The sequence below is a fragment of the Eleutherodactylus coqui genome, chromosome 13 (assembly GCF_035609145.1).
Source record: "Eleutherodactylus coqui strain aEleCoq1 chromosome 13, aEleCoq1.hap1, whole genome shotgun sequence".
NCBI lineage: Eukaryota > Metazoa > Chordata > Amphibia > Anura > Eleutherodactylidae > Eleutherodactylus > Eleutherodactylus coqui.
The window spans coordinates 36,973,400-37,043,233 of record NC_089849.1 but is presented as its reverse complement, the minus strand read 5'-3'; the positions used below and the strand labels follow the sequence as shown (position 1 = coordinate 37,043,233).

At 46.1% G+C, this 69,834-nt stretch overlaps 2 protein-coding genes across 2 annotated transcripts in view; one reads left to right on the top strand and one right to left on the bottom strand.

The window, feature by feature from the left end:
- Positions 1–18,516: 18,516 nt before the first annotated feature.
- Positions 18,517–64,304, bottom strand: DNAJC7 (DnaJ heat shock protein family (Hsp40) member C7). Its single transcript, XM_066588001.1, has 14 exons — positions 64,181–64,304; positions 48,934–49,022; positions 43,102–43,226; positions 42,908–43,021; positions 42,741–42,815; positions 37,202–37,320; positions 33,958–34,111; positions 31,780–31,944; positions 30,047–30,138; positions 26,225–26,298; positions 24,180–24,326; positions 23,189–23,341; positions 22,942–23,004; positions 18,517–18,861 (listed from the first exon to the last, which is right to left on the bottom strand). Exons 1-14 carry the CDS (start codon positions 64,252–64,254, stop codon positions 18,824–18,826), a joined length of 1,482 nt encoding a protein of 493 aa, XP_066444098.1. The 5' UTR covers positions 64,255–64,304; the 3' UTR covers positions 18,517–18,823.
- Positions 64,305–69,503: 5,199 nt separating this feature from the next.
- The window catches only part of NKIRAS2 (NFKB inhibitor interacting Ras like 2), a 9,855-nt gene continuing 9,524 nt past the window's right edge, over positions 69,504–69,834 (top strand). The window contains exon 1 of the mRNA XM_066587869.1: positions 69,504–69,559. The gene's annotated coding sequence lies outside the window, so the exon portion shown is untranslated. The remainder of the gene's footprint in view (positions 69,560–69,834) is intronic.

Genomic DNA, 69,834 nt, shown 5'->3' with positions numbered 1-69,834 from the left:
AGGCGTTTCCGGGAAAGCAACTCTTGAAAATAGAAGAATCAATGCAGACATTTGCAAACGGCATTATGCAACTTGAACCTCTCCAGATAGAAAACTAGTTTTCTATGGCAAAGGTGCACATGCACCCTGTTAAGGGGTCACCAAGCCCACATTATAATTTGAGATGAAAAAACGGGGCCTGAAGGACAGAATGTAACAAGTTCATGTAAATTCTTGATTTTTTTTTTTTTCTGGCAGACCGTGTGCACGCATCCCCTCCATGTACACGGTTTCTTTTTATGATTGAGCTCAGTGGAACTTTATTTGGAACATTAAATATAGAAGACAAGTGTTTGTGGGACGTTCCCATGTCTCTGCAGCCATGGCTGCACCCAGAAGCCGTGGCAGATTATGCAGCTGCTTACAACGGTTTGAGCGTTATCACAATGCAGAAAAATATTTTTATCCTGATTGGTGACATGGAGGGAAACCGTCAACATGACTGCAGTCATCATTTTCAATATAATGATCATATATGCATTTTAAAGAAAAGCAACAATGTGGAGCTACAATGATTGAGCAGATAACATTTCTGATCAAGAAATGGCACAAAAAAAGCTGGAGATTGTTTTTAGGAAGGAATCCTGGGTCAAAAAGTATCGTTATGAGGCTGGGCTGCAATACCCGACAAAACCTATGGACCAGGGTAGTGCTGTTTCTGGAAAACGCTTCCAATAACTTGTTCTATGTGACTATACTTTACGTGTTTTTTCATGATCAGCAACTTAAGGGGTTGTACCAAGATCACAAGTTATCTCCTATCCACAGGATAGAGGATAACTTGCTGATTGGTGCGGGTCTCACCGTGTTCTACACGTAGCAGTTTACATATACGCCCGTGTGACCCCAGCCTATACATGACCTGATTGCATATGAGAGGAGTGTCAATGCTTCAAATAAAACAAGTATGACTTGAATAACCTGGGCACTAAACTGGTGTGCTATATACTTTGGCATTTGTTATAAAAGTTGCACCCTAAAATTAGCAAAATTTGCATTTTTTTTTTTCCTGGCATTTTAAATGTTACACAATATTGGCGAATTGTTTCCTTGATGGAGCTGTAGCTTAAAAAAATATACAAATTTTTACTGATATCCTGGATGTAGAACATGACAAACCTACAAATACCACAAAATGGGCTGCAGCAGCTTCAAGAGCTTTTAGCTTTGTTTCAGTTGCACTGCTATATAATTAATAGAGATGAGCGAAAGTACTCGTTTCAAGTAATTACTCGATCGAGCACCGCGATTTTCGAGTACTTCCGTAATCGGGTGAAAAGATTCGGGGGGCACCGGGGGGAGGCGTGGCGGAGGGTAGCAGCAGGGAACAGGGGGGAGCCCTCTCTCTCCCCCCCCCCCCACTCACCCACGGCGCCCCCCGAATCTTTTCGCCCGAGTACGGAAGTACTCGAAAATCGCGGCGCTAGGGTGAAAAAGGGGCGTGTCCGAGTAGGTTCGCTCATCTCTAATAATAGTTCAGATGGTGCACAGACCTGTAACTATCCCATATGTCGAATACCTCTGCATGATGGGAGCTGATGCTGCATGCCACAATTTTTCCCTGTGGGCCCCTTTAAGAAATCTGTGAAGAAATAACATTCTCCATGTGTCTGCATATAAAATCAAAGACAAAGTAATGGCCTGTGGAATTCTAAGTGCCATAGATATGAGCCCTAAATGGTTAAAAAAAAAAAAAAGACGACACGAACACAACAATCGTCAGTGCCAAAACTAAACCATGATTTGTCGCTGAAAACAACCCGTTTCCACTCCGTAGCGTCTGGTTTTGTCGTTCACAACACCACTGCAAACAGAGGCAACAGTGGGTGGGTGTCAAACAGCAGTACATGTAATGGGTGCCATGAGACCAAATGTCCTTCAGCCAAGTGCCTGGAAATGGTTTGGACAAACAGAGGGGGTGTAACGATGGTGCCACCGGTCGCTGGATGGTGGACAACAAAACAGTTGCTGCTGCTCGTGCTTGTTGGACGATCAGACGCTCCTCTCTACTGGTAATCTCTAGGGGGCATCCTGAGCCCGGTCACCTTGTGTGCCCTCACACATCCACTGGTCGCAACACCTCCTAACAGTCTGGTCAGCCAATCCTCTCTACTGGTGGTCTGCAGGGCGTCCTGAGCCCGGTCACCTTGTGTGCCCTCACACATCCACTGGTCCCAACACCTCCTAACAGTCTGGTCAGACGATCCTCTCTACTGGTGGTCTGTCGGAGGTCCTGAGCCCGGTCACCTTGTAAGCCCTCACACATCCACTGGTCACAACAGCCCCCAACAGTCTGGTCAGACGCTCCTCTCTACTGGTGGTCTGTCGGGGGTCCTGAGCCCGGTCACCTTGTGTGCCCTCACACATCCACTGGTCCCAACACCTCCTAGCAGTCTGGTCAGACGCTCCTCTCTACTGGTGGTCTGTCGGAGGTCCTGAGCCCGGTCACCTTGTAAGCCCTCACACATCCACTGGTCACAACAGCCCCCAACAGTCTGGTCAGACGCTCCTCTCTACTGGTGGTCTGTCGGGGGTCCTGAGCCCGGTCACCTTGTGTGCCCTCACACATCCACTGGTCCCAACACCTCCTAGCAGTCTGGTCAGACGCTCCTCTCTACTGGTGGTCTGTCGGGGGTCCTGAGCCCGGTCACCTTGTGTGCCCTCACACATCCACTGGTCCCAACACCTCCTAGCAGTCTGGTCAGAATGGCCCAGTGGGGGACAATTCCTATATGACTATCTAGCTACTCGCATTCCAATAATGCACCCCTCCAAAACTCTGTTAACTAAGCAAAATCTCTTCTCTATGTCATAGAGGCGTCTAGTGGTCAACAAGCTCTACACAAGCAGAAGAAGAGGTCACTACACACAAGGAGCCTCTGAGAGCCTTTTATAGGCCAAGGGTGGAACCACTTTTAGGGCCTCAGGTGAGAAGATCGTTCATCTAATCACGTCACAAAGCTAATCATTTGCATATCTGCCTGAGATGGAACTGCATGCTGAGTTTTGCAGCAAAACAACAACTACTAAATGCTTCATTTTAAGTTTTTTTTTTGCGATATGGATGGAATTTGTACAAGTAACCCATTGACTGCAGTGGGTTCATTTACATGAGCAATTTTTCACTCACATTGACAGTGTGAAATTGAAAAATTGCAGCTTGGATTTTTGAGCGATTCAACTGCAAGAATTATCCATTCTTTCCTATTCTTTTCCCATTTCAGCTATTAGAACATGTGATATTTTTCACACACAAAAGATTCGGGTGCCGGTGGGGGTAAGTTGCGGGAGTGGGCAGGGGGAGCGGGGGGGGGGGGGTGGAGAGTGAGAGAGAGATCTCCCACCCCCCACCCCACTCCACTCCACTCCCCTCCCCTCTCCCCCGCCGCTCCCCGAATCTTTTGAGACGAGCGGGCAGGTACTCACATAAGGCACTACTCGCTCGAGTACCTGCCCTTAGTGAGTACGCTCGCTCAACTCTAATGTACTGCGATGGGAATTGCACATTTTTAATTCAAAATGTATTTTTATTAAAGGCTTTGCACATTACAACCAATATGATGAAAACAGTTGTAGATTTGAACATTGCTGAAATATAATCAATATCAAGAATTGCACATTTTTAGAAAATCAAATGTAGAAGCGTGAAAATCACAGGTTAAATGAGTAAGATATAATAAGAGAAAATCCTACCTATGGCGCTTACCTGCGTAAACAGAGCCTTGCAGAGATGCACAGCAGTTTGAGGGCTCCGTAATCAGCTGGAGGTCAAGGGCATAGTCACGTATCACACAGGTCACGTATCACACAGGTCACGTATCGCAGGTTTTGGTGTGGATTTTCACTGAAAAATTTACTTATTGCATTAAATGAATTCTGCAATGAAAATTCACTGCATTTTCCCAACAAACAGCGAATGCTGCAGATTTGAAAATCCACATCATGACTATTTTCTACTATTTAAAATTGCTTCCCAACCGCTCTATCCTTTCCTGGTTGCTGCTGACCAGGACATGTGACTGCTGCAGCCAATCAGTGGCTACAGGTGGTCCCGGCTGTGGCTAGTGATTGGCTGCAGCAGTCACATGTCCTGGTCAGCAGCAACCAGGAAGGACAGATTGGCTGTGAAGCAATTTTAAAGTTGTGGAAAACTTAAGGGTACATTTACATGTTGTCGAAATAGGAAGGACGCCAAGCCCCATCTACACGCTAAACTACCCACCGCTATTTGATAAAACAAAGAAAGAACTAGAGTAATGGCTAAAACCTCCACTATCCCTATTGGGGCGATGCCATCTCATAAAAATGATGAGCTTCTCAAAACTACTATATCCAATGCAGACAATCGCCTTACTGCTCAAACACTGAGACATGACCTGCTTAACCCCTAGTGACCGCCCTACAGCGTTTTAACGTCCTGCAGCTGCAGGACGTGTATGGAGGGAGACCGTGTTGCGACGTCCCTCCATACGTCGTGGGTGTCCGCTGTTTCTTACAGGTGACACCAACAGGCAACAGCCCGACAAGCCGTGCGGCCGATCGGGGCTGTTAATTCTTTGCAGGGAGCCGTGTGGGTGTCATGACAGGCGGGGGCCTTCTGAAAGGCCCCAGGGCTGTCTTGGCAGTTTGCCTATCAAGCCATCGCTATGGGGTGCCTTGATAGGCTGCTGTGGCATTACATCAGACTGCAGGAGTGATCAAAGCATCACATGTTGTGGTCCCCTAGGAGGACTAAAAGAATATGTAAAAATAAGAATAAAGTTTTACTAATTATTAAAAAAGAAGTAAGAGTAAAAAAAAACAAAACCTTTTGCCATATTTATAATAAAAATCTAAATAATAAAACAAAAATACATATTTTGTATTGCTGTGTCCATACAAGTCCAAACCATCAGAGTAATGCATTATATACCCCGTGAATGTTGTCCGAAAAAAAATACAATAAAGAACGCCAGAAATGTGCTTTTTAGGTCACTGTCTCCAAGAAAAACTGTAATAAAAAGCGATCAACAAGTCGTATGTATTCAAAGATGGTACCAACGGAAACTACAGGGCGTACCGCACAAAATGAGCCCTCGCACAACTATGTCAATGGAAAAATGAAAAAAAATTATTGTGGGCAGAAGATGGAGACGGAAAATAATTTAAAAAAATACAAGTAGTACAGCAAAAAATAAATATTTAAGTTTGGTATCGTGGTAATCATACTGACCCATAGAAAAAAAAAAAGTTATCATTTTTGTTGCAGTTTGTGCGCCGTAGAAACAAGACGCACCGAAATATGGACATTAAATTGTAACATTGAAAAACACAACGTGTCCTGCATGAAAAGCCCTCATATTAGATTGATGGATAAATAGAGTTAAGAAGGGGGAGGAAAAAACGAAAATAGGAAAAAAAAAAAAACTTGGTCACTAAGGGGTTAAACTCAGATTTCACTAAATATATTTGGGCAAGTAGAAAACCTCACATCTCACTCAAAAAGCTAATGCTGGACAAGAGGGAGGGAGGAATACATTTTCCAAATATAAGAAGTTACAACATAGCCAACCTAACCCGCCACATAGTAGATTGGATAAAGACGACGGATGTGTACTCCTGCAGAGAAATGGAGTCCAACCTAGCTGCACCCTGGGACTTAGTTGCTTGCCTGCATACAGCCTATTCAAACCTCTCAGCAGACAAAGAAATCCCAGCTACTAAGATACCATAATCACATGGAGGGAATTAAAGGTCCCGCGCCGAAACGTTTTTTTTTTTTTTTCAATAGCCCCCCCCCCCCGTTCGGCGCGAGACAAACCCGATGCAGGGGTTAAAAATAAAAACCGGACAGTGCTTACCTGAATCCCCGCGCTCCGGTGACTTCTTACTTACCTGGTGAAGATGGCCGCCGGGATCTTCTCCCTCGGTGGACCGCAGGGCTTCTGTGCGGTCCATTGCCGATTCCAGCCTCCTGATTGGCTGGAATCGGCACGTGACGGGGCGGAGCTACGAGGAGCCGCTCTCCGGCACGAGCGGCCCCATTGAGAAAAGAAGAAGACCGGACTGCGCAAGCGCGTCTAATCCGGCGATTAGACGCTGAAAATTAGACGGCACCATGGAGACGAGGACGCCAGCAACGGAACAGGTAAGTGAATAACTTCTGTATGGCTCATAATTAATGCACGATGTACATTACAAAGTGCATTAATATGGCCATACAGAAGTGTATAGACCCACTTGCTTTCGCGGGACAACCCCTTTAACCCCTTCCCGCTCCTGGACGTACCTGGTACGTCATGGCAGCGGGATACTTCCCGCAACATGACGTACCTGGTACGTCATGCCATTAAAGTGTCGCCGCGGTGACAATCGCGGCGACACAGCAGCGATCCTGGCTGATATCGTCGGCAGACAAGTGAGGCATCCGGGCTGGGGACCAATCAGAGCGGTCCCTCCCCCACGATCGCTGTGATTGGTCAGGGAAAAACTCCCTGACCAATCACAGCGCAGCAGCGGACTTCGCGCTGTTTACAGTAGGGGCTCCATGTGCAAGCACCGCAGTGTGTTTCCGGTGCTTGTACTGAGAGCACCTACTGTGTTTTTTGTGAATATAAAGTGCGATTAGAGTGTAGATTAGGCAGGGAGTGAGTGTAGTGTAGTGTAGTGGAGTGTAGTGGAGTGTAGTGTAGTGGAGTGTAGTGTAGCAGAGTGGAGTTAGTGATCAGTGTAGTGGAGAGGAGTTAGTCATCAGTGTGGTGTAGTGGAGTGAGTGTTAGTGATCAGTGTGGTGTAGTGTAGTGAGTGTAGTGAGTGATTGATCAGGCAGTGTAGTGTAGTGAGTGTAGTGAGTGATTGATCAGGCAGTGTAGTGTAGCAGAGTGGAGTGAGTGATCAGAAGTGCAGTGTAGTGTAGTGAGTGAGGGATCTGTAGTGTGTGATCAGAAGTGTAGTGAGTGAGCTGTAGCGTGCGATCAGCAGTGTAGTGTAGCGCAGCGTGTAGTCAGTGTATCCCTTGGTGTAAAAAAAAAAAAAAAAAAAAAAGTTCCTGTTGTTCCCATTTTGTTACCTGTCCCGTCACCCGTTATTAGTTAGTGTAGCGTTTAGTTAGTCCGTCTAGTGTGTAGCGTGTCGTTAGTCCGTGTACTGTCAGTGTATTCGTCTGTGTAAAAAAAAAAAAAAAAAAAAGTTCCTGTTGTTCCCATTTCGTTACCTGTCCCGTCACCCGTTATTAGTTAGTGTAGTGTTTAGTTAGTCCGTCTAGTGTGTAGTGTGTCGTTAGTCCGTGTTGTGTCAGTGTATTCGTCTGTGTAAAAAAAAAAAAAAAAAAACCAAAAAAGTTCCTGTTGTTCCCATTTCGTTACCTGTCCCGTCACCCGTTATTAGTTAGTGTAGCGTTTAGTTAGTCCGTCTAGTTTGTAGCGTGTTGTTAGTCCGTGTTGTGTCAGTGTATTCGTCTGTGTAAAAAAAAAACAAAAAAAACAAAAAAAGTTCCTGTTGTTCCCATTTCGTTACCTGTCCCGTCACCCGTTATTAATTAGTGTAGCGTTTAGTTAGTCCGTCTAGTGTGTAGTGTGTCGTTAGTCCGTGTACTGTCAGTGTATTCGTCTGTGTAAAAAAAAAAAAAAAAGAAAAAAAAAAAAACACTTACGTGAATACACCACATAAGTTTCCGCGTTCTTTCCGACCCCCGTCCCGTGGTCACCCCATCCCGCAGTGTCCCATCTAATAAAACTTTTTCCCCGTGTGCCCCATTTTATATAAATATGGCCCGCAGGAGGTACACTTCAGAGGAACTGTATGCAATCATTGCATCAGACTCGGACTCAGGTAGTGGTGATGACGACCCCACTTTTTTGGCATTCTCCGACTCCTCATCCTCATCCTCATCCAGCGAGTCTGAGCTCCCTGCACCCCCGAGAAGGCGTCCAAGGACCGCCACTGACCCCAATGCATCAGATGCTCACTGGAGTACCCCGGAACATTACAGACCCCAGATCCCTGATTTTATTGGGAACCCAGGGATTCAATTTGATCCGGAAGGGCTCAGAGGGAAGGACTTCTTCAAGTTTTTTTTTTCAGAAGAGTTCATTGCCCACATTGTTACCCAGACTAATTTGTACGCCCAGAATTTTATTCAACAAAATCCCACCTCCAGCTATGCCAGACCCGATAAGTGGACCCCTGTGGATGCACCAGAGATACAAAAATTTTGGGGGCTTATACTAACCATGGGGCTAATAAAGAAGCCAACAATCAGGGCGTACTGGTCTACCGATATTTTGTACCACACCCCAATGTTCCGCATGGCGATGTCGAGGACGCGCTTTGAGTGTATTTTAAAATTTCTGCACTACAATGACAACCAGCTGTGCCCCCCCAGCGATCACCCCAATTACGATCGGTTGTATAAGATCAGGCCCGTAATAGACCATTTTAACGCCAAGTTTGCCCAGGCGTATGCCCCACAGATAAACATTGCAGTAGACGAGTCCCTGGTACACTTCAAGGGGAGGCTAAAATTCCGCCAGTACCTGCCCAGTAAGCGGGCACGGTATGGTGTGAAGTTGTACAAGCTGTGCGAAAGTACATCAGGGTACACCCACAAGTTCCGTATTTACGAGGGGAAGGACACTAAAATTGAGCCCCCAGAATGCCCCCCCGTGCTGGGAATAACAGGGAAAATAGTGTGGGAACTGGTGCACCCACTATTAGACCAGGGTTACCATCTGTACCTGGATAACTTTTATACCAGTGTCCCCCTGTTTCAGTGCCTCGCTTCCAGAGGAACAGTGGCATGTGGCACTGTTCGGAAAAATCAAAAAAGCCTCCCTAAGACGCTGCTTGGGCAACTGCTCAGAAGGGGTGAGAGCCGGGCCCAATGCAGCGACAATGTATTGTGCGTTAAATATAAGGACAAGAGGGATGTCCTTATGTTGACGACAATACACGGCCACAGCAGTACCCCCTGCCCAGTACGGGGTACCAGTGCAGAGACCCCCAAACCAGACTGCGTCCTCGACTATAATAAGTACATGGGAGGGGTCGATCTATCAGACCAGGTACTGGAGCCCTATAGAGCCATGCGGAAAACACGGGTGTGGTACAAAAAACTGGCCGTGCACCTCGTACAGATGGCACTGTATAATGCCTACGTGCTGTTCCGAGGTGCAGGCCACAGGGGGACATTCCTTGAATTTCAAGAGGAAGTTATCAAGGACCTAATATTTGGGGACCAGGAGGTGGGGGAGAGGCCCAGTACTTCTGGAAGCGAGGCCACAAGAATTGTACCAGGGCAGCATTTTCTCAGTGAAATTCCCTCCACTGCGACGAAGGGAAGGCCCCAAAAGAGGTGCAGAGTGTGCTACAAACAGGGGATAAGAAAAGACACCAGATACCAGTGTGAAACGTGCCCCACACAACCCGGCCTCTGTATAAATGAGTGTTTTAAGATCTACCACACGTCCCTGAAATTTTAATTTTTTTATTGCCCTGACGTTTTACCCTGATGTACTTCGCACAGCTTGTACATAAAGCCACATGCTAAGTCCTTCCCTTCTGAGCCCTGCGCCCTAAAAACAGTTTAGATTCACATATGGGGCATTTCCCTGTTGGGTAACATCATGGGGTACGTTTTCTCCTTCTGCCCCTGGTAAAAAATAAAAATCTGGGCCTAAACTGAGCATTATTGGAAAAATGTGAATTTTTCGTTCTCAACTCAAATTGTTAAAAAAAATTCCTCAAATACCTGTGGGTTCAAACCGCTCACTACACCCCTTAAAAAATTCCCTGAGGGGTGTAGTTTCCAAAATGGGGTCAGTTGTTGGGGGTCTCAAATGCACTGGTACCTCAGGGGCACTGCAAACACTACACGGTGTCTGAAAATTATTCCAGCAAAATCTGCATTCAAAAAAAGCGCTCCTTTCTTTCTGAGCCCTGCCATGTGCCCAAACAACAGTTTACATCCACATATGGGGCATTTCCGTGCTCGAGAGTAATTGGGTAATGCATTATGGACTATGTTTTCTCCTTCTGCCCCTGGTGAAAAATGAAAATCTGGGCCTAAAGCTGAACATTATTGGAAAAATGTGAATTTTTCGTTCTCAACTCAAACTGTTAAAAAAATTCCTCAAATACCTGTGGGTTCAAACCGCTCACTACACCCCTTAAAAAATTCCCTGAGGGGTGTAGTTTCCAAAATGGGGTCAGTTGTTGGGGGTTTCAAATGCACTGGTACCTCAGGGGCACTGCAAACACTACATGGGCTCTGAAAATTATTCCAGCAAAATCTACATTCAAAAAGCCAAGAAGCGCTCCTATCCTTCTGAGTCCTGCCATGTGCCCATACAACAGGCTACGTCCACATATGGGGCATTTCCGTGTTCGAGAGCAACTGGGTAACGCATCATGGGGTACGTTTTTTCCTTCTGCCACTGGTAAAAAATAGAAATCTGGGCCTAAAGCTGAACATTATGTGAAAAATGTGATTTTTTTGTATTGAACTCAAACTGTTAAAAAAATTCCTCAAATACCTGTGGGTTCAAACCGCTCACTACACCCCTTAAAAAATTCCCTGAGGGGTGTAGTTTCCAAAATGGGGTCAGTTGTTGGGGGTTTCAAATGCACTGGTACCTCAGGGGCACTGCAAACACTACATGGGCTCTGAAAATTATTCCAGCAAAATCTGCATTCAAAAAGCCAAGAAGCGCTCCTATCCTTCTGAGTCCTGCCATGTGCCCATACAACAGGCTACGTCCACATATGGGGCATTTCCGTGTTCGAGAGCAACTGGGTAACGCATCATGGGGTACGTTTTTTCCTTCTGCCACTGGTAAAAAATATAAATCTGGGCCTAAAGCTGAACATTATGTGAAAAATGTGATTTTTTTGTATTGAACTCAAACTGTTAAAAAAATTCCTCAAATACCTGTGGGTTCAAACCGCTCACTACACCCCTTAAAAAATTCCCTGAGGGGTGTAGTTTCCAAAATGGGGTCAGTTGTTGGGGGTTTCAAATGCACTGGTACCTCAGGGGCACTGCAAACACTACATGGGCTCTGAAAATTATTCCAGCAAAATCTGCATTCAAAAAGCCAAGAAGCGCTCCTATCCTTCTGAGTCCTGCCATGTGCCCATACAACAGGCTACGTCCACATATGGGGCATTTCCGTGTTCGAGAGCAACTGGGTAACGCATCATGGGGTACGTTTTTTCCTTCTGCCACTGGTAAAAAATATAAATCTGGGCCTAAAGCTGAACATTATGTGAAAAATGTGATTTTTTTGTATTGAACTCAAACTGTTAAAAAAATTCCTCAAATACCTGTGGGTTCAAACCGCTCACTACACCCCTTAAAAAATTCCCTGAGGGGTGTAGTTTCCAAAATGGGGTCAGTTGTTGGGGGTTTCAAATGCACTGGTACCTCAGGGGCACTGTAAACACTACATGGGGTCTGAAAATTATTCTAGCAAAACCTGCATTCAAAAAGCCAAGAAGCGCTCCTATCCTTCTGAGTCCTGCCATGTGCCCATACAACAGGCTACGTCCACATATGGGGCATTTCCGTGTTCGAGAGCAACTGGGTAACGCATCATGGGGTACGTTTTTCCTTCTGCCACTGGTGAAAAATGAAAATCTGGGCCTAAAGCTAAACATTATGTGAAAAATTGGATTTTTTCGTATTGAACTCAAACTGTTAAAAAAAATTCCTCAAACATCTGTGGGTTCAAACCGCTCACTACACCCCTTAATAAATTCCCTGAGGGGTGTAGTTTCCAAAATGGGGTCAGTTATTGGGGGTTTCAAATGTACTGCTACCTCAGGGGCACTGCAAACACTACATGGGGTCTGAAAATTATTCCTGCCAAATCTGCATTCAAAAAGACAAGAAGCGCTCCTTTCCTTCTGAGACCTACCATGTGCCCATACAACAGGCTACGTCCACATATGGGGCATTTCTAAAAACTGTGGAATCTGGGTCATACATTCCAAGTTTTGTTTCTTTGCTAACTCCTACTGTTTTATATTAAAAAAAAGGTTTTATATTGAAAATCAGTAGAAAAAAGGAACTGTTCTAATTTTTGATGCACTTTCCTTTAATTCCTGTAAAACATCTAAAGGGTTAATAAACTTTCTAAATGCCATTTTGAATACTTTGAAGGGTGCTGATTTTAAAATGGGGCAATTCATGGGGGATTCTGATATACAGGCTCGGCAAAACTATGTCTGAACTGCATTGGTCCTTAAAAAATTTAGATTTTGAAATTTGCTAGTAAATGTGAAAAATTACTGCTAAATTTATATACTTTGTGGAGTCTGCAAAAAGTAAAATAACACTTAAAAAATGATTGCTGTGTAAAGTAGGCCTATGGGAAATGTTAATTAATAACTATGTTGTGGTGTTTGACTTTCTATCTTACAAAGAAAACAATTCAAAGTTTGAAAATTGTGAATTTTTCCAAATTTTCAGTAAATTTGGATTTTTTTTCCAAATAAGGACAAAATTTATTGATGAAATTTTTACACTAACATAAAGTACAATATGTCACGAAAAAACAATCTCAGAATCACCTTGATAAGTAAAAGCATTCAAAAGTTATTAGCACAGAAAGTGACAGATGTCAGATTTGAAAAATAAGGCTTGGTCCTTAAGCTCAAAATAGGCCATGTCATTAAGGGGTTAAGGAAGGCTTTCAGCTTCCTCTTCCTCATATCCAAGAATATGCCCCCGATAGGTCACCTCGACTTCTGCAGGGGATAGGAGGACAAGGTCTATAAAGACATGGCATGTAAATGGCCCAAATTTAGCCGTCCACTTCATGCATGACACAGAGCGAAGATGGCTCCCCCAACTAGAACTGCTACACAAACTCCATCTACCTCGCTCACAATCTTGAGTGAAAACAGGCCCTTTCCTTCAGTAAAATCAGGTTGACTAATTTAGCCAGAGAAGCCACCGTCACCGATTTTGACACCTTCATTGAGCAGTCGCATACGACACCATCGCCAACAATACAGAAAACCATTAGAGGCAAATTCAATGAGCCAGGTGCACAAAAACTCTTTACACAGTGGAAAAAAGTCATACAAAACGACGACTTTGAGAGCAAGCTCACTCGAAGCTGGAACACGATACGCAACCATCTACAGAGCGAGGTGGGGAGAGAGATGACCTTCAAAATAATGGACTATGCCATTTATTGGTTTAATATCCCAGCCGCAGCAACAAATCCTGACCGAATGGTAAAGTGCCCAAAATGTGCCCTTCCTGCCACAGACTTTGGGCATGGCATATGGTCATGCACACAAATAAAATTATTCTGGGGATATCTAGCACAATACGTCCAAACTAAATGGAAGATGAAAATAGGAGTAAACAGGCTCTCCCGACTTTTCCTTGTTGAGCCAGAACAGACAACAGAACAGCCACCCATTCCACCCTTCATACGTGTTTCTCCAAGCTGCCAAATGTACAATCCCAAAATACTGGCTCTCACAGATGCTCCCCGAGGTAACAAAGTATGTTAGGCTGAATGAAGACAATGTCCATCTAGTTCAGCCTGTTTCAATCCCCTAGTTGATCCAGAGGAAGGCAAAAACCCAAAGAGGCAAAAGCCAATTAGCCCATTTGGGGGAAAATTCCCTCCCGACTCCATAATGGCAATCAGAATAATCCCTGGATCAACCATTGATAGTTCCTACTTAAATATAAGACCTGGAACTACAAACCTGCTGGTCACCTAATGTCTATATCCTGTAATAGCCTTCTGCTGAAGACAGACGTCTAGTTGGTGGCCCAACTCACTCACGTAATGACCATGGAAAGAATTGAAGTAGAGAGGCACAAGGATTGGGGGGGGAGGGGGTTAAAAAACCACTACAAAAAATGAAAGGGATTTATCACTTCCCACTTCTCAGAGGCAGAAATATCTGCTATAGTAACCCCTTTAGATATACAGAATGGTACCTAAATGGAGAAATTGAGGAGAAAGTTGGGCAGGCTAGCGGTGAGCAAGCAGAGGACAGAGAACCCCAACCATTAGGCAAAACGACTTTTGATCTGTCTCTTGTAGTAGCCATATTTACTTCTTGCCCTCCCCCCAATCTTCTCTTATCCATAACCCCCCTCCGCTCCAACCAGACCCCAATAGGTGAAGGGCATTATGAGTTAAGACTGTTCTGAAACTATCTCAATCATAAAGAGGTAGTTTTTTACTACAAAAAGATTGGTAAAACTTATTGACTTGAGTAAATAGTAGGTAAAAAAAAACAAAAAAGCAATACTCGCCTATCAGCCGGCGTCTGTGTCCCCGGCGCGATGCTGTCCTCAGCGGTGCGGCCAGCTGCTGCAGTCTTCTCCCTGGCTTGCTTTTGAAATCCCCACCGTTAGCGCTGTGATTGTGTCAAGCACCGGCCAATCACAGTCATTCCAAATTACATCACTGAATGGCTGTGAGTGGTTTATCGAGCTCTGGCTGTGATTGGCCGGTGCTCAATCCAATCACAGCACTGACGGCGGGGATTTCAAAAGCAAGCCTGGGAGAAGACTGCAGCAGCTGGCCGCACCACCGGGGCCAGCATCACGCCGGGGACACAAAAGCCGGCTGATAGGCGAGTATTGAGTTTTTTTTTTTTGCTTTTTTTTTTAACCTCACTCGAGTATAAGCAGAGGGGGGCTTTTTCAGCACATTCTTTTGTGCTGGAAAACTCCGCTTATACTCCAGTATATACGGCAAGTAAAAAACAAAAAGTTGATGGCATGAAAAAAACCCAAAGAATTATGATTGACGTTTGGGCAAGAAAGATGCAAATAAGGGAGATGAGATAAAACCTCCATTGCGCCAACTAATGGAAGGCAGCATTCCTTCAAAAAGCAAAGCCAGACTCCATACACAGACAGCTGTTTAAGGGTATTAGCCCTTCATCAGTGTACAGTAGGAGTCTGGCTTTGCTAGAGAGGCCTGCGACGGGGGTCAGAAATGCTATCTTTGCTCCTTAGGGAGAGCATCTATTAGTCCATTTCCCTTATTTGCATATTACCCAGAGTAGCATGAATAGCCTTTTGAGTCTCCTCACTCACCGTTTAGGTGCTCTCCCTAAGGAAAAAAGATAGCGTTTTCTGCAAGAAAGACATTACTTTCCATACAAGTGATCCTGCATAATCTATATGTAAAATGATGCAGTTCATTGTTACCATGCAAATGTTCTTGTATTTCATATTGAAAAAACAAATAAAATTATAAAAAACACGCTGTAAAACGCCACGGTTTTGGATGCAACGGTTTCTGAGTGTGCCTTTTAAGTGTGCCTTGTATCCATTGTAAAATATTTTTACCCTGAGATGTTGATCTTGGGTAAGTTAGTAATTGTATTACATGTTAGGGAACTACTAAGACGGTTTGTACTTTAAGTCAATGGGAACGTCTCTTGAAATAAAAAGCATCCAATAAAGTCCTATCTCCTCCGCTAGATATGAACTCTGCACATTTCTTCTCTCCCCTCACTTTTCTTTGCAGACTCTTTGCCAGCTCACGATTCTGCATGTGATCCGCCCGCAGAGTTCTCTGCCAAAGTGTCACTTATCTGTGGGAGGAAACGAAACTGAAGAAAATACAAAAACAGAACAGCAGGTGTTTTTGGACTCGAGAGGAAAGCAGTGAAGCTCATCGGAAACAAGCAATTGTTTGCAATTTAAAGCCCTGAAAGCCGCCCCCCAGAGGATCCCTCCTGGGCTTTTACACAGGAGGATCATCACTCCGTGAATGGAGGTGGAGCAGGCAGATCGTTCCGGCTCGTCCGCCTCCAATTACAGTAAAATAGGCAATCGTTTACAGATGAACCACTAAATGTCTAAACTGAACAATGCAGTAGCAGACCAACGATGATCTTGTGGTCCGCGTGAAAGAAACCGCTGATCGGTCTTCCAGCGCAGGCGTTTACACTGCACAATTATTGCGCAAATTGTTGATCCAGCGAGTGATTTTGCACAACAATCATCTCGTGTAAAACAATTACACATTGTGGTAACCACAACGCAGCTGCAACCCTGTCCAATCGAGGTGGCCAGTAGCTGCAGTCTTGAGATAATGCCGGCAAGATTGTACAGACCTCAGCTGAAGTGAGTGGGCAGGAGTGCAGTTGGACCATGTTTACTGTTGATCTACAAGTAGCAACAAGCCAACTAGCCCTTTGCCTCAATCTATAGGCCTATTTACACAGATCAATGGTTGGCTGACCTTCTAGTCATAAATATGGCAATTCCTCCCCGAACCCTCCTTCCCTGGTGTAAACATACAAGTAGAGATGAGCAAACGTACTCGTTTAGGGCAATTACTCGATCGAGCATCGCTTTTTTCGAGTAACTGCCTAATCGGGCGAAAAGATTCGGGGGGGCGCCGGGGGGTTGCAGGGGGGAGGAGAGAGAGCCCCCCCCCCGCCCCGTTCCCCACTGCGACCCCCCGCTCCACCCTGCCCCCCCCCCCCCCGAATCTTTTCGCCCAAGTAGGCAGTTACTCGAAAAAAAGCGATGCTCGATCGAGTAATTGCCCTAAACGAGTACGTTCGCTCATCTCTACATACAAGTCATCGCCTGACAAATGAGTAAACAATCACTTGCCTGCTGATCACATCTTTTATGTGGGCAAGCGAGAAAAAAATAAACAAAAACAAAAAACCTGCCAGCAGCACATCCCGTATAAACAAGGGATGTGTAGCTGGCAATGCATACTGCAAGCGGGCATACGACCACTCGCCCCTGTAAGTTTTGAATACTCCCAATGACTGCCACATGTACACAAAAGTTTAAAAGGTTATCTGGAACTTTTTACTATTGAGTATCTTATCCTTGGGGTAGGTCATCTATAGTCGATCCGAGATATCTGGTGCTGAGGATCCCAGCCGATTAGCTGACCACCAGGACAACGCCTTGGCAGCATTGCATCGGCCTGGTTTCGTAGTACAGGGACGGCTTCCCATTGAATTTAAGCTGTGCCTGCACGACCCAATAGGGCAGCTGCAATTATCTGCACCGACGGTGGGCCTGGCAATCGGCGGGGAACCTGAATGGCAGACTGACACGGATTAACTATTGATGACCTATCCTGAGGCTAATAGAAATCCTGCAAATCTCCTTCAATGGGCACTGATTGGCGCTGGTTATGAGCAGGATTATCTGCCCTTGTATATCCGCCTTATCCCCAACCCAGCACGACTGCTTACCATGACCATGCTTATTACCAAGACACAGATTATTTTGACACAGTGGTCCATAGCCACGAACCATGAGCTGCAGTTGTAAATAACTCCCATTAAGGGTGCATTCAGACGACCGTATATCGGCTGGGTTTTCACGCCCAGCTTATATACGGCGTCTCTCTCTGCAGGGGGAGGAGGCTGGAAGAGCTGGAAGCAGTGCTCTGAGCTGCCACCCCCCTGCACTATTTTCAATGAGGCGCGGAGCGGAGCTAATTCCCAGAACTTAACCCCGCCCTTGTTCCGCCTCCTCTCATTGCAAATAGAGCAAAGGGGCGGAGAGGAGGCAGAGAGGGGGCGGGAGCTCAGAGCACTGCTCCCGGCTCTTCCAGCCTCCTCCCCCTGCAGAGAGAGAGACACCGTATATCGGCCGGCGTGAATACCCGGCCAATATACGGTCGTCTGAATGCACCCTAACACTGATTATATGTACTACATGTAAGGCAATGCTATGGTTTAAAATGATTTTTATTGAAATCCTTCATATTTACAATGTCAACTTTGCAGTGAATGGAGCCTTCAATGGACAGACATGAGTTTATTTATTAACTGGAACTTTTTTTTTTTTGAGCCGTCATTAAACTACTTCCAGATTTGGATTTTATCTACTGAAATACTATCCAAGTGATGGCATTTCAAGGTACAAAGAAACGTGCAATTATTTTAAAGGTTTTTTTTTTTTCTTGCAGCCCATGTAGTTATAGTTTATACATAGTAACACATAAAAAACATAATCTAAGCCAGATAAAACATTGAAAGAGTCCAGGTTGGTTTTACTTATCACTGTCCTATCATGCCCCAATGTGTTTGAGCTGGGTAACGATGCCATTGCATGGGCAAGGGTTAACGGGAACTAGGTTTAAGATGTTGTGAACCTCTCCAAATGTCTTCTGTAAGAAGATTTCCAGCAATCCCATCCTGATCTGCTTGGAGCAGCAGCTGCAATAGTTAAGAAATCCAGTTCTGCTACAATAAAAACACTATGCAACTTCCAGCTTCGTCTCAACTAGAGCCAGATTAATCCACAGACGTGTGGGTGCCAATACAAGAGTCCATGCATGTGGAGATCTGAAGCATGATAAAGGAATCCAGATACTATTTATATGGGCGATTCCAGAGAATTGCAGAACTTTCCGTGTAGGAGTTTTGAAGACTGAAAGGGGGACGGGGAAAAAAAAGAAGTGTACTCCCCTCCCAAATACACCCCCCACACTGCAGACAGTGCGACAAAGTTATACTCAGGTCTCATCAGGCTCGTATATTTTATTTGAGATTTTCGTTCATGCCTCGGTCAGAGTTTTCTTCACACATGAGCACACAGAGGTATTTAAACCGAGATGGAGTCAAAATAATATTAATTAAAAAAAAAAAATACACTTCTCTAATAAACAGAGACATAATGATGCTGCTGATGCCGAGAAGTCTGATTAAATAATGTCCTTATTCCGGGTTAAAACACTTGAACAGAGAAGGGAGGTACGGGGGGAGGGGCAGGAGGAAGGGCAGGTGGAACATGGACGTTTGGGAGGGTGGAGGTTCAGGAACGTGGACTTTGTTAACCAAACTGGAAAAAGAAGTTTCCGGGTCCGGATGCTGAAAGAGAAAAAAAAGATATGCGATTAATATGTTGTCCGGGTACACGAGAAAAGAGGAACCAAAACGAAGTAAATCGTACAAGACGTTTCCATCCACACTCGGGAAGCCATCAGAGCCAAAAATGGAGAGACAAGCAGTAGTTCTGACGCAATGGCCATTTATCCGAATGGCCATCATGCAGGGCTGGGCGATTTGGCCTAAAATTAAAATCTTATATTTTTTTTCTAAATTTTCCAAATTCCAAGTTTTAATCTTTATTTTCTTGTTTACTTTGTAAACAGGTTAAAATTGTACTGAAAAATGCATCATCTCACAGGCATAGCGATTCCTTAATATGTACTGATTATCTGAATTGTATGGGGCAATTCGGATTTTCTGTACATATAATTCGCTCCCATGGGGGTGCAGCCAATATGGATTTCAGGATGCAGATGAACAACGTGTGGCACAAAGGAAAATTAGCAAATCTTCAAAGTAGAAACAACTCTTTCCGCGCTCCTGCTGCGGCTCCTCTTAGGATAAAATGAACAGTCTATAGAAATTAATAATGCATGCAAGTGGAAATCTTGCAGCAATAGTTATACAACGCGTTTCGGCGTTCTAAGACGCCTTTCTCAAGTATACAGATAGATTAAAGTACAGCCTTTAAACAGCGCGAACCCCCTCTCCGTTACAGAGTTATGACACCCCGATACCGCGCCAGAGCGACACAATACGGAGGCGCGCGCCGAGCACCTGCAACTCCCACCTCCAAGAAGGTAAGACATGCTATTTAAAGTTGTACTTTAATCTATCTGTATACTTGAGAAAGGCGTCTTAGAACGCCGAAACGCGTTGTATAACTATTGCTGCAAGACTTCCACTTCCATGCAATCTTTTTATTTGGAAATACATTTATTATTAATTTCTATAGACTGTCTGCCACGACCGTTCATTTTATCCTAAGAGGAGCCGCAGCAGGAGCGCAGAAAGAGTTTTTTCTACTTTGAAGATTTGCTCGTTTTAACCCATTGAGGGAAGTTTTCTCTCTTTGGGATTGTTTCATTCCGGCGGCTCTCCTTCCCCATTGAAGGATATCTGGAGTCTCTTCGTATATTACTACAGGCATACTCGGACCACAGGTGCAGGCGGGGTGTTCCCAAACGATTCACGGGAACCCCCGCTGTGCACCAGGTGAGTTACTCCCATTATTTATTATATGGTGGCACGGATCGTTACTCGGAACAACAAAAGAAAATTAATCGTTCCGCCCTACGAACCGTGTAATAGAGGGCGATTCAAAAAGAGTGGCACAAGAGTAAAGCAGACTGCTTCATACATCAAGCTTTTATTTTACTGTGGGCGCTGTTGGCGACACGGCGGATGTAAAGTCAGTAGTCCAGCGTTACTCAGATCTGTTCCGGTATAGCCTCAGTTAGCGATTCCACCGCCGTGGGGATGCGTTGTTTTAGTTCACGTGTCGCCAACAACGCCCACATCGCACATCTGTAAGGCGCATTAAAAACGAAGAGTTCTTGTCATGTCATTCTGGCTGATGTAGGTCAGTTCCTGTATGAAGAAATCAGCTTTACTCTTGCAACATTCCTTTTGAATCACCCTGTATTAGATTTCCTGTTCAATGGTTGGTTACAGCCTTCATCGGGAAAATCAGCCGTTTGCCAAGAGCCAGACTGGTGGCTTCCATATTAAAGGGGTAGTCCCCATGCAAGACTTACGAAATATCCACAGGTTACGCCTTAAAAGTCCGATAGATGCAGGTCTCACCTCTGGGGACCTACGCCTATCTTGAGTTCTGAGTGAATCATAGAATGGTAGAGTTGGAAGGGACCTTCAGGGTCCTCTGGTCTAACCAGGATTTACTAAATCATCCCAGACAGATATTTGTCCAGCCTCTGTTTGAACACTTCCACTGAAGGAGAACTCACCCCCTCCTGTGGTAACCTGTTCCACTCATTGATCACCCTCGCTGTCTAATATCTAATCTGTGCCTCCTCCCTTTCAGTTTCATCCCATTGCTTCTAGACTTTCCTTGTGCAGATGACAATAGGGCTGATCCCTCTGCACTGCGACAACCCTTCAATGGCGTCCAGGAATTACGGAAACAGTCAAGCGGGCTAAAATACATCGTTTCTGTAATTCCTGACCATTCAGGCCGCCTCGTAAAGTGAAGTATTGCAATGGAAATACTCCTTTAAAGGAGTTGTAGGGTGATAGAATGACTTTAATACATGTTAATATGACCGTACATGACTTTCCTGTATGGTACAGCTTACTCCACGGGACGACTATTGAAAGTACATAATATCACTGACTGAGAAGAAATGCAAATCTATTGACGTGATTGGATGTAGTGCAGTCCTAACCAGCTCTGCTTGTCACCAGATGCCCCGAGTTCTGTGCCCGGACGACAAGGGCCATGGCAGAGGGGGAGCACAGCATGTGTATTGTCTATAGAATGGTGTCAAGAGAAGGGGCTCTCCAGCAGCTGCACATTACATAGATAGATGTACAGTGTCTGCGCGACTTCATAAGTGTACACTGAATACCCTTCTCCTTACATAATGGGCACAATACTGGCAATTCACAGTCAAGAGGCTGTGCTGAGCCATCTACCAAGTCTCTACTGGAATGGAGTGTAAGAAATGTCACAAAGAACATGAAACAGAACCCTACATGTATTTTATAAGATGCCCTAATTCTACAAGAAAATATTTTGCACCCAAAACTGCACAAAGATATGAAACAACGTTAAAGGGAACAGAGTTGGGGCTCATTCATCGCGATGCACGGCCGTGTGATACGCGGTGAATGGAGTCAATGAAAGGAAGTGGACTTTCATTGATCCATTTACATTGGCTATTGTGCCACGCAGCGTGAGCCCTATGCTCTTCTATGGGCAACGTCTGCAATGCTGTCCGTACCAATACATCGTGTATGAGTGACAATACATATGCGACTCCGCTATGAAACAGAGCAGGGACTTTAAAAAAACAAAAAGGGCATGTCGTATCTTTGTGCGCGCCCTCGCAATGTAATGTCCATTGTTTTCAGCGGGGCCTGTGGCAGCATTGCACTGTGTGCTAGGTGCACACGATGCGAGGTCTCCCAATGAAAATAGAAGAACTCCATGGTCATCTGTCGTGGCTGTCAGCCGCAGCAGAGGATCGCTTCTTCCCCGCTTCTTTCCGACATCTACGCCCCTATATGGGCTACCGCTTGACTGCCATTATAAACGAAGATATGACTTTTAAACACCATCATCATGATCACAAGTGCCCTGTATGCATCAGACACAAGGAAAGCCGGGACACACATCAACTGGCTTTACAACAACGATACCTTCATCGCTTGTTTAAAAGGTCAATTACCATGATCAGGTTACGAATGAAGGGTGCTTTTATACGGGATGACCTGTGGAGCACGGGTGCCCAACAGGTTATCCCAGTGATAATCGGTCCTGTGGTTTTACACAAGAATGAGCATCATTGACAGAATGGAGATAGAACGGGTCGGGATCGTTCCCGTGTAAATCACCCATGTCAAGAAGCCCAAAAAGAGAAGCTCTGCGTGGATTACAATATCATACAATGCAACGCCATAACACTAGTGCTCTGTGTATGTTGGGGGGATTAACAACGCGATTCCCTAGTAAAAAGGGCATAGCTTCACTTTAAATGCTGAGCTTATGTGCTGCTCCTCAGGATGGGTCATCAATGGTTGATCCGCACAGGTCTGCTGCTTCTGACTGACTGCCAGGCCTGCCGTCAGCGTGGACAGTGCGGGAAGCAGATAGCGCTGATTGTATTGCAACAGCCTGGCTTGGTACTGCAGGCACAGCTCCTATTGAAAAAAAAAAAAAGGGTACTGTGCCCGTAGTACCAACCCAGGCCGCTGCAATGTTGACAACGCCATTTGCTTCAAGCACTATCAGCACTGACAGCAGGCCCGGCGATCAGCAGGGATCCTGATCGGCTAACCCCCATGATCAATTATTGAGGACCCACCCTGAAGTCACAGACAACCCTTTTAAACCGTATTGGACAATAAGTAGCCTTTAAATATTCTACTGAAACTCACCCTCAAAGCTGAAGCCTCCAGGACTACTGAAGAATGCCTTAAATATATTGTTGGCATCGAAATCTAAAAGAAAAAAAATGATACATTTTAATATAATCACTATAAATTGCATACAGAACCACCAGCTGGTCAGTCTATAGCTTGTGTGCCGTTACGTGGTTATGGTCAGATCTTTCAGACAGTTTTGGCTACCATATCACATCTCTTCTGCTTGGAGAGTTTAATCATGCCAAGAGCCAACACTTACCTCCCATGTTCATTCCATCCTCCTCCAAGTCCTGCCCACTGTCATAGCGCGCTTTCTTCTTCGGATCAGATAAAATTGTAAAGGCCTCGCCAACTTCTTTAAATTTCTTTTCCTCCTCCTTCTGAACTTCTGTTGTTGCACCACTGTGTCTGTCTGAAAGATAAGAAACCATAGGAGCTGGAGGTGCAGATCTATGAATAGGCAGTACATGGCAATGTGAATAACGGTCCAACTTCAAGGAGTAATGCGGGCTTTAATCCATTACGGTCCTCCTGATAGGTCATCAGTAGTTGATGAACAGGGGTCTGCCGTTTGGATTGCCGTCCATCAGCTGATCGTCTGGCCTGCCCGCACTGATTGCGGGCCAGACGTCGTCATTAGCGCTCACTGTGCCAGCTTCACTCCTATTGAAATCAAGGGAGCGTGTTGCTGCAATTTCACTTATTAATTTTTTCATGGCCTGGCCTGGATTTGATGTCCTGACCATGAGAGAAGCAGAAAGTGGAAGAGAAGCGCAACGCTCCGATTGAGTTCAGTGGAAGTGAAGATGGCACTCTACTCTCTGCAGTGAGCGCCAATGACTACGTCCGGCCTGCAGTCAGTGCATTAGTGATGCCACCAGCTAATGGATGGGGATCCAGAGCGTCAGAATACAGTCTATCAACTACTGATGACCTATCTAGAGGATAGTCCAGAATACCCTTTACACATGGAATCATAGAATGGTAGAGTTGGAAGGGACCTCCAGGGTCATCGGGTCCAACCCCCTGCTCAGTGCAGGATCACTAAATCATCCCAGACAGATATTTGTTCAGCCTCTGTTTGAACACTTCCATTGAAGGAGAACTCACCACCTCCTGTGGTAACCTGTTCCACTCCTTGATCACCCTCACTGTCAGAAAGTCTTTCTAATATCCAATCTGTGTCTCCTCCCTTTCAGTTTCACCTCATTGCTTCTAGTCTTTCCTTGTCATTAGAGGTATCCCATTACCTGGATGATGCATAAGTGCTCGTTTTCTGTACGCTTTCTTGATCTCGTCTTCTGACGCATTCTTGTCTACCCCTAGAATCTTGTAGTAATCTTTCCTCTTGCTTTTCTTTAATTCCAGCTGTGCATTCTTGAGGAATTGCTTGTGTTCTGGTGAGAAAAGGGTGTTAGGAGAAAAATGTCTATTAAAAGCCTCATTGTTTCCCCATACACTATTGTTTGCTCCCAAATGTGGAGAACCCAGTGAGGGCTCTTCTTGGTACAGTAGCACGCCATCTGCCATTCCCTCCCCCACAACACATAATGACACGTAAACACTGGGGTATGTATTCGACAAATGTTGGCCTTCTGCCCAGACCACCAACTTCCCAAAACTATGTGCTTAAAATGGCACTGCCCATGAAAATCTAAGATATGCCAACATGTGTAATGTCTTTGACTGCTATTTATATAACGGATCTTAATGCCTACAAGTGAAAGTCATTTCAAATTGTCAATTTCATCCAGTTTAAAGTGGCTGTGCATAACTATACGTTCCAAGACCTTTTATTTAGGTCTTCTTAAATCGTGTATTTCAGGACTTTCAATTCCTCAGTATGGCTGCAAAGCTCTAGGGACCCCACTAAGCAACACGATGAAGGGGACTATGGCATGACAGCCCCTTAAAAACTTTACCTAACGACTGCTATAAGAATGAGGAGGTCTTGGATGGGCTGAGCTGCAGTACCAGGTGCAGCCACATTTGGGTGTATGTCACTGTGCCTGGATAAACACTAAGCTGTAGTGCTCCAATTGATGGAATATCCCAAGCAGTTGAAAGACCTGGTACACACCTTTCAAAAGCTGATCTTGGACAACATTCATGCCAAAAAAACAGGACAGTACACCATCAGATAAAGCGGGAAGTCCCTTTCATAAAAACGTTTTGACGTTGTAATGAGGCCAATCTTTTGGGGTTTTCATAGAGGGCTGGTTATAAAATTTGTGTTTTCAGTTTTTTCCTATGAAGTTTTTGACTTGATGTTTTTATAATATGGGATTTAACGAGTACATAGATTCAAAACTTTTCTTTCACAGATCACTAGCAGTAAACAGTGTAAGGGCTCATTCACAGAGGCTTAATTTGGAGCCTTGATCGCTGATAAAGACCAAATCGCTGGTCGGAAGGTCGCTGTATGATTCGTTTTGACTATGGGAGAATGAACTTGTCTGGATTATTTGCACCTGTTGATGCTGCCACTTTGATTCTGTTGATTTGTCTCCCCAACATTGCCACACTTCTGTGGCTACCCGGTCGCTAGATTTATCACCAATAGAACCTGCATGGGGCCATCTGGAGTACCAACTTCGACAACCTACAAGTTTGCGCTTTGCAGTTACAGCAAATGTGGAGTGATATGCCGCAGGATACCATACAGAACCTGTATACCTCCATGCCCACCCGTATCACATCTTGTATCCAAGCTAAAGGTGGTACAGCAGGGTACTAGAGCTCCCATGCCCGGCCATGTACCACCTTTAGCGTCGATGCAAGATGTTCTAACAGGGTACTAGAGCCTCCATGCCTGCCCGTATCACATCTTGTATCCAAGCTAGAGGCGGTACAACAGGGTACTAGAGCCTCCATGCCCACCCATATCATATCTTGTATCCAAGCTAGAGGCGGTACAACAGAGTACTAGAGCCTCCATGCCTGCCCGTATCACATCTTGTATCCAAGCTAGAGGCGGTACAACAGGGTACTAGAGCCTCCATGCCCCCCTCATATCGCATCTTGTGTCCAAGCTAGAGGCAGTACAACAAGGTAATACAGCCTCTATGCCCACCCATATCCCCTTGTTTCCAAGCTAGAAGCGGTACAACAGGGTCCTAGAGCCTCCCTACAAGGGGTTAGTTCTCCACAATAAATGATCCTTATGCTCTGATGTTGTAATCACTTACTTATATCAACATTACAATCACACAGAGAAAGGTTCATTCGATTCCAAAACTCCTTCTAGATGCTGTTTTTTTTTTCAAAGAGCTTCAAGCAAAAACATTGAACCTACCTTTTGTATTTTCTGTTTGGTAAACTTTCTCGTAATCTCTAACGGCTTCTTCATACTGTTCTGTATCTGTATAACTGAGCAGAAAAAAAACAACTAATTATATGCCATATTACTGAGCTTTGGACGAACGAAGGTTAGAAAAACACAAAAGAAAAAAATAATTTTTGCTACTTACAGTAAAATCTATATCATCTTATTCATTGAAGAACACAGAAAGAACCTTGGCTATAACTACTGCCACTAGGGGGCGACCCTAAGCAACAAGTGTTAGTTCCTCCCTGTCCTGCAGGCACTGAGCTAAATGCCTGAACCCGGCTATGTCTCTTGATGATTTGCGTTGGCTTCAGATGGCAACTTCCGTTTCTCCTCGGTTTGTACAAGAACAGTAGGGGAAATGAAAGTGAACATCTGAAGCAACACAAATCATCAAGAGAAATAAACGGGGTGAAGCAAAAACCAGGAAGGCCTGAAGAATAAAGACTCGGGTGTTGCTGTGCCCCCCAAGGAACGAGCCGAGATAGAGATTTTATGGCAAGAAACAAAAATTCTGTTTTCTCGTCCTCGTCATTGGGGGACGCAGTAAGACCTCGGGATGTCAAGAGCCGTGGCCAGGGGATGGGGAAAGTGACAAGTATGTGCTAGTGGTGCAGTGACCCTGCAAACCCACGCGACAATACAACAACCGCCGGCGCACAGGGACATCACCTGTAGAACTTGGAGGAGTGAGAAGAGAGAACAAAGAAACGGACTTGCCACCAGGAGATCGACGCTCCAAGCTAAACGGGTAAGGAGTCAGTCACTCTCAGTGGATGAAGCCTCAGACAAAAACGGCAGGTACCCCCGGAGGGTGAAGCACCGAGGCCAATAGGAACATCCTGGCAAAAACACTACACGGAAGGGCAACTGAGATGGCAGTCTGGTGAAAGCCAGGAGAACCCCACTATTGCAAGCTGTGCGTGTGAAGGAATACATTCCGGACCACCAAAAAAAAGAACGCCCCAGAAAGATTTTTGGGCAGGGAAGATGCCCGATAAACCCGGTTGGAGACTCACATTGTGCAGAATGTTGATCGTTGTTTCCAGTAAGACCAGGTGCTTCCAGCAGTGACACATTTGGGGTTTGGAGAAAAGACCACCGCAAACAGGAGACCACTCTGCATAAGGCCTGCGAGCAGCAAGAAAAAACTACAGTTGGCACCAGACACACTTGATCCTGTAGGTCCCCGGTAAGGAAAAGTCCCCGGACTTAGACCGGCTGCACATGGCAGAGCCGAATTTTGCATGCGGGGTCCGGCAGCAGAATCCAGCTGGGTCCCCGGCCGGCGACCCTGCGTACCTGCTTTTCCTGTACTGCGGATGACCACAGATGCTCGCCAGTCATGCGCAGTACAGATTTCCCGTGTTGTTGCTAGGCAGTGACGCGGGTACCTGTAGCCTAACTGCAATGTCAATTGCAGATGAGCTGTGCGTTAGAAGCCGTTCGTGCGGAATCCACACTGGAAGACAAAATGCTGCAATCTTCCGGATTCCGCAATGCAAATACACCTGTGTGCAGGCGGCCTAACTCTGCAGGCAAAGTAAGACAAGATATCCCGTGACTTGGATCGCACCATTATGTGTCGCTTATCAAGTATAGCATGTTAGAACACTTGGAAAGAAAAGAGCCAGAGTAGAAAGCATGGATGAACGGCAGGACAAGATAGATCGGGCAATGCGGTCCAGTGCGAATACAAATTAAACAAGCAGTGAGGGTCTGGGAATGGCGTAGGACAAGGGTTTACTAGGGATACCCTGGATAAGCATTTACTACTGAAACAACGTTGAACATCTCGACTAGGATAAGAAAAAAATAAAGTAATTAATTAGAGGTACCCGGGGTAAGAAGAGGTGTTCACCCCAGGTGCACTGATTGGAGAGGAATAACAGTTCTCCTGCAGCAAAGGAAATGCCAATTGTACGACCCACCTCCTGGTCAACTGGGGGCTGCAGAGCAAGGACGGTCTAGAAAGGAGGCGGATTGACCCTTCCCAGAAATGTGTAACCCTTGCAGCTACAAAGTTTATCTAGAAGGAATTACTCTTCTAGGGGAGAAGATGTCGGTGTCGATCGATAGAAGCCCAATTTGCCAGCTAGGATGGACATATCAGGTACTTAGAGGGAAATCGGTCACATTAGAAACATCATTGAAGGAAATAAAGAATCCTTTATAGACGTTTCCTATATAGTCTTTTTTAAATCGTGACCAGAAGTTGTTTTCTGAGAGGGGATATTGCCCGGCACAGTGCTGGTCTGGGCTTGTAGATTGGGACCTCCGAATGTGTTGTGTAGCCTTGGCCAATGAGATGACAACCAAGCCACCACTAGGGGGTTAAGGGTGTTCCTTGCCTGGAAGGCAAACTACAAGCATTATGGCGCTGGGGACGGATATTAGACGCAGGGCACCCAGGGTGGGCTGGAAGTTTTCAGGCTGACAGATGAAGAACCACTTATTGGACAGTTGTCAAGCACGTCTGTCCGCCACTGGCTTTCTGGGGTGGTCCCAGGCAAGCAAAAGAGGGAGCTACAGCCACGGTAGTTCCCACATGATGATAATCTGCATTATTCTCAAAGGCACGCTGGGAAGAAAGTGCTTCAGAAAGTGCTGCCCAACACATGTAGTAATGTAGGCATGTAGTAATTTGGGGAAGAGAAGGGCAGGCCACAGGGGCGAAAAGACTGCAGGGTGGCTTAAAGTTGACTAGGCAGAGAGCAGGATGTAGAAGGAAGTTTCTCTCCCATAGCGCACAACCTGAAAGTCCCACCTTCTTAGCTCGGCCTATATAGACCCAAAAGCCATGAGCTAAAATAGGAGCAGTTTGGGGGGTGGGGAGTGTCAGCTGTGGCACCAGGAGCCCCAAGGAACTCTTCAGGGAGTCCTGGGTCTGCAGGAAGGTTATAGCTGGTTGGGCGGAACTAACACTTTTTGCTTAGTGTCTGCCTCCTAGTGGAAGAAGCTATACCCACAGTCTTCAGCTATGTCCCCCAATGACACAGATCAGGAGTTACAAACTACTGAAAGAACTCCGGACTGCTCTGATAAAGTACATTTGGTTGTATTCATGAACCGGCTTCTTAAAATGGTGCAAAATATATAGTGGGAGATTGAAATCACATGTTACATCATACCATGGGATAGTTTAGGGTACTACTGAACAGACCCCAAACTGATTGACTGGATGAGAGCGAATACATGGTTAGAACTGTGGCATTCATGATGCACAAGTATCAGAATAGTAACCACTTGATTATTCTGGGTCATTCAGATGAGAGGGACACAATGATTGACACAGCATGTGGCATTGAATAGCTTCCCAAACCAGAGATCAGGGGGCTGACCAGTGTGCACATGAGCACCGTAAAGGTCCATTTAGACAACAATTATCACTCAAAATTCGCTCAAAAGCCCTTTTTGCCCTCTTTTGAGCGATAATCGTTGTGTGTAAATGTGCAGAACATCTAATAAGAAGGACTGCAGGCTGTGCTCTGCCCAGGGACCGCTGATAACAGCCAATTGCATTGTCTCAGCTGTCAATCCTGCCGGCAGAACGAAAGGAATTTATTCAGAGAACAGCGGGCGGTCCTCTGAAAAAAATTTAGCTCCCGGCAACTCACACGTTACTAATTGGTACTAATAGGCATTAGTACCAATTAGATTATGCAAAATGATCGCTCAAAAGCCATCTTTTGAGTGATCATCTTTGTGTCTAAACGCACCTTTAGAGTGGGCATCTACCTAATAAGGAAACCAAGTCAAATAGAACTGCATCGCATCATAGCTCCCTACCATTGTGCTCTTCGTAAATACGCTTTGATGTAGGTTTCATCCAGTTTTACTGCATTTGTACAATCCTCTATGGCCTCGTCCAGTTTCTTAAGCTGTTGAGATCATAAACAATATAGATTTAAAATTAAACTTTAAACCCAAAAATCACTTTTTCATTTTTGTAGATACAGAGTAAGAAAGGCAGAAACAAGGAATAGCGATAGCAAACATGTATGTTATCCAATGATAAAAGATGATGCAAATACGATGCAGTAGTCCCTCATCGCTGCAGTGGAGTCAACAAAGACTAGAAGGGGGCCAGGTAACCATTGGCAAAGAAACACGGGTTGGCATGCCCGGAGTCCAATGAAGCTGCTATGTATAGGCCCATTTACACGCAAAGAATCTTTCAAACGACTGAAGGATTGAAAGATTTTGCAATCCATTTGCTTAAAGTGTTAATGGCCATTAACACCATCATCTTCATTTGCATGTAAAGGGGTATCCAGGAGCTGTTTGCAGAGCCCAGCATGTGATCACACACCAAGCTGTGCACACAGGTGCATTGCCCTCTTCGCAGCTGCTGGCAATCTGCTGGCTCCCATGAAGATAACAGAGTGCTGTCTATTGAGATACTTTATCTCTCACTAGCTGAAGGATGGATTTAAGTTCACCTTAAAATCATCGTTCAAGCAAAAACTGCACGATGCTCGCGTTTACATGTAACGATTATCACTCATTTTTGGTGTAAATGGGCCTTAATGCAGTCTATTAAAGAGCCACTCCCGTGATACGTTTTATCCATTCAATATGTAACTAGTCCCCCTGTATAGATGAGGCACCCGGTATTACTTTTAGTTATTCCTTTCCATTTGAAAAATGTCCTTCAGCTGGGTCATTTGATCTCATGGTGACCCCTGGGAATTACTTTGTTCTCTCAAGGGGTCACCAGAACTTCTTGTGTAATTTAATTACATGGACTGTACCACACATGCTCCCCTTGGGAGGGACAGTAACTCCTTTCACATTACTGCTGCCACACAGTTCTAATGAAGATGACAGTTCATCCTCCCTGACAGTATACTTATGGTCTCAGCTCACTTAGGTGAATGTAGAAAGTAATGATATTTATAGCGTCCTCCCAGCAGGCAAGGATGGTACTGTTAATGTAACGCTGCGCTGATGCATTATAGGATTGATAGCAACGCCGAGATGGTGTCTGTTATAGCATTATTTTTCTCAGGGTAAACACAGTGAGAAAAAAAAAAAATTGGCAACGAAAAGAATTTTATTTAAAAGAAAAAAGTTCTTTAGAAAGTAAGAAAACGTAAAAACTATACATTTTGTATTCCTGCGTTTGTACTGACCCACAGAATCCGTCTATATGCCATTTTTGCTGCACTGTCAACGCCATAAAAATACAAGTACAATTGTGAGTTTTGCTCCATTTCACCCCATTTGAAAAATTCTGATGTTTTTCAATCATTATATGGTACATTCTATAGAACTACTGAACACAACTCCTCCCACAAAGAAGCCCTCATACAGCTGTGCGGGCAGACAAATAAAGTTACAATCTCTTGAACGCCGGAATGAAAAAAAAAATAAAAAAAAATTTGAAAACCTGCTGTCATTGAAGGGTTAGTTTTCATACACTCTTCTCTTTTTATATACGCCTAGCTATTTAAGTAAAAAAAAAAAAAAGTTATAATTTACAATATAGGCCCCGGCCAGATTATCTGCGTTCTTCTTACCTTTGCATTGACCGTACCGCGATTACAGTATAATTTGGCATTTGTTTTGATATTATTGGGGTCTATGCTGAGTGCTTCGGAGTAAAGTCTGTAGGCCATTTCATAGTTTCCTTCTTTAAATGCCTGGTTGCCTTCTTCCTTCTTGGCCTTTAGAGCCTTGGCATTCTGAAATAAGCGGGCACAGAGTTAGCTGAAGCATAACCAGCCTGTACAGACGCAGCCTCACAGCCTTATTTATGGACCACATTCCAGCTTGTATACTTTGCTGCACCAAAATGGGACTGGACCCCAACTGAGGAGCATCCAAACCACCCCCCACCCCAATCCGTATACTGACATCTAATCCGATAAGACATGACCATGAATGTAGCTGCGAGTCCTAACTGGTAGTCAGAAATGTCTCCACACAGCTCCGAATAAACGCCCGTTCACAAGTATTTGTTCTGTAAATAGCTGCAGAGTTTTAGCTATGATCAGAAAGTCGCCGGGAGTGAAATATATACACCCGCTGACAAAAAAAGGAAGAATAAATAATGCACCCGGGTAGAAATGTTGGATTGCTGCAGAACAGATAAGTAACGGATTACAGTTGTGGTGGGATTACACAGGGGGTCTGGTCATCACAGGTTGTAGAAGTGCTTCCCTTGTTGCCCTATAAACAGGCTCTCGGAGGCTACTTCTGTGTAGTGGACCTCTTGTTGAGACATCGTTGACCACTAGACATGAGAGAAGCAGGATGGTCAGTTCGATTATTACCTAGACCGTTCTGACCAAGCTGTTAGGAGCAGTAGTTGTGTAAGGGGGGGGGACACGGCAAACAGGTTCCAGACAGCCCACCAGTAGAGAGGATCGTGTGGTTCGCTGATAAGCAAGAGCAGATATAACAGTTTCATTGTCCACCATCCTGATGCAGGTGGTACCTCTTCATTACAGACTCCTCTCCGCCCGGACCATTTCCAGGCACTTTACAGAAGGAAATGTGGTGTCATGGCACCTGTTATAAACACCCCAACACCATTGACTTAGTTTGCAGTTGTGTCATGAATGAGAAGCCTGGACTGCCATGGATTGGAACCATATTGTCTTTAGCGATGATTCCAGGTTCTGTTTAGGAGCCAACAACATTTGTGTTGGAGTATGGAGGCCTCATGGTTCAATCCTGCCTTTGCTGTGAAGCGGCACACTGCCCCCCCTGCTGGTGTGATGGTCTGGGGAGCCAACGCATATGGCAGTCAGTCACCCCTAGTAGCAGTACGAGACACACTACCAGCTCAGTGATGTGCAAGAAATCCTGCGGCCATATTTGTTGCCGCTCATGGTGGCTTCCAACAGGCATTTTTTAGTAGGATAATGCTCGAATGCACATAGTGTCACAGGATTGTCTCCACCAGGTTGTCACACTTCCTGGCCTGCCCGGGTGTAAGATTTATCACCGACAGTTGTTATAGGACAAGCTGGGACGCTGGCATCTAGGAGCAGCAGTTGCAACATCTGTGGGCAAATGTGGCACAGGATAACAAAGAGCCTCTCAATCATATCTCATCATGTATCCAGGCTAGAGGCGGCCCAGTAGGGTACTAGAGCCTCCATGCCCAACCGTATCATCATGTATCCAGGCTAGAAGCAGCCCAACAGGGTACTAGAGCCTCCATGGCCAATCATATCTCATCATGTATCCAGGCTAGAGGCAGCCCAACAGGGTACTACAGCCTCCATGGCCAACCATATCTCATCATGTATCCAGGCTAGAGGCGGCCTAACAGGGTACTAGAGCCTCCATGGCCAACCGTATCTCATCATGTATCCAGGCTAGAGGCGGCCCAACAGGGTACTAGAGCCTCCATGGCCAACCGTATCTCATCATGTATCCAGGCTGCAGGAGGCCCAACAGGGTACTGGAGCCTCCTCCGAATTGTACAGTTTTCCCCAATAAGCTTATCCTTTGGCTCTACTATTGTAATCGCTTACATATATCACCATTACAATCACACATGCAGAGTTTTATTCGATTCCAACAACTCCTCCTTGGTGCATTATATTTTTTTTGGCAATGAGTGTTTTTTCCTACCTCTAATCTGTAGGCCACATTTGTACTTCTCCCCACTATATTCTAGCATAAGGGGCAGTTGTAAGAATTTAAAGCCCAGAGACGTGCATACAACGTGACAGGACACATACCCTGCAGGCTAGTCGCGCCTTCTGGTGATCTGGGAACATTTTCAAAGCCTGCACAAAGAACTGTACAGCCTTCTCGATACAGTCTTCATAGTATAGACAGAGCCCCCGCACATAGAGGGCATCGGCATTCGTAGAGTCCATCCGTAAGATGTCGCTAAAGGAAATGGGAAAGAAGACAGAATATGAAAAGTGAGATTTCACTTGGAAGTGTTCATGTGATACATTCAAGTGGCTGTGCAACATTATCCCATATCCACAGGTTATGTGCCAAGACCATGGGGATCTGACCGCTGGGACCACAGATCCCAGCATGATTGCAGCAGAGGTCATGCATGCAGGATGCGGCTGCATTCATTTCAATAGGAGCATTGGAAGTTACCAAGTACAAGCACTCGGCAAGCTCCAGTACGTCCACTGAAATCAGAGCGACTACACTAGTCAACAGATAAAAACAACATTTCTGGTTTGGAAACAGGTGAATTTAACCAATTTTGGGGTCCTGAATTCAGTGGAAGAATCCGATTCTATCACATGACATTTCTGGGATACACAGCACTATTACATCGACAATAATACAGGATTGCCAAATATTGTCTGGTTTTAAATACAAAAATAAGTAACACTCAGAACTCAATGTTTTTCTGGTAATGTATTTGTGAATGAAACTCAAAAAACACTGATATGCTGCGGTGAATGAAGAGAGGTGCTTCATGCAGATTACAGCAAACACCAAACTGCAGTACAGATAGGCTCATGTCGGTAACCTTCCTGCTCAACTACATTGTTCTGCCATCTAGTGACCATTTTTAGAACTTCATCCACTGAGTATTACATTCAAATAAAAAGTCTCAGCTTTAATTTTATATAAAATCACCCCAAAAAAATGAGCACAAAACACAAAAACCTTTTTAAAAAAATTGAAATAAAATCTAAAAGTACATAAATACCTTATGTGATATATCATTTCTAAAGGTAAATTCAGTTTCTACACCCAAAAATCCATAAGAATTGATATATCCCACAGCAGATGCAAAAATACTGTTGAGCAGTGTTATCTGTTCAGTCGCATACGACCTTCGGTCACTCTATGGATCAATGTTCTCCACCCATTCCTGTCTTTCAGTTACGCGATTGACATGTTGGTGGCGGCCTTGATTGTATCTAGCTATCTTGTTCTTTGTCGTTCTGATCTTCTCTTCCCACTGACTTTGCCAAACATCAGTACTGTTTCCAGTGAGTTAATGCGTATCACGTGTCAAAAAAACGAGAGCTGCTGTTTAAGGATTTTGGCCTCTAGTGATATTTTCGGTTTGACGCGATCTTACACTACCTTGTTAATTGTCATGGCGGTCCAAGATATCCGTAACATTCTCCTCCAGCGCCATAGTTCAAACGCATCAATTTTTCTTCCATCTGTTTCCCTGCACGTCCAACTTTCGCAGCCATACGTCATTATGGGAAAGACAACTGCGTTGCCCAGTCTGGTTTTTGTTGCAATGCTAATATCCTTGCAGATCTTTTCCATTCCTTGTATTCCTACCAAGTGTAATCAGCCTCTTGATCTCCGGTCCAGATTGCCCATTGCAATCGATTTTGGATCCAAGGAAGAATAAATTGTGGACCGACTTGACTTTTCATTGTTGACCTTTTATGTTCACTGTACCGCTGCCTACCGGTCATGACTTTCGTCTTCTTGCTGTTGAGATACAGTCCCATTCATTCGCTTTTCTTTTGCACTTGCACATAAGGTATTCTAGGTCTTTCACTTTCCACAAGCAGGGTGGTGTTATTTGTGTATTGAAGGTGGTTAAGGTTTCTTCCACCTAGTCGGACTCAGATTTCTAATTCGTCCAAGTTGCATTGCCTCATGATTGTTTCTGCGATCGCTGAATTCACAGATTCAAATCACTGATTCACTAAAATGAACACGTGCGATCATTCATGTGAGGACCTTCAGGGACGACCTTCTCAGGAGTGGAGAAAGTCCCAATGGTCAGACTCCCACTGATCATAAAGTTATTCCCTATCCACAGGATAGGGAATAACTTGGCACAACCAGTTTAAAAGGGGCTGTACAGTACTGACAGGACCCCAGTCACTGCACTGGAGCCAAGCTGCAATACCAACACAACGCATCGACAGAGGAGGTGCCATGTCTGAAAGAAAGCAGCCATGTTTTCTAATCTTATACAACCCATTTTAAATGTTTCTTTGGCCAAGAGGGGTGTCGTGTCTCCTTAAGGAGAGCACCCAAAAAGTGTATGGAGACACCTAAGGGGTGAGGAGGTCAGGGCATGGCATCATCTCTCCCCAAGGACAGCACCCAGAAGGGGTGTGAGAAGACACCAGAGAGCACCCAGAAGGGGTGTGAGAAGACACCAGAGAGCACCCAGAAGGGGTGTGAGAAGACACCAGAGAGCACCCAGAAGGGGTGTGAGAAGACACCAGAGAGCACCCAGAAGGGGTGTGAGAAGACACCAGAGAGCACCCAGAAGGGGTGTGAGAAGACACCAGAGAGCACCCAGAAGGGGTGTGAGAAGACACCAGAGAGCACCCAGAAGGGGTGTGAGAAGACACCAGAGAGCACCCAGAAGGGGTGTGAGAAGACACCTCTTCTGGGTGCTCTCTGGTGTTTTCTCACACCCATTCTGGGTGCTCTCTGGTGTCTTCTCACACCCCTTCTGGGTGCTCTCTGGTGTTTTCTCACACCCATTCTGGGTGCTCTCCTTGGGGAGAGACCATGTCACCTTGGGGAGAGACTATGCCATGCCTTGACCCACTCACCCCTTAAAAGGTGTCTCCACACACTATTTGGATGCTCTCCTTAAGGAGAGAGACGACATCCCTCTTGACCCACGTCACAGGCCTCTCACCAGACAAACAGCTGTATGTGTATGGTTTTCTGGCTTAGCTTTCTATTCCCAATCATAGTTTTACAGACTTGTTAAAATGTCGTACATTGATTTGCAGGAATGCTGGCATCCAATAGGTGGCGCTGAAGAGGTATTGTTCCATCTTCCTTATTTGCGCAAGTGTTTCTTTTACACTCTAGAAGACATGTCAGTTCCCAAAAACACTTAGGGGAACAAACAGACTCCATGCATTTGTAGACTAAAGAGCTTTATCTCTGATCCTACTGTTTGCAAGTTCAGGCCACAACTTCATGTGTGCGATAGTCGAGACTGACAACAGCATACATGCACAAACAGATATAGAATGCGGAACTAAATAAGTATATACACACCTGGCAACAGATTGGGCATCTGGGTAGCGACCAAGAAGTGCCAGACATTCTGCTTTGAGGATTTTAAAGCGGTGGCAGGCAGGGGCCAGCTCCAACGCCCGATCCATGCAGAACACGACCTGACATAAAAGACAGCGTAAGCAAATAATCACAGGATAGCTGAACTCGGCATTATGTATTCTTGTCATTGCTTACACCATAGGAGAAAACGAATCTACACAAATAATAAAAGTTCCAGCAACATGCTGTTGTCAAGACTGAATGCTGCCTTAAGGTGCGTTCACACGGAGGCGGACATCTGCAGATTTTCTTCAGTGGCATCCATTGTAGAAAAACTGGAGAATTTACAGTAGAAGCATTGTGGATGGGACTTTATAAAGTCCATGCCCATGCTGCGGATACAATTAGAGTGTAAACTGACCTGTGGATTTTCAAAACAGACTCCACTCCTTCAAAAGGGGTGAAATTCGAAAAAAATCCACAGCATTAGATTTGGACATATGAACATCCCCCGAAGTTGCGTTTTCATGTAAGCGGATTATGGGTATATTTTGTTGCAGATCCACACCAGATTTCAAATTGAAGAGGGGAAATCTGTTGAAGACCTGCAAGAAAATCATTAACATAATCCGCAGCAAATCTGCTACATATTTCCGCTCTCTTAAGGGAATCTGCCCCATTTAGTCACTTCGAGGTCCAAAATTGTGTGCCAAGTTTGTAATCTAAAGTTCCAGAGCAGTCAGAGCTTTGTTTTTCTGATACAGAGCTTAAAGGGGCTTTCCAGTTAAATACTACTGATTACCCATCATCAGGTTGGGTCATCAACAGTTGCTCGGCCTGGGTCTGCTGCTCAGGACCATGCTGGGAGTGCTGCAATTGATTTTGTTGAGAACCTGCAGTTACAAGTGCCGGCCGCTACAGAGAGGTTGGCACGGAGGTTTCCGCTCCGACCTCTGGGTTATTGCAGCGCTGATAACATGCGCCCGCACAGCTGGTTGGGGTCCCAAGTGATGGACCGCAGCTGATCCACTATTGATGACCTATCCTAGGTCATCAATAATACTTTCCTGAAAACCCCCTTTTAAGATTCAAAGCGGTCTACAAACCATGTCCTATGAGGAACGGTTAAAGGATCTGGGAATGTTTAGCTTGCAAAAAAGAAGGCTGAGAGGAGACTTAATAGCGGTCTACAAATATCTGAAGGGCTGTCACAGTGCAGAGGGATCAGCCCTATTCTCATTTGCACAAGGAAAGACTAGAAGCAACGGGATGAAACTGAAAGAGAGGAGACACAGATTAGATGTTAGACAGGGAGGGTGATCAATGAGTGGAACAGGTTACCACAGGAGGTGGCGAGTTCTCCTTCAATGGAAATGTTCAAACAAAGGCTGGACAGACATCTGTCTGTGATGATTTAGTGAATCCTGCACTGAGCAGGGGGTTGGACCCGATGACCCTGGAGGTCCCTTCCAACTCTACCAATCTATGATTCTATGATTTAGATAATATACTTGCCACCTACAGCTGTCAGCAGGGGGTTTCTGCATCCCATATGTACATAATGGCAAGGTCAATGTATAACAGTATGCCGTAAGCTTCATAGCTCCCTCCTTTGGCTGCAGTAGGAAGACTTTTTAAAAGTTTTGCGCCGTAGCCATATTTTGTTTTTTCATCCTCAACATCCAAAAGCCATAAATGTTTTTTTTTTCAACTTTTCTGTTAAAATAACCATATGAGGCATTTATTTTCCCGGGCAGAATGACATTTTTCTTAATAATAGCATTTGAAATACCTTATAAACTAGAGATGAGCGAGCGTACTCGGCCACGCCCCTTTTTCGCCTGAGTACCGCGATTTTCGAGTACTTCAGTACTCGGGCAAAAAGATTCGGGGGCGCCGTGGGTGAGTGGGGGGGTTGCAGCGGGGAGTGGGAGAGAGAGAGAGGGCTCCCCCCTGCTACCCCCCACTCCGCCGCGCCTCCCCCCGAATCTTTTCACCCGAGTAATGAAGTACTCGAAAATCGCGGTGCTCGATCGAGTAATTACTCGAAACGAGTAGGTTCGCTCATCTCTAATTATAACCTATTAAACAATTATTTTTTGATTTGCATGTTGGAAAAATTGCTACCTTTATTCTACAGGTTAGTACGATTATGGGGACACCACATTATATAGTCTTTGTGTTGTACTACTTTTTTTAAAATACAAAAACTGTTAAAAACATTCACTTTTTGTTACTAAATTCTGAAAGGCATAGTTTTGGTTATTTTTGTTCTGTCAGTGGCAGTGTGAGGCAACCTACACACGGGCGAGCGCGGCATCATGCTCATAAACATGCAATTCACCTGCGGGGGTGAGGCAATTTTCAGGCAAAAATGCCTCCCATAGTGAAATTCCGATCTTCTAGCGCTATAGAGGATCGGAAGGGTTTTCCATGGATTTCAAATAGGAAACCTCGCATCACACGGCATGCAGAGCCACGCGATGCATTAAAGGCCCCATTAAAATCAATGCGCGATGCGTTCCGAGGAACACAGTAAGATAGGACATGTATAGGACTCCATTCAAAAGAATTGCGTTCATATTCACGAGTTTCTCGCCCGAGTGAAACCAGCTTAAGGCCTCATGTCCACGGGCAAAAGAAGAATTAAAATCCGCAGCGGATTTTGACTCTTCTCCTGCCCGCGGATCCGCACCCCATAGGGATGCATTGACCACCCGCGGGTAGATAAATACCCGCGGATCGTCAATAAAAGTGATTTTAAAAAAAACGGAGCATGAAAAAAATCTGGACCATGCTCCATTTTCGTGCGGGTCTCCCATGGGAACGGCTCCCGCGGGCTTCTATTGAAGCCTATGGAAGCCGTCCGGATCTGCGGGAGACAAAATTCGGAATTTAAAAGAATTTACTCATCCGGAGCGGGCCGGGAAGGTCTTCTCTTCCTCACGGCCGGATCTTTCTTGCTGCGGCTCGGCGGATGTGCCCGGCGCATGCGCGCGGCACGTCGGCGACGTGCCGCCGGCGTGCCAAGTTCATCCGCCGGCCGAAAAAGAAGATCCGGCCGTGAGGAAGAGAAGGCTTTCCCCGCCCGCGCCGGATGAGTAAATTCTTTTAAATTCCTATTTTCAGCCCTCATGTCCGCGGGGCAGGAGGGACCCGCCGCAGATTCTACATGTAGAATCCGTAGCGGGCCTGATTTTCCCCGTGGACATGAGGCCTTAGGGCTGTAGTCTTTATTGATACCACTATGAGGTACATGGGAGTTTTTGGCCAATTTTTTAATTTTAATAATTTAATTTTCTTATGGGAAGGTGGGGAGACCAAAAAAAAGAAGTGATATGCAAAGTTAGACGTCCACTTTACAGGGGTCCTTCTAGATGCTGTAACTTGGCCCTTCAGATGAGCACTCTTCAGCCCGGTCTACACCGGCCCCTTCAGATGATCTTATATGATCATATATTGCCCTGACGTTTCATTAGGGCGGATACGACAGCAGATAAGTGAAGCACTAGTTCTCCGGTCATATCTACTGCATACAGAACTAAGCAGCACGCTGGACCCTTCGCATCGGACGTGCAGCTGCCCAATACTTAAAGGGGTTGTCCCGCGCCGAAACTTTTTTTTTTTTTTAAACCCCCCCCCCGTTCGGCGCGAGACAACCCCGATGCAGGGGTTAAAAAAACAACCCCCACAGCGCTTACCTGAATCCCGGCGGTCCGGCGTCTTCATACTCACCTGCTGAAGATGGCCGCCGGGATCCTCTGTCTCCATGGACCGCAGGGCTTCTGTGCGGTCCATTGCCGATTCCAGCCTCCCGATTGGCTGGAATCGGCACGTGACGGGGCGGAGCTACACGGAGCCCCATTGAAGAAAGCAGAAGACCCGGACTGCGCAAGCGCGGCTAATTTGGCCATCGGAGGGCGAAAATTAGTCGGCACCATGGAGACGAGGACGCCAGCAACGGAGCAGGCAAGTATAAAACTTTTTATAACTTCTGTATGGCTCATAATTAATGCACAATGTACATTACAAAGTGCATTATTATGGCCATACAGAAGTGTATAGACCCACTTGCTGCCTCGGGACAACCCCTTTAACATTAGCAGCGGCTATAAGTGATAAAGATGCAGCAGGCGGGCAGAAAACATGACGTCATTACAGGATACTTCATACGGCAGCGTGAGCCCTGGTGCTGCTATAGGACAGTAACTGGTTTCCTCTTGTGTAGTTCTGAAGCAGAAGCCCTCTAGTGGAGATTCTAGAGATTACATATATATTTTTTTAAGGGATTTTCTGGGACTTTAAAACTAAAATTATCCAGGCTTAAAATTGTGTAAAATAAAGAGAAAAACATATACTCCCCTACTTCAGAGACTCCCCATCCAGCCGTGGAGCCCGGATGCCCACCGCTCCAAACCCAGACGTTGCGAGCCGGTGGTCGTTTGCCGTTCATCATGCACATGACTGCTCAGCCAATCACAGACTTCAGCAGTGATTCTTCCATGTCCACTGAGGCCTGCGATTGGCTGAGCAGTCATGTGAACCATGTATGGCACTTACCGGCAGTGTGCTTCTTCCGAGCGATGGGCTCTAGGGCTCCAGGGAGTATGCTTTTATTATTATTTTATACAATTTTAATAGGCAGGGAATTTTTTTCTTCTTCTAAGTCTCAGAAAATGCCTTTAGGGTCAAACCCTACCTCCGGTTTTTGGCATGTACGGAAAATACATAAAAGCAACCCTCCAGCTTCGGGACAAAACTCTGTCTGAAGACAGAAGGAGGAGGGGAACACATTACCTGTAGTAGGTTCTTCTCTGTCCCACCTCCGATTTGCAGATTCCGGTGACCAAAATGGCGGCAATTTTCCAACTATCACATTGTACACTGCTCTTCGATTGGTCCAGGCAGGTCATGTGATTAGTGTTGGCAAATCAGAGCATATGGAAACAAATGGAGCTTCAATCAGAGGACTTCCAGCAACAACGAGTTTCACTATGAAGACAGAGTTTCGCCAGGCCAGCCTGACAGCGGCACACGTTGCTGCCGATCACACGTTCCGATTAAATAAATTTTAAAAAAAGGTTCCAACTCACCCTGCCTGGATCACTGGAAGCACGCTGACCGAAGCTCCACTTCTTTCCATATACACTACTAGTCAGCAGAGCGGACCGGAGCCGTTAGCCACGGGGCATTTAATTACACTGACACTGCAAGATCAGCGATTCATACATATTGCAAACGCGAACATAGAAGGCGCGCTTATTGTTTTACTCTATACAACTACAGAGCAGGTAAAGTGCATGTACTCTGGGGATAAGACGGTCTGAAGATGGTGTCGGCCATCTTGGATGTCATAAAATAGGACTCCGAGCCAAATGGACAACAGAAAAGAACTGCAGGTATTCTACTCTCTGCCACGGCACTGAATTTTATCCCAAAACCAGAGGGTTGCTTTACTATATAGATTTCGGCAGCGGACGCACTTCATGCCATCAGACGCTCTATAAGGAACAGACATGCATAGGAAAAAGTCTCCAACCTTCCTGAAATCCCGTTTTTCAAAGTCAGCTTCTCCAATCCTTTCATACTCCAAGACAGCGGCCGCATTCTTCAACTGAAAGGAAAATAACAGTTTTACATTGCATGCATTGAGTACGTTGGCCAAACCCCATACGTGTCACGGTAACCCCGTGCGGCATCGCTTACCTCCTGCCGTGTCGGTTCATTATTTGGCTCCAGTTCTAATACCTTCTGGAAAGATCGAGTAGCAGCCATAGCATTTCCCAGCGTCAAGTGACACTTCCCCTCTCGTTGATGACCCTGGAGATGTAAAAGATTACACAACCATTCTAAGAAAGGATTCTACAGGCTAAGGTGCCTACGGAGATCTATATACTGGCCTTCACAAAGGCGTCATCGAGCCGCACAGCTTGTTGAGCGTCTTCCAAAGCCTCTCGGAACTTGGCGAGCATCATCAGGGTAGCCGCACGGTTTCCGTAATAACTAGCATTTTTGCTTGAGCAATCTAGGGAGGAAAAAAAAATATGTATGAATTAACAGAAAATGCAATCCCAGTTAGTATCCATAGATGGCGCTCTTGTCACGCCTGCGGAAGAAATACTTCTATGCAAATGAAGCCAGAATTTTAACTTGGGGTAAGCCTTCAACTGGCATATTTAAATAACAGTTATAGGATGGTAGATTCTTAACCCTTCATGAATTAACTTCCTTTTCCTGTTGTAAAAGGCTGCAAAATGGTCTGATCCAAGAGCACTTAGAGGGGTTTGCTGGAACTAACACACCGATGACCGATAGGACATCAATAACCGATCGGCAGGGGTCTGTGGTTCAGCTGTCTGTTACTTGGATCACAGTCATTCATCACATGGCCCTTGTGCAGCTCCATCCATTCACAATGCTGCAGCACTGAAGGCTCTTCACACAGCTGATCAGGGGGGTTCCAGGTGGCGGAGCCCCCCCAATTGGATATTGGTGACGTATGTCGAGAACAGGTCGTCAATATCCAAGTCCTAAACACTACTTTAAAACTACATCCGTACGGGGCGGATAGTCTACAGCAGAAAAACCGCATGGAAAAGAAAAAAAAAAAAAACGGCACCCTTTAGTGCCGATTTTAATGTGAATTTTGGTGCAGAATTCCCAACTCCTTTAAAGAGGTGGAAGCTGCACAGAAACTCCAGCGCTATGATTGACATGCTGCAGATCCAAAATCCGCTCCGCAGGTAAATTTCCACAGCGTGGGCAAGATCGTTAAAAGTCCCATCCTTTGTTGCTACCGTAAATACTGCGGATTGTCCATGTGAAAGGTCCGCACAGAAAATTGACAGGTGTGAGTATAGCCTAAAGGTCCGTTTACACGGCAAAAACAGCATCAAAATCTGCATCTGGGGTGGAGTTTGGCACAGATAGAGAGACGACTTCACAGTCAGCTGTGGATTTGGACCAATGGTTCAGACTTGGTATTTGACAGATATTCTACTGCAGAAAACCCGCACCATTTTCGCCACAAGTGAATGTACCCATATAGATGAAATTTGGCGTGACCATTTTTTAGGTCCTAATTACGAAAAGCAAAGGGGTCAGAACTTGATTATTCGATGCTAATTGAAAAGTGCACCCCTATGTAATGTACCTTCTTGGTGTCGTACAAACGTGAAATTTGGCGCGAGCATTCTTTAGGTCCTAAATGAGTAGAATGGGAGGGGTGGCACATTCTGCAGAGAGACATCGGTATATGCAGTCTGAGAAGAATCTAATGCTCCTCTATGTGTATACATATTTTACGCGGTGAATGAAGTCAATGAAAGTACATGGATTTTCATTGATCAAGTCACATTTCGTATATTTTTACGTAAATTACAGGCAAAAAAAAAGGGACGCAGCTTTTTATTTTCTATTATATTCCGTTTTCTGCACGTACATGGCTGCCATTTACTATGGGCGCGTTTTGAGCGCAGTTGATAGGCAAAAACTTTGCGTTTATACAGCGTTTTTTTTTTTTTATACACATGGTGCTAGGAAACATCAGAAAGAAAAAAGAAAAATCAAGAAGCCAGCACATGACAGCGTGTGTAAAATATGCTGTTCATGCGCAAAGACACAACAATAGGCAGGGATACACAGTTCCCTGCGCAGGTAAAACGCCGTGATTTTTACTGTGCGGCTGAGTGAGCCCGGGCTCAGCCTGCAGGAAAAATGGTTATTGCTCTCAGTAGGGTAAACAGTTGAAGAAGGAAACCAGCCGTGCCCATGGGATCCCAATGACTACAGTGGATGCCATCCATATTAGAGATGAGCCAGTATACTCGCTAAGGCACATTACTCGATCTCTCTCCCCTCCGCTCCCCGCCGCAACTCACCTGTCACCCGCGCCGGCCCCCGAATCTTTAGAGACGAGCGGGGAGATACTCGGCTAAGGCACTACTCGCTCATCTCTAATACATATATATATATATACACACATACACTATTTTTTTCCCCTTCTTCCTCTAGGTATTTATGAAGAAATCCCCAGACGGACAGAAGTGTGAACAGAGTCTTACATGAAATATGTAAAGAGGTCAATATAAATGCCACATGTATTATTTCATCTATTCTCGAGTGCCTCGAGCCTCTTAGGAGTCAGCTGGGACTTGATTGCCTGATCAAAAGAAAGCTGATAAGGGCAATCCGACTTTGCTTGCTGAGAAACACCATAAGCTGAAGCCACTGCCAAGGGTACTTTTTTTTTCTTTTACATGGGCCATCGGCCAAAAAAACAAAACAACCCCCCCCCCCAAAAAAAACAAAAAAACAATAGTTGCTGCATGTAAAAGCAGGACTTAACAGTGTGCTGAGCAAAAAAAACAACCCTTACTAGTCACTAGTTGCCTTGCTTGAGTTCAATGAAACGAAGCAGCTGGAGAGGGAAGGGACTTCTGGTTCAATGCAGACAGGCAGTTGTAAATCTATAATCGTCTGCCTGTTCACTGTGAATGGACGCGGGCAGCGAGAAGAGATCTCGGCCTCCATTCACTTGCTCCTTTGTGAAAGCACATGAGCCATAGTCATCCCAAGCACAAGTACCCCGAGGACTGGCAGGATTTCCAGGACTACTAGTTGATTTTAAATCGTATTGTATGTAGTGTAAGGGGGTATGAGTTGGGAGGATATAAAAGATTGCATTGGTGTATACGCCGGTGGGTTTTCCAGCACATACAGCAAAGACATGGTAAAATGCAGTGTGAAACCAGCCGTAGGCCCAACGGCCACAGACGGATTCCTGATGCGGAATTCATGGCCAGATGCCCGCCGCCCATTCTGCATGTTCGTCCATAGACATGATAGGTTACAAGATTCTTCCCTGCCCACAAGCAGAAATCACCTCGCAGGGGAGAATTGCAGGACGTTTTACTCTGTGCAGAAAATCTCATGGACGGCTTCCATTACAGTCAATGGAGGCCGTCCGTCCCGCGATACTTCCGCAGTGAGCACCGCAGAGGTATCACGGGCATCCGTGTTGTAGACCAGCGTCGGCGCGTCACTACACATGCGCATCAGCCAAAATACTCGTGGCGGAGCTGGACAGGCGAGTGTGGGTCTCTGGGGGTTGGGGCGACAGGTCTGATTCCGCTGTGAGATTTCGCAGTCGGAATCCGACCCGGCCGTGGGCATGAGGCCTTAGCGATTCCACTACTAGTCTTCCCCTCTTGGCTCATACAGGGTTGTTCACAAAGAGCGGTGCAAGAGCAAAGCAGACTTCTTTAAACATGAGTTTACACAAAAGCCAGAATGACATGAAAAAAAAAAAATAGAAGTTTTTAGTGCCCCTTACAGATATTTGCCGCGGGCGCAGTTCCTTTTGAAAATCACCCAGCAAAAACATTTCCGCTGCAGTGGAACCAACAGAGGATATGCCAGCCCACAGATGGCAGAAGCAGACTACCGACTTGACATCTACCATGTCACCAATGGCGCCCACATTGGCTGCATTACAAACTTGAAGAGTTCTATCTTTTCGTGTCGCTCTCCCTGTTGTAGGCCAATTCATGCATGAAGAAATCAGCCTTACTTTTGCCCCGTTCGTTTGGGATCACTCTGTATATTCTTAGACTTCAGAAAGCCGTTTACAACTGAATGAATTCTGATGCAAAAATCTATCCGGACCCTCCGGGAAGCCGGCATGTCAGCCCACTGCTTGTAGAGATGATCCATACGGCTAGGAAGCAATGACATCTGCTGACGTTACATGGCAATGCGAGCTGCAAGAGGTGGGATGAGTCTGACGCATGAGTGGGGAGAAGCCTGCGTCCCACCCCGCAGGATACAGGCGTTATAACGAAATGCAGAGTGTGGAAGCATCAAAAACCAGTTACAATGAAACATTACAGAAGCCCCCCACCCCCACCCCCATCTAGATCAGATTTGTACGTGAAGCTTATTTCCTAATATATACATTAGCCATCTACCCCTCTAGAAAACACTTTCACTGCAATTTTTGGTGGTTTCAGCAAAAAGGTTTCCCCGTAATTATATTGCGTGTTAGTTAGTTCCCTACTTGCGAACAGGTTCCGTTCCAGGAACCTGTTCGCAAGTCGTAACAAATGTTTGTATGGAGCGGGATTGCGGGTGGATCCCGCTCCATACAACGTCGGGTGCAGGCTGTTCTTACAGCGGGCACCCGGCGGCAGCAGTTCAGACGAGCCTCGCCGCTCGTCTGAACTGTTAACACCTTAAATACCGCTCTGACAGCGGTATTTAAATTGTTAACAGTTCTGACGAGCGGCGCGGCTCGTCGGAACTGCTGCCGCTGGGTGCCCGCTGTAAGAACAGCCTGCACCCGACATTCAGGGGGCCCGTACAGCGTCCCATGATGAGATCGCGGGACGCTGTGTGGTTGCTAGGCAGCCGGGGACCTCCTGAAAGGCCCCAGGGCTGCCTATGCAGAGTGCCCATCAAGCGCACGGCTTGCTAGGCGCTCTGCATAGACAGCCCTAGGGCCTTTCAGAAGGCCCCCGGCTGCCCAGCAACCGCGATGTGACCGGACAGGCTTCTATCAGGCTTGATAGAAGCCTGCCCGGTGCCTGCACAGTATGATGTAATGCCATAGCATTACATCATACTGTGCAGGACAGATAGTTCGTATCTAGCGAAATTCGTAAGTCGAATGTTCGCAAGTCGGGGACTATCTGTATATGACATTCAGCTCATTGTGGCATAACCAGAGCCGTCGTTGCCCACCTCAGTCTCCTGAATAATTATACCGCATGTGCAGTGAGGAGTTCCGTGCTTTTACCCCACTGGATACAGAAGGATAAAGAAAAAAAAAAAAAAAGTTCCACCTAGACGGCACGTGTCAAACACAAGGCCCGCCACCTCATTTTGTTTGGCCTACCAGCCGTGCGACAACTAATAGGCAGTCCACTCGCATAGCCTGCAGCTACGGTCCGGCGGCCGCGGCGGCGAGTCTGATCGCTGACCTCTCCCCTGCCGTGTCTGTGTGTGCCATCCTGTACACCACGTGGATGCCGAGGGTAGAAGCCAGCGGTTACAGGCTCAGAAGTAGCTGCCGCCGGACCGGAGCTGCAGGCTGGGCGAGTGGAATGTCTGTAGGAATTCTGGCAGGAGTTAATTACTACTGAGGCTGGTGTGTGGGTGGGTACTATTACCAGTGGGGCCAGTATTACTACTGGGGTCACTATGACTACCGAGACCACAATGGGTGACCCTATCACTACTGGGGCCACTATCACTCTCTGTGACTGGCAAGAAGCTGATGTCCAACTGGGAGTTTCACCTGAAGGTGGTTACATTGACCTCACTAAGTTTCAGTTTTGCAAAAACCTCAAGGACCAGAACTTCCACCCAGCAATTATGAGGCTACTTACCAAGACCCCCCTAGGCATATTGGTGGAGGATGTTGTTCAGTGACAAGTACAAGTTTAATTCAAAGTATAACCTATCAAAAAAGTCTGCAACATGCAGTAAAGACCCGGGCTTCATCCATTACCAGGCAGGATTGTTGATGCGGTCGGGTATTAATAAACTTGACCTTGAACTTTAAGGGCGAGCACCGCAGCTTCCTTTTGGATTATACGGTATATGAATACGACCGGGCAAGAAAGAAAAAAAAAAAAACACAGATGGATGACTAGATAGAAACTAAAACCTACCGTGCCTCCATTATTCAGGCCAGCCGGGCGAGGAGACTCCAATCCAATAGCAGTACTTACCAATGGCCTTTGTGTAGTAGTTGTAAGCTTCATGGTAGTCCTTCTGCGCATAGAACGCATTCCCCTTCTCTTTGTAAGCCTCCGCCTCCCTGCAACATAGAAGAAATATACCGTAAGTGACTTCAACGACTAATGTGAAGAATGGCTGACCAGATAGATTGGGGTTATCGCCTTCCAGGTTTATGCAAATACCGTTCATCAGGATGTAGGTTTATGCCCTGGCAGGGTGGTACGTAACACAATAGGACGTAAATGGACATCCTGTAGGTGGAAGGGGCCCAGGAGTGAGCCTCTGCCATCCCGCAGTAAGAGCTGTCTGGGACTGATAGCTAGCCTTCCGCTGCAACAACGGGGATCGATACGAACAGCGATCCCCGCTGTGAACCCCTATTGTCGCGATCAATGTACATCATGGCATGTAAAGGGTTCAGATGGAGCGCGCTCCCGTCGTGACATCATCGACTCTCCACGATGTAATCTCAGAGGGCCGATGTGTTGCAATGGCAATTGGAAGCCAGGCACTGGAACTTGAGTTTTTTTCTCTCCCTCTAAAAAAAAACAAAAGGAATAAAAAAAAGTTGTACACTACATTATATGTACCCAAAAATGGTACCAATAAAAACTACAGCTTGCCATGCAAAAAACAAGCCCTCATACAGCCATGTTGATGGGGAAATAAGATTCTGGCTTCGGAAAAGAGAGGATGAAAATTCCCCCCAAAAAGTGTTGTGTCCCTATGGCCAAAATAGGCCAATAATAGATTTTGCTTGGTGTTATGAATATCAAACTGCAGGGTTTTTTATTTTTTTCCCCCCTTTTTCCTCTGAGGCTACGTTGACACTAGAGATGAGCGAGCATACTCGCCAAGGACAATTACTAGAGCGAGTATGGTCCTTAGCGAGTACCTGCCCCGCTCACTCCTGCAACTCACCGCTTCCCCCCGCCGGCACCCGAATCTTTTCTTCCGAGCGGGCAGGTACTCGCTAAGGGCAATGCTCGCTCCAGTAATGGTCCTTGGCGAGTATGCTCGCTCATCTCTAGTAATTGTCCTTGGCGAGTATGCTCGCTCATCTCTAGTAATTGTCCTTGGCGAGTATGCTCGCTCATCTCTAGTAATTGTCCTTGGCGAGTATGCTCGCTCATCTCTAGTAATTGTCCTTGGCGAGTATGCTCGCTCATCTCTAGTTGACACATTACGGATATTCTGTAGAAGACAATCGACATGTAACAAGCGGATTTCACCTCTTGAAATCAGCTCTGAAGATCCACCGCATAGTTATACGCTATGGATGTAAGATCCGTACCGCAGGTCAGTTTCCGCGCAAATTCTTGCCCGCAGCGTGAGGAGGAAATTTTGTAAATCTCATCCGGTTTGCAAACCAGAAATGCTGAGGATTTTGGGTGTAAACATTCCGCAAGTGAAATCCGCCCAAGCGAACCTGACCCTCCAGCAGCTAATAGGCATCTCCGGCACCGTTGGATGTCTTTTCCAGGAGCCCCAATCCTTGAGGACATAATCTAGGGCGAGGGGGGGGGGGGGGGGGGTTGCTTTTAATAACTCAAAACACTTGATGACTAATTAGCGTGTGGAACGTGAGTGAATAAAGGTTCGTTTTCCCAGGTGCAGATGTTGCAAAAATTAACCCAACACCGACAACCTGCTCAACAAGATTGGCCGGCTTCACACCAACGGATTCCTACTGCGGAATCCGTGATCGGCGTCCGGGCAGAGGATCAGCAGCCAATCTCACGCATTGAAAGGCATGTAGTGTTTTTTTCGCTCACACTCGCGATATGAATTGATTATTCCGTGAGGGGGGGGGGAACCCGCTGCATGCTCTATTTTGCAGCGGGCGGCCTTCATTGAGGGCATTGGGCCACGGGCACCGCTGTCGCCGCTTAGCAAAGGCGAGGGAAATACAAATATTGAAAAAAAACAACTATCTTACGCATGACTGACGGCAAGCCGCTGCGGTCCTACGCAATGCAGGGAGGGGATGGGGTGGAGATTTGTCTGCTAGCACCTTGGTCAATCAGAAGTGTGGGTTGGAGCATCGAAGAATGAATGGAGCGATTGTTGTACAAGTGCAAAACCTGTTCGTTCATAGGACCACCAAATATGAGTTTAAGCCCTCTACCCTCTCTGGTGGTCCTATTTGAAATCAATGGAATAACAACGTGCGACCATCACTTTGATCATTCTGGGACCCTCTTTTAATTCTATCACCCAACCACTGCAAACCAACAACTTGGCTTTGCTAATGTTGTATCATTCTTGAAATCCCCTTCTGCCCTGCTGGCAGCCACCGTGGGCACCGTGCTTCCGGACTGAGCTTTCTAGTGTTCTGCATTGGTGAAGATGAGAACTGTGGAAGAGGAAGATGCCAACACTAGCTCTGTCCAGACACTGAACTGGCAGGGGCTACGAGCGTCATGCATCCCGATGTCAGACATCTGCATGCAGCAAACCATCTTCATGTAAGAGATGATAGAATCCAGTCATGAATGAGTTAACACTATATGAAGATGCAAAGCGGAGAAGTGCTGATGACGATGACATATTCCAACGCTTCTGAGGACGAGGCAGGGGTGATCAGATTCTGCTGGTGTGCCAGGCTCCTGCAATAACTGCGCAGTGCAGAGGTGAAGGAGCCTGGAAGTCCTCAGCGAATCAGCGGCGCCACTTCTAGGGTTCTGCAGCAGGAAACGTGATGCCGTCGCCGTGCAGGAAGGAGGCCCTGAAGCTCCGGCTATAAATAAGGACTAGAAGGAAGACTTCGCTGCACTATACATAGACGCGTTCACGGCAGCGCAATCACGTCTTTGTTCCATCACACAATGTCATCCTCCATATCCCCGGACATTGTCAGCAAGACGAACGTGGGAAGACGCCGCGAATAGCCAGCCTGTAATTTCCATCAGAACATCCTGATATAATTAGCAGTACAGCGTTGGAGATGACGGGATAAATACACGTTATGCAGAATGATCGGCACCTGAGGGTTAATGGAAGCCGTAAATTGTCTCATTTTCCGATATTTCCTCTCTTAAAGGGGAAGGTCAGGTTTAATGCCATTCGATTGGGCAACTAACATTCCTTAGGCTGCATGCACGTAGGATCCCGCATGCGGCCCTGGCGTCCGCACGTACCCGCTTTCATTTCTGTGGATGGTCCTCGGAGCTCGCCGACGGACACGCGAAGTACAGATTTTTTAACTCCTGCTTGTCCTGGGTAATCCGCGACCTGTCCGCAGGACAATTGAGCGTGCTGCGATTTTTCATCCACAAGCGGAAACTGCGATTGGTTTCCGCTCGTGTGCATGAAGAATTACTTTTGCATTGTATGCTATGGCCGGTATTTGCTGTAGAATCAGGAGTCGGACACCGGCTCCGGATTCCGCATTTCAAATCCGCCCGTGTGCATTCACCCTTGTAGTGAGAAAATCCGTGTTGGGGGACAGTGTGAGGCTATTTACCTGTATTCACACACTATCCTATTAAAAGTAACTGGACACCTGAGCAAGAATCAAAAGTAGTATTTATTACCATATGTTAATACTTGGCAGGGCTCCTGTGGCCCCAATGACATGGCATACTTTCTACTAACATCTGTTACATTTCAGCAGGTATTTCCCTCCATTCATCCTGCAAATGTCTGGTGAGTTCTCTTTAAAAAAAAAGATGGACGCTGTTCATATTTCCGGACACGATTTCCAGTTCGTCCCAGAGATGTTCAGGTTTGGACTCAGAGTAGACTACACGTTAGACACAAGGCCCACGGGCCGAATCCAGACCGTTATATCATTTCATGTGGCCCACTGGCTGTGCAGCAATATAAGGGCTCCTACACACTTGGCTAGAGCTATACCGAACTGGGATTCACGGCCCGATATCGCTCTCACAATCCTTTGGAAACCCCTGGATGAGAGGCGATTTCACAAGGAAAAAGAACAAGCATTGCAGAAAGGCTGAAGGAATCCCCTGCCGCAGCTGTCACAGGCGCAGCAGGAGATAGCGATCTTCTCCCATTGTTTTCAATGAGGCCGACACTGCTGCTGTTGGCCCCATTTACAACATGTGGAATCCCGTGAATGCGAGGTGTTTTCATTTGCTGGGCTTCCTTCCTCACAGCCGCAGCAGGAGATAACATCGTTCTGCAACGTTTTCAATGGGCCGGCGGCAGCAGCAGCTCCAGCCTTAATGAAATCAATGGGAGAAGATCGCTGGAGGAATCCCCTTCTGCAGCTGTCACAGGGATCATGATGTGCTCACGTTGGTTTAAGTGGGGCCGATGCTGCTGCCCCATTGAGAATAATGGTCGATATGGCCAAAAGAACGAACTTGCTGCGATTTGTTTTCAGCATTGCGGTGCAATCAAGGAAAACATCGCAGATATGTATAAACCCGTTCAAAAGAATGGGTTTAACCCTCTCCAATCCACTGATGTCTAAAGACATTCTGATTGAAGGCTGTACAGCTCCAATGTCTGAAGACATCCAGCAGGGTATTTTTACTGTCTATTACTGGCCGCTCTGTTGTCGGGGGGCCTCTCCAGCATGTCCCATACTGCAGTACTGGCTCTAGCCAGCAGATGGCACCAGTGTATAATGGCAGAAAGAGAAAGCCCCCTAGGAAATCCTGAATCCAAAATTTGATTGCAAAGGGTTAATATTTCTGCGAGATTTGTGCGCCTCGCAACACACAAATCTCACACGATTCAATGGCCAGTGTGAAGGCACCCCATTCATCCAGCGGCAGCAGTGCAGAGTCTGTGACCGCGGACCTCTTCACTCTGGTGTTGCGCGCACCATCCTGTATGCAGCATGAATGCTGAGGCTACAGGTCAGCGGTCACTGGCTCAGAAGCGACTACGGCCATCAGAACAGAGCTATAGCCTGAGTGAGTGGAATGCCTGTTGGGATACTGGCCGGCCAGGGGTCAATATTATTTAGACTACTATAGGAGCACTATGACTACTGGGACAACTATAGGAGTACAGTGACTTCTGGGGCCATTATGAGGGTTACTATTACTACTGGGGCCACTACAGGAGGACTATGACTACCAAGACCATTATGGTGTTCGCTATTACTACAGGGGCCACTTTAGGAGCGCTATGACTACTGGGGCCATTATCTGGATCACTATTATTACTGGGCCACTATGTGGGTTAGTTACTACTGGGGCCACTGTAGATGAGCCTACTACCACTGGGGTCACTATAGGGACCTTATAACTACTGGGGTCACTGTGGGGTTCACTATTACTGTACAGTCTTACAATTAGATTAGGCCCTTTGAAGGCAACCATGAGGCTGATGTGGCCCTTGGTGAAAAGGAGTTGGTCACCCCTGGTTGGACAGTCCAATTGTGAAACATCTATATCCTCTAACAAACATAAAACAGCGTTGGATTTGTGACAAGGCGCGTTGTATTGTTAGAGGTATTGCTGACTATTCCCACATTGTCGGCAGCACAGTCTTGTCTGGAATGTCAGGGTTCACCTCCATATTCATGGTTCTTGTCACTACAACCAACCGGCCCGAGACCATGCCACGAAAAACATCTCCAGACCATAACAGAACCTCCACCATACCTAACTGTTGACACAACACACTCTGGCGAAAGGCATTCCTGAAAGCATCCTCCACGCCCAATTCGTCACTCCATAGAATGTTCTACCATTGGTCAACTGTCCAATGATTATGCTCCTTGCACCACTGTAGACGGACCGATGCATTGTACTTCATGATAATCCGTATATCCAATAGCATGCAGTTCCATCACAAACTATGGTTGGCATCTCTAAAGGTCTGCATCTTATATAGCATGGTTTAAAATACATGACATGCTAACAAGATATCATCCATTCTAATGAAAGGTGTGTCCAACTATATATGTACAATGCTGGTCCTATATAAATGAGACTACCCCCTTTTCCTGAAAATAAGACCTACCCTGATTTTCAGGGAAGACTTGAAATATAAGCCCTATTCCAAAAATAAGCCCTAGCTGCATTACATTAAAAAAAAAAAAAAAAAAAAAGAATACTTACCTAGCAGACTTGGTCCAAGTCCTCCTGCTGCTGTCTGGAGCTCCGCCTGAGTCCTGCAGTCGTCATTAAACCCACAGATCACTTCCTGGTTACGGGATCCATAGATCCAACCTCCGGAAAACCATCGGTCTGATTGGTTCTTTCATCGCTGCTCAGCCAATCAAGGCAGCACTCAATGAACCAATGCAATTGGCTCATTGAGCACTGCATTACTGGCTGAGCAGCGGTGAAAGAACCAATCACAGCCATCGTGTTGTGGAGGCGGGATATAGGAATTGGCCAATCAGCGCCACGGCTTAGCGTGCCGGAGCTCCAGAAAACAGCGGGAAGGACCTGGACCGAGCCTACTAGGCAAATAGTCATTCATCCCCAAAAATTAGACCTAGCGCCTCTTTGTGGCAAAAATTAATATAAGGCAGGGTCTTATTTTTGGAGAAACACGGTATGTTAACAGACATTGCCCTGTGCTAATCCTGTCTGGACCATGCTCAGATGTCTATAAGAAACATTTAAAGGGATTGTCCGGGATGAGCAAAAAACAAAAAAAAATGGTGGCTGGTGGGGGAAACGGCATAAAACACTTGTTACACCCCACAGTTATCCCATTCCCTGAACTGATCTTTGTTTACAGAGCCACAGCGAGGACATCACTTTGGTCTTAGGGGAGCACAGCCAGTGATTGGCTGCAGCAGTCACATGCCTCAACATGATGTCATCACCCATTGTTCAGCGCTCCCCATCCCTGATCAGTGTATAAACTACACAAGAAGTAAAGGAGACGGTGCGGAATTTTATGCCGGCTGAAGGTGAACGACAAAACGAGAAGCGCGCCATTCTCATTAGTTAGTGGCTCGCGTTTAACTGTTTGCGCCTTAATGGCCAACAAATTTCTTCATTGTCGCATTCCAGGAGCCATAACGAATTTATTTTTCTGCCAACCTCGCCGTATGAGGGCTCGGGTCTTTGCAGAACAAGTTGTATTTTGTAATTGCAGCATTTTTGTACGTATAATGCATTGTAGAACTTCTAGTCAGGGTTTTTTAGGCCGATTGGTGAAAAAAAAAAAAAACTAAAAAAACTAAATCTGCCTTTTCTTTGGGGGGGGGGGGGGGTTCATTTTTACAACATTCAGCATGTAAAATAAACATTCTTTGGTCAGCATGATTCCAGTAATTCAAATTTATAGTTTTTTTCATGTTTTAGCATTTTTGTAAAAAAAAAGAATGTTTCTCATGTAAAGATTTACTTTTGTGTCGCCACATTTTATTCTTCCATTGGTGGAGCTCTACAAGGCTTGGTCTTTGAGGGACAGAGTTTAGTCTCCATTTATCTAATTTTTGGGAACATATAACATTTCCCAGCTTCTATGAGGAAGTAAATTCTAGACTGGACCGGGGAGAGCCATTGGTTCTTGTGTATCTGGACTTTCCCAAAGACTTTTATACTGTGCCACGTAAAAGGTTGGTATATAACATGAGAATGTGTGTAAGTGGGTAAGTAACTGGTCAGTGATAGAAAGCAGACGGGGGTTATTAATGGTACATACTCTGATTGGGTCACTAATACTAGTGGGGTACCACAGGGGTCAGTACTTGGGGGGACACCATTACTAGTGGGGTACAACAGGGGGCAGTATTGTTGGGGACACCATTACTATTTATTATATGTGTGTAAGTGGGTAAGTGACTGGCTCAGTGATAGAAAGCAGAGGGGGGTTATAAATGGTATACACTCTGATTGGGTCACCATTACTAATGCAGTACCACAGGGGGCAGTACTGGGCTCTATTCCTATTAATATATTTATCAATGACCTGGTAGAAGCATTGTGCAGTAAAGTATCAATATTTGCAGATGATACAAAACTATGTAAAGTGATTAATAAGGATGAGCGAGTATACTCGTTAAGGCACTACTCGTCCGAGTAATGTGCCTTAGCCGAGTATCTCCCTGCTCGTTCATAAAGATTCGGGGACCGCTGGGGCTGACAGGTGAGTCGCAGCGGGGGAGAGCGGGCGGGAGAGAGGGAGAGAGAGATCTCCCCTCCGTTCCTCCCTGCTCCGCAGCGGCCCCCGAATCTTTAAGGACGAGCAGGGAGATACTCGGCTAAGGCACATTACTGGAGCGGGTAGTTCCTTAGCGAGTATACTCGCTCATCCTTAGTAATTAACACAAGAGATGACAGAATACGGTTGTAAATGATTCTAGATAAGTTGGTGGCATAAAAGTGGCAAATGAGGTATAACTGATAAATGTAAGGTTCTGCACATGGGCAGAGGAAATCCATGTCACCATTACACATAAATGGGAAACCACTGGGGACACTGACCTGGAAAAGGACTTGGGGATTTTAGTTAGCAACCAGTGTCAGGCAGCTGCTGCCAAGGCAGACAGGATCGTGGGGGGCATCAAAAGAGGTCTAGGGGTACATGATGATAGCATTGTTCTTCACTGGTCAGACCACACAGAATATAGTATACAGTTCTGATTACAATACCAGAGAGGCAATCAAAATTGGGGGTTATTTAGTTTAGTAAAAAAAGATGGCCGAGAGGCGACCTAATGACTGTATGAATATATCAGGGGACAATACGGAGATCTCTCCCATCATCTAGTTATACCCCGGACTGTAACAAGGGGGCGCTCTCTACGTCTAGAGGAAAGGAGGTTTCTACACCGACATAGAACGGGATTCTTTAGGCCGCTCTCACACGTGAACGCAACAAAGCGCCGTGATTTCAAACATGGCACTTTGCCGCGATTTTACTTTCGCTTTTGGATGTCGCTCCCTGCGGCCGACAGCGTGTTTTAGCGCACACCAACATTGAGATGGGCCATGAAGTGCGCTAAACTGACCACAGTAAGAAGCGCCTGTGTGAGAGAGGCCTAACTAAGAGATATGAGACTATGGAACCCTCTGCCTGAGGACGTGGTGATGGAGAACTCGATGAGAGTACAGGAGAGCCTGGGCGCCTTGAGTGTTACAATATTATGTTAGAATCAGTAATAACCTCAGGAGGGGCGGTGATTTGGGGATTGTTCTGATTGCCAGATTGGAGGCAGGAAGGAAGTTTTTTCCCTAAAATGAGGCAAACTGGCTTTTCAGTGGGTTTTTCTTTTTGGGGAATCACAGTGGTATGTATAAATCTATAGATTTCAAAGACAGCCCTTCACAGATATAGAATAGATTACAAAATAAACTTTATTTCACAAACTATTAAAAAGGTGAGCTGACATAGAACACTGACAAACACAAAATAACAGGACGAACATCAGATAGACTCTTCCAAGGGGTCGCTGATGGCTGCTAGTCCCCTAGTATTGTCTGGGGAACAGATATCCAGCCTAGTGGTAATCCACACTTAGTGGTATTCTCAGGGATTGAGCGATACTTGTTATTGCCATACAGTATACCCGCTCCTAACTAGACCGTGTATTGGGGGGTTTGTCTGCTACTCTAATTAATATATATATAGGCCACTCATTCAGTCAGTGCTTGCTGAGTGCTCGCCTGATGGTAATATATGTCCTGTGTAGAGATGAGCGAGCCTACTCAGCCACGCCCCTTTTTTGCCCGAGCACCGTGATTTTCGAGTACTTCCGTACCCGGTCAAAAAGATTCGGGGTGTGGGGGTGTGCGAGGGCTCCCCCCTGCGCCGCCACACCTCCCCCTACGAATCTTTTCACCCGAGTACTTAACTACTCGAAAATCGTGGTGCTCGATCGAGTAATTACTCGAAACGAGTAGGTTCGCTCATCTCTAGTCCTGTGATAGTCTCAGGATTTATGCTGATGGAGTACAAGGCTAAGTGGTGCAGCTCAATGTACTCGATATGTCCTGTGGTATTTCTAACTGCAGCTAATGTAGATATAGCCTTATGGCCTATAATCATATAAAAAATTAGAGTAGCAGACAAACCCCCCAATACACGGTCTAGTTAGGACCGGGTATACTGTATGGCAATAACAAGTATCGCTCAATCCCTGAGAATACCACTAAGTGTGGATTACCACCAGGCTAGATATCTGTTCCCCAGACAATACTAGGGGACCAGCAGCCATCAGCGACCCCTTGGAAGTGTCGATATCTGATGTTCTGTTATTTTGTGTTTGTCAGTGTTCTATGTCAGCTCACCTTTTTAATAGTTTGTGAAATAAAGTTTATTTTTTAATCTATTGTATATCTGAAGGGGTTTTTTTTGCCTTCCTCTGGATCAACATTAGAGGGATAGTGAACTGAACTGGATGGACCAGCAGGGGGTTGGACACGAAGACCCTGGAGGCCCCTCTGACTCTCCCATTCTAATAGGTGTCTTTTTCAGCCTTACATACTATGTTACTATTTTATTCTAGAGGCAAGATTATTAAAAATCAACAATTCTGGCATTTTTTTTTTCTTTGAACAACATTCCCCATGAAGTATAAATACTCTGTTACATTCATTCTGCGGACCCGTACGATTATGTCAATACCAAATGGATACCTTTTTTTAACTTGTATTTTTCATCGTTGCATTTAAACACCCGCAACGTTTTGGTTTTTTGTTGCAGGATGGTTTGTACTTTTTGATCCGTGGAACGTTTTGATCATTTTCTACTCTGTCTTTAGCGAGCTAGCCGCTTTCACCGTGGTCTTGGCTTTTGTTTTCATGGTGTGCTCTGGGTGGGTTACATAATGCACTAACTTTTTTCCTCTGGGTCATTAAGAACGCAGCAATACCACGGGGGTGATTTTTGTATATATATACAGTAATGAAAGAAAGGTGGGGTTTGGGCGTATTTGTTTTTTTATACTTTTAACTTTTCCCTTTTGCCCCACTGGGGGTCTTGAATAGCATCATATTTTAGGATTCATCTAATACACTACTATACTTCAGAGTATTAGAATGGCTATGAAGCTCCGCCAGAGGCCGGCAGACCCAGAGGCTATAGTCAGGCCCGAGTGCCATCGCAACCCATCGGGATGCCGTGATCACATCACGGTGCGATGGGTGACAGAGGGAGCCCACTCCCTCTGTCAGCCTTTTACATGCCGCGGTTGCACTGACCGTGGTGTGTAAAGGGTTAAATAACGGAAAATAAAGTGATAATCATCCAGTGTAAATGTGAAAAAAAAATCGTTAACTATGCGTTCACTTCTCATTTTCGCTGACTGAAAGTCAGCATAAAAAACTATCGCGGGATTCTCGCTAAGTGTGAACGCTCCCCCTCGGCGCTTCACGTAGAAGGTGAAGTGCGGAGCGAGAAGCCCGCGATCCGGAGGTGATGTCTGTTAGCAGTGACATCACCCGTCCCGTCTACATGGGGCATTAGGGTGGGTGCAGATTCTAAAGCGGGTTTTATCGCGTATCCACCCCCTCACTGAGAAGAGATGAATTCTGCAGCGCATGTACATTTTTGAGAATTACTTCCACAGCTCGTGGAGAAGATTTTCAAAGTCGCATCCACTTTGCCCCTACTGTAAATTCTGCTGAATTTCTGTGCGGAGGGTCTGCAAAGAGATTTCTTGGCAAATCCGCCCCGTCTGCACCCCCCTTAGGGTCCTTGAACAACTGCCAGGAGCTTAAGTGCCCAACAGTCATCCCAATGATTATCGCTGCTGTGCGGCAATATCCGGTGACTGAATGGAGGCGGAGAGTGCAGCTGATCGCTTCCGGCTGACCGCCTCCATCTACAATAAACAGGAGGTCATTCATAGATGGACGACTGCCTTTTCATAAGGGCTGATCATCGTTTCATTGTTGTGCCCGGTGGGCTACAGAGCTCGACTGCTTCCGTCATCTCTGAATGGAGCGGCAGGACGTATGCGTGACCATTACGCCACTTAGGACCCCTCTTCTAGTGATTAGTCGAACCCCCAGCGATCCTACAATTAGCACTTATTCTGCGGATAGTTGGCCATTGTTGTTCGTGAGACAACTCCTTTAGGGTCCGTTCACATGTAGCAGATTTGGCATGCATATTCCGCATCGAAAAGCGCATCACAATCCAAACCCCTGATGCAGATTTTGTCGCAGATCCGCAGCGGACTTCACCGCTTTAATTGAAAGAGCGAAATCTGCTACAAACCCAAAACCGCATCTAAATCCTCACAAGCGGTGCAGCTTTTGAGGTGGATCCCCACTAAAAACCACAATGAAGAACATGCTGTGGATTTCGGTGCACATCCGCGCCCCTAATCTTCTACATGTGAAGTACCCTATAAAAGGGATCCCAGTAACACCATCAGGTGAGAATGACCCAATTGGTGGGGGACTGACTGTTGGCACCCCCACTGATGACCAGAATGGGGTCAGGACCCCCTGTGTAAGAGTTAAATAGAGGGACAATAAGCATATTTGGCTCCTGTTCCAAAACACAAGATTTCTTCCATCTATCATATGAAGTTAAAAACAAAAACGTTTATTATTGCATCCTTAAAAACGCCCTCATAGAAGCGGAAAGAAAAAAGTGGAACGATTGTTACATGTTTCAAGCCTTCCAAACTGGGCTCTTCCTCCATGTTTTAAGCACTGGATCCATCCATGGCAGCTTCCTTCCCTGCAGCATGCTACGTAGATTCCAGTATGGCGTCCGCTGTAGGCGAGCTGGGTTCACTTTTTTTTATGTTCATCTACCGCTCCATTCAATGCTATGGATGTGCATGACATAGCCGGGCACTAGAGCTCTGCCAACCCTGATGCTCCCATGAATATGAATGGAGCGGTGACCCAGCATGCCCGCTACCACTCTATTCATTGCCAGTTACATACTGCCGATCGGTGGGGGTCCCAGGCATTACTCCCTATCCTAGAGATCACTAGATATTACTGGAATACCCCTTTAAACTTCATTCATATAACCAATCCAATAGTCTGTGGTCAGATGCCCGTTCCAATCACAGCCCGCTGTAATCTGCTGGTGGCAGCCTGTATTCCGATGACAGGAAACTGAAAATGGCCCTCTGGTTTCTGGACAAAATCCTGTCCTGGGATAGGAGGGGGGTTTATTACCTGTAGTAGTTCTTCTCCGACGCCCCATCCCCAATCTGTTGAGTTTGGGCCTCGTTTTCGGCTGTGCAAGATGGCTGCTGCAAAATGCTAACTACCTAATGCCAATTGTATACTGCTCTGATTGGCCAGTGCTGATCACATGAGCAGCTCTGACCAATCAGAGAGCAGATCTAGTACATGAGTAGTCTAACATTACCAACGCACTGTGATGATCAGGTAGTCTGAAGGCTGCACCGGCGATCCTGGAGTGCCGAAAATGGGAAGAATGGCAGAGAACAACTGCAGATCATGTCCCCCGACGCCTCTGGGCCCGGACAGGGTTGTGTCACAAAACTGAAGGGTCCATTGAGGACATGTGATAGGAGAGAGGTATCCGCCATTAGCCTTGTATTGGTGCATACTATGCCCTTAGAAGACCTCACCATGCTAATAGACTCAATTCCTTTCCACTGACAGGCAGCGCTGAGGCTGACAGCGACATCCGACAGCCTGAACCCTACAATGGATTATGGCCAGCGGACCTTTCACTTAGAGAGGCCGTGTAAGGCTGGCTTTACATGGGACGACCTTACGTTCCTGAGCGCGATAGTGGGCCAAGTTTCGTGGCCCGCTATTGCGCTCGCTCGTCTTAAACTAGCCTAAGGCCCCCTGCACACGGGCGGAAATTCTGCGGCAGGATTTCTCGCAGAATTTCCACCCGTGCCCGCCTGCATAGGATTGCATTACAAAACGCAATCCCATGCAGACGGCCGCGATTTGTCCGCGTGAAATCACAGCGTGTTCTATTTCTGTGCGGATCTCTTGCAGCTTTTTTCAAGCGATTTTCTCACATCAGCGCGGCTTTTTCTTGCAAAAACATCACCGCCGGTTGCGATTTTATCACGTTTTTTTCACGCTTTTTAGGGTTTTCTAATGTTAAAAACGCACTCCACGAAAAACACGTGATAAGAAGAGGCGGCCAACCAGTGATGGCGCTACGGGGGGGGGGGGGGGGGGGGGGGGGGCAAATGTACTAAAGGGGTTGGGATTCCCAACACTGACTTATCGCCCATCTACAGGAGGTGAGCAAAGTCTGATAGGTGGGAGTCTCGCTGCCGATCCTGTGAACAGGGGTCCCCCTCACTGCACCCCTCCCCCACAATGAGGACGGCCATGGATGGAGGGGTGATCGCACATGCTCAGTGCAACTCCATTCATTTCAAGGGGGCCGACAGAACCAGCGGAGTACATGGGACCCCCATCATCAGGATTGGTGAGACCCCCACCGATCAGACTTAGCGATTATCCCATGGATTGCTAATAATTCTCTATTGCAGTATTAACCCTTTAAAGCTTTCTTCATCTACACGGATGACATCATCCCCCCTTACATTATTCTGTACTTGCTCAGCCATACCCCCCCCCCACCCAGCGCCGTTACCCCTAGCAACCAGTAGACAGTTCCTCACTCACACCTTGGTTGCTATGGGTAACGGGGCATTGTATTTCTCCGAGACCGATACATAAAGAAAAAACGAAGTCTTTTATAGCCCATAGAAGGGTCTTCCAGTTTGATGACCCCTCCAAAATGTCCCACCAGGTGGTGCAGCTTTATAGTAGGGGTGCAGTTCGAGGGCCCCTTTATAATCCCTGGTGGCCCCGGACCGCTGAAGGGCATCGGGCCGCTAGTTTTTCAATTGATGCGTGAATCCCATCCCCCAACCTGCGGGCATTAGAGAACTGTGCCATGTGTCGCCGCCCTGGTGTTCAGCTCGTGACACTGCAGACTAGATCAGACCGCAATCCCCATTTACAAACGTATGACCGCTTTTACGAAGTGACCATCAACGATACGCCATTGGATACATGGAAAAGAAGCGCACGGGCGACAGAAGAGAACGCGAGCGCTAAAGGGGTCTCATTTTACCTTATGGCGGGGGGGATTGGCGAGGACGGCGGACATTTACGGCAGCGCTGCAGATCCTATGGCTGATGTATATAGGGATGGATGAGGATACGAGGCCAGAGCTTGTCGAGCATTATACCCATGGGCCCAGCAGGTGGCACAGGCAGGGCACTGCCCGGGTACACAGATGCCCCCACACTCAGGCCTCGGGCTGCCATGCTGCCCCCTCCGGTGATGTGATGACCTCACATCATCTGTCAATCACTACAGCCGCCTCCGACGTCCTCCCCCAGGGCCGCCCGCCCTCCTCTCACTAACCTGTCCCGCTCCTCCACACTCCTCTCCGGCTCTACAGGCGCCATCATCACATCGCAGTCCGCGGTTGCCGCCATCTTACCGCCGGCTCAGAAGGGAAGGAGAAAGAGATGCAACTTCCGGGTCCTCCGAGCCGACACGAGTGATAGCGAGAGCCTTGCGAGCACCATAGAGACGAGAGAAGCAGCCGGTTATCAACATCCCGGAAGTTCACGAGCGGCCATATTGGAAGAGGGCACACACAAATTTCAGCCAGGAAAGAGAGGAAGTTGTGTTGTTATGGAGACGGAGACGCCTTAAAGGCGCACGTACCTAAATACAGAGTAGGCCACAGAAACATTGGCCGGCACTACAGTCTTATGGAAGCTGTCTTAAGGGAGACATAACAACCAATCACAGCGCAGCTTTCATTTCTTATACTGCTGAGGGGAAATGAAAGCTGCGCTGTGATTGGTTGCTGTGGGCAACAAAAATTTTCTTTTAGACAGCTCTCATAAGAGTGTGATGTCAGGGTAATTTTCCGTGGCCCACCCTGTATAAACCTAGACATCCGTTATGATCAGTTTTTAACGCATCCATTTTTGTTTGTTTAGGGCATAAAGCAATGATTTTGTCCTAATTTTCACACCCGCAAAGTGAGACCATTGATTTTAATGTTTTTGTTTTGACTAGCGTGTTTCTCGCGCAATATTACTATGTAATATTAGATAGGTCCTGCCCTATATCTTTCTGGCACTACGTGTAAGAAAGATAGGGCAAGTAATATTAACACGCGAGAATCACGCTAGTCAAAACGAATCCATGGCAACCAATGGTTTCATTATATCCTGTTTTACCAATCGTTCGTGTAAAAAGAGCGCCGCGTCCTATTTTTATCCTTATGTACGGACCGAAATTGCCCATTAAAGTTTATGGGATCGCATAATACGATATTTGTAGGCATATATTCCGCATTTCTTTCGCATGTTGCCGGAGAGCGCGGTAGAAGAGTGACATCAAATGGGCCTTCTTGTGTTTTGGGTGTTTTTTGCACGCGTGAAAAATGCAGTAAATAAAAAAAAACATGGGCGTGCGTCAAAAACGTATGCGGCACGTACATACAGATGGTGCACTATTCATGGACCAAGACTGCGAACGCCATGTGAATGAACCCCATGTATTACAGATCCGTTAAGGCTGTGTTCACATCTGCATTCTGAACCCCCTGTGCAGATCAGGCATGAAATGCCAGACGAAAATCGAATGCACCCCCTTATAGTCAATGAGGTCCATGCGGCGCCGTTTGGTTCCATCATTCTGCTGGTGGATCTCCCTTTCCTGTTCCTATAATGGAGCAGAAAAACGGAATCCCCTAACACAGATGTGAACACGGCCGAAACAAAATACAAGTGGAGTAGTTACCGCCTGTGTCCATCCCAGATAGTGTACAATGTAAAGAAAATGGTAAAAACGGAAGGTCCATTACACCCAGTTTCAGGTTTTTTTTGTTTTCATCAGTTAGACATCCCTATTTTTTAAGAAATAAAAACGGATCTGTTAATAACAGCCTGAGGCGAGTTTAAGATGAGCGTATTGTTATACGTCCGTAATACGGATGTGTTAGAGATGACATTGTTATAGTAATAATATATGCATTCTGTGGTATATATATATTATTTCATATGTTTACAACATCAGCCTATGCAAACGTGTATAAATATATATATCTATATCTCTCTCTCTATATATATCTATGTATATATAGATAGATAGATATATATATAGAGAGAGATTGGTATACCTTCCTTCTTAGTGAATAGCTAGCATATAAATGGTTAACGTGTTTCTGTTATACACTGGTATGTATTAGATGCAGGCTCATACTCCCCCATAACCTTTCGTGGCTTAGGAATGTCCTGAGATAACGGGTTCTGACCCCCTCCCTTCGGAGAGGAGCTTTCAGAACGACGAATACAGAATGAGCCTATTCTTCCCCTTAAGTTTAGCTTCTTAGGAATTACGTGTTTTAGTAGCAGCATACACCTTAAGGCGTTAACATATGGTAATCATTAGTCATTACAAGCTTAGCCAATTGTGCAGATCATAACCACCCTAACTTTTGCTTACGTGGTAAAGCATACGTGGTATATATATATATATATATATATATATATATATGTCTGCCTTGTAATAAACGCAGAAGAGCTTCATTGTTGTGTAATACTAGCTGGTGTCATGTGTCAGTGATTTGTGTACACAACTTCTCACATACAATCTGAAGTAAAAAATGTAACATTATGAAATCCCTTTGATGATTTCCCTATCATTAGTCTATCATCAGTATTTGCCTCCATATTTACCGTCATTGGTTTCATTTTCTACTGGGCAAATACTAATCCGCATATTCCCGATAGAAGATATTATCAATATGGAGGCAAAAACGGAACAAAAAAACAATACATTACCTAACAGGCACTGTCCGCTCCACCGCACCTCTCCTCCGGCAGTGCCGCGATACTTGTTTGTAGTCTTCAGCCACCACTTCTTGGTCAGTGGGTTCATAAATCCCGCCTCCAGGAAGTTCCGGCTCTGATTGATTCTCGAGCGCTACGGCTCAGCCAACCAGTGCAGGGCTCGATAAACCAATCACAGTCATTGCATTATCGCATTGAATGGCTGTGATTGGTTCCTCAAGTGCTGCAACGATTAGCCTGAGAATAGTGTAGGCCATTTATCAGATGTGTAGGCTGTAGAGATGAGCGAACGTGCTCGGCCACGCCCCTTTTTCACCCGAATACCGCGATTTCCGAGTACTTCCGTACTCGGGCGAAAAAATTCGGGGGGCGCCGTGGCGGCACGGGGGGTAGCAGTGGGGAGTGGGGGGGGAGAGGGAGAGAGAGAGAGAGGGCTCCCCCCTGTTCCCCGCTGCTACCCCCCGCACCGCCACGCCTCTCCCCGCCCCCCGGCGCCCCCCGAATCTTTTCGCCCGAGTACTGAAGTACTCGAAAATGGCGGTACTCGGGTGCGTAAGTACTCGAAACGAGTAGGTCCGCTCATCTCTAGACTAGGCTGATTCCCCTTTCTATACTTTCTAAAAACTTTTTAAAAAATTGCTTTATGTTGCCATATTCCGACAACCAGAAACTCCACAGCAAATTACAGCGGCACAGATTTTTAAAAATTCTCCGCTGCCGCTTAGCGATGTTGCGTATAAACACCGCACATATGCAAAGTAATGGTATAGTTTTTACTAGCGGTATTCTAGCCCGTCAATAGTACGGACCTGCCCTATCTTAATACTACATGCCAGAAAGATAGCGCAGGACCTATCATTGCACTTTTTTTTTTAAACTGGCGTGGAATAGCGCAAAATGGAGTTTGAAAGGTAAAAAATACATATATTTTTACCTTGTTCATAAGCAACAATGCTCTGTAGCGGTGAGCGTAGTTGCGCATATGCCTGTGTGAAGAAGCCCTCAAACTCCCCTCTGTTCTGCGCAAGTTTAAAAAAAAAAACAGGGGAAAAAAAGGTGCTCCACATACACCATCTTGGCATGTAATATATGCCAACATAGAGCACATCATTTTTTTGTGTGCATGAGGCACCAGCGAGAGTAAAGTTTCTTACCGTGTATTACGCGCGCTACGCATGTGGTACTCTGTATAATAACGCTAGTATGAGAGTGGTCGAACTATAGGCTCTATTCCGCGTAAGGGCTTAAACAGATGGGCACGATTTTGTCCCGTTATGCGGCTGCGAGAATCATGGCCACACAATAGGACGAAACAAAACCATTGATTTCAATAGTTGCGTTTCCACTACCGGGATTCTCAGGTGTTCATACTACGCACGGGAAAAGATAAGAGCGACGCCATCTTTCTCGCACGTACTTAATACTTCAGAATAGCGCAGAGTTTGAAAGGTGAAAAAAAAGTAGATTTTTACCTTATTTATGTGCAATTACGCTCTGTAGCGGCAACTGTAGTTGTGCATACACCCGTGTGAAGCCCTAATACGCGGTAAGGGATCGTTCACACGGCGGTATGAATAAAACGCTGCGTGGATTTCTCAGTGCTTTACTGCGGTGGGAGTCGCCGATAAGCCGGCTGTCGCTATGTGTTACAGCGATGGTGCACTGCGCATTATGGCGCATCTCACATTTCTTTTTTAGTTCCCCGCTCTAATTTCAATGGTTTCATTTTTACCAGCTCTTTTCTCGGACGCGAATACTGCGCAGAACCTATACTTCCTACACGTAGTTAATAGTGCGTGCGGGAAACATCGGGCGGCACCTATCTCCCCGCAGTTTTTTTGAGACTCATGCGCCAAGGCGTGGAGTTTGAACGGCCAGAGAAGATAGAAAGCAAAAAAAACCCTGTTCGTGCGCAACTACACTCCGCAGTGGCGAGCGCAATTGCGCATAAGAGCGGATTCAGACAGCCATATGCACAACTATATTCACCGGTATGCAGCGTAGTTGCGCATGAACATGTTTTTTTTTAATATGCTGGCCTTTCAAACATTGCGCCATTGTACAGTTTGAAAAAAATAGCGGTAACGGGACTAAAAATTAAAATACGTGCGTGTGTTTAATCCCTACGGCCCAATGTCCACGGCGGATATGAATTGCGGAACCCGCGTGGGAGATCCGCAAATGAAGCCGCCCATAGGGAAGCATTAGCATCCGCCAAATAATTGAAAGCATGTGGATGTCATTTTTTTCCCGGCATGCGGATCGCACACGCAGGAAAGAAATTGCAGCATGCTCCATTTTTCTGCAGATCCCACACTGACGGCTTCCATTGAGGTCAATGGAAGCCATCCGATCCGCGGCACTCTCGTAGCTGACGCTGCAGACGTGCCCGTGGATCCGCGGGAAAGCGGTTTAAAAAAAGTACTGAGCGTGCGCGGCACGCCAAGCGCATTCGCAGTGCAGAAGAAAGAAGATCCGGCCGTGGACGGAGAAGACCCGCACCGGCTCTGGACAGGTAAGAAAATGTTTTTTAGGCCTCATGGCTGTGGGCATGGCTGGAGAACGCTGCAAGATTCTGCACTGGGAAACCGTGCGTGCCCGTGGGCAGGCGGCCGCGTGTTTTCGCCCTGATACGCGGTGGAATAGAGCATGCTGCCATCTTACTCACACACAATACATATACGTGAATGGACAATGCAAATCAATGCACTTTTCTCATTGACTGCATTCCCCACTATTGCATTGCGCTGCTGTAAGCCCGTTTAGACTCAGCAGAATCTCCTCAGCCCGATGAGGCCATCACAGCACGCGCATTCTCAAGCTCTTCCACCAGGTGGCGCTGTGTCCGCGACGCTCAGCTCGTCTCCTATGCTTGGCAGGAAGCCGGAAGCCGCTCTCCACTCGTCTCCTGTTTATCACCGAGCAGAAGGTACGTGACTCCGTGGTATGAGCTGTAACGTGTCAGGCGGGGATGCGGGACAGATTGTAACAGGAGGGCTGTTGTCTGCGGCTTCCTGTTATATAAGGGAGGGGGCACAGTGTGGTGCCAGAGATGTATAGTGCCCCCAGCAAGTGTGTTGGTCGCAGTGCCCCCCTGTACGTGTGACTGCCACTGTGCCCCCCGCCTGTACGTGTGACTGCCACTGTGCCCCCACCCCCCTGTACGTGTGACTGCCACTGTGCCCCCCCCGCCCTGTACGTGTG

What these genes read in the sequence shown, in the direction of transcription:
- DNAJC7 (XM_066588001.1), bottom strand. Translation starts at nt 64,254, where the DNA reads ATGGCGGCAACCGCGGACTGCGATGTGATGATGGCGCCTGTAGAGCCG. An exon ending in ATGAACCGACACGGCAGGAG is followed by an intron (nt 42,816 to 42,907) that starts GTAAGCGATGCC and finishes TTTTCCTTTCAG; the next exon opens with TTGAAGAATGCGGCCGCTGT. An exon ending in GCGGTACGGTCAATGCAAAG is followed by an intron (nt 30,139 to 31,779) that starts GTAAGAAGAACG and finishes TGATCTCAACAG; the next exon opens with CTTAAGAAACTGGACGAGGC.